Source organism: Notolabrus celidotus, chromosome 7 (assembly GCF_009762535.1).
Source record: "Notolabrus celidotus isolate fNotCel1 chromosome 7, fNotCel1.pri, whole genome shotgun sequence".
NCBI classification, from domain to species: Eukaryota; Metazoa; Chordata; class Actinopteri; order Labriformes; family Labridae; genus Notolabrus; species Notolabrus celidotus.
Window position 1 is genome coordinate 1,260,789 of NC_048278.1, and position 71,696 is coordinate 1,332,484.

The following is a 71,696-nucleotide window of genomic DNA, read 5'->3' on the forward strand; positions in this document are numbered from 1 at the left end:
AGCGTATTGCACAGATAGATAGATAGATAGATAGATAGATAGATAGATAGATAGATAGATAGATAGATAGATAGATAGATAGATAGATAGATAGATAGATAGATAGATAGATAGATAGATAGATAGATAGATAGATAGATGGATGGATAGATAGATAGATAGATAGATAGATAGATAGATAGATAGATAGATAGATAGATAGATAGATAGATAGATCTTTATTTGTCCTTAATAAGGAGATTTGTTGCCACTGTCTGTAGGCCTACAGGAATACATGTATGAACACAATAAACAATAAACATCCACCCAGCCTCACAACAATGGTGCACCTCATCCCACATATATACACACTGGACACATATGAACACACAGGACACATATATGCACACCGGACACATATAAACACACCGGACACATTACAATGGCATTCTATTTAGCAGTGCAATGGCCTATGGGACGAAGCTTCTGCCAAACCGGGCTCGCCTACAGTAAGGGGATCTGTATCTGCGACCGGAGGGGAGTAGTGTGAAGACCGAGTAGAGGGGGTGTTGGGGGTCCAGTGTTATAGTCCGTGCTCTGCGTGTGATGGCTCTGTTGTTGAGGTCAGACAGGTTGGGTGTGGGGAGGCGGATGATTTTGGTGGCAGTGTTTGTGGTGTGTATGAGTTTGTTTTTGTTGGAGACAGTTAGCATGTTGTAGTAGCAGGGGGAACAGTAGAGGAGAGTGGGTTGGATGATGCTTTGGTACAGTAGAAGGTGGGGGTGGGGGGTCGACAGAAAGTGCTTTGAGTTTGCATTCACATGAGAAAAAAAAATCTGCTCTGTTTTTCTGAATTAGGAGTTAATTATCTCGGAATTACGAGAACAGTGTTCTGTTTTTTTTTTTATAAGAATTTTTAAAAAAGAATAATAATTTTTAAAAAACCTGCTCTGTTTTTGAATAACTAAAAATAATAATAATAATAATAATAATAATAAACAAATTCTGCTCAGTTTTTCTGAATAACTAAAAAAAAAAATAATAATAATAATAATAATAATAAAATTTCTGCTCTGTTTTTCTGAATCAACAAGTTATTTATCTCAGAATTATGAGAAAAGTGTTCTGTTTTCTGAATAGCAATAGAATAATAATAATAATTTTAAAAAATGACTTACCGTTATAGGAAAATCCCAATAGCACCTCAAGGCCACACAAGGAAGTAAACATGCCCTGGTTGTTCAGTTTAGTCCAGTTTTATTTTGCTTTGGGTTTGAGACATTGGGAGATACTCGCTTCTCTAAGTAACAAAGATAGTTTGTTATTAGCTTGTCAACATTGTGCAGGCACCTGAGGACTCTGCAGCTGTTGATTTTCAGGTAGGCCTCCGATAACTCGTTCATTCAGAAAAACTGATTTTTTTTAATTCAGAAAAACAGAAACATTTTCTCAGAATTCTGAGATAAATAACTTGTTAAGGGGGCGTGTCCACTGCCGGTGTTTTTTGGCACTGGCAGCGCCAGTTTTCCATTCAAATTCAATGTGATTCAGCATTTTCAGCTCTCAGCGCCCTCAGCGCAAAAATGCTCTCAGCATCAGCTGATTTTTGTGGCAGTGCTCTGAGCGCTCTCAGTGGAAAATAGTTCAACTTTTTGAACACCACTGTGCTCATCAATGTCACCTCTTGATCACCGACCAATCAGAATCAAGAAGGGGCGGGGCTTCTGCAATCATCTTTGTCAACACAATGGCGGAGATCCTTGCGGAGGAAAAAGGCATCACACTTAATTGTTGAGAAATAATTTGCTGGTTTAGAGCTGCTGCTGATGTTCTTATATGATTTGTATCAGTATGTTTTACAGTTTCATGTTAAAATGCTGTTGAGTGAAAGCATGTATGAAGCACACAGAGCTTTTTAAAACAGACCTAAAGGGACGCGGAAGTGATGTTTTTGGGATTTTCATTACCTAGTAACAGTAAACGCTGGTGTTAGAGCCATATGTGTGTGTTGCAATATTATGTGTGGACTGTTTGTTTGTTTGATGCACTTGTGTGGACACTAGGTGGCGGGTGTGTCAAGCCAGGTGTTAGAAAGCATTTAGGGAAGAAGACCCAATCAGTGGCAGTGAGCTGCCTGCCGGGTAGCAAACAGTTTTTGACCGTTCCGTTTCGTCACGTCTCGTCTTGTCTCGTCTTGTCATTGTATTGTCTACAATAGCTGTAGCCTGTAATTCTACAAGTTCATATTAGATGCAAGTGTGGATTGATCGGCTGTGCGTATATTGTATGTCGATATATAATAAACCCATTGATGTCAATGCATGAGCAGACTTCATTCATTCATCCTGACGAGGAGGACGCGTCAACTGAGTCCCGGTAAAGCTGTCCCTCAGTGGCTTATAGGTGTTCTGTTTCGTTTGGCGAAAGCAAGCCACTACAGCTGGTGATAAGTGCTCTGAAAGTGAGGTTATGGGCGATCCCAGCGCAAAAAACAGCGGCAGTGGACAAGCCACCTAATTTGGCAAAACAGAGCAGAAATTTTTTTTTCCTACGTGAATACAATATGTTCTTAATACTATCTCATAATTATGAGATAGTAATTGGTTAGTCATAATTACACCATCTCATTATTGTAAATTAGTATCTCATAATTATTATGACTAACCTTTTTTTTTATTATTGTTTTTTATAAAGTTGTTTATTTTAGTGGCAGAAATGGGCTTCCATACTCATCCCTTCACTGGAGAGCTTTAGTAGAACTTTAGTTGGAGTGTTGTAAAACAGCGCCCCCAAGTGTTGAGGTAGAATCATGTGTGTTGTGCAAATGTACTTTTAAACAAAGCTGTGTAAACTGAGTTTAGATATTAAATACATCCTGTAACTTGCCTTCATCATGGTCAGATAATTCTCCCTTTACTTACTGCCCGAGCAGACTGAGTGACCTGCTCCTTATTATATGAACAGATGTATTCTGAGTAACTAATCACAAAAGTGTAAATGATCTTTATAAGTAATATCATTTATAAAGCAGGAAAGAGTTTATGTGATGAAATCCAAAGTGTTTCTCTTGAAACGCTGAGCCATGAGCAGCTCTTTAAAAACAACAGAACATACGAGAAGGAGGAAGTCCCGTGGTGCGCACTGATTGGTCTACGGCTTTAAAAAGTCACACACCTCCAGCCAATCAGAGGACGCAAACACAGCTCGGCGTGTCTGCGTTGCTGGGTAGACAGAACAAAAACAACAAGGTCCGTGTCGGAGTTTGGAGCCTGCATACAACAGACGGTCAGTTATCCTCGTCCTATCTAAAAACAGGAAGAAAGAAAAGGAGATGAACGTGTTCGTGTTTGGAGTGACTGTGTTTATGATTGATATACAGACCAACATCTGCTTATAGATCTTTATCTGATACAGACATGTCGAGTCAGCTGTGCCTGAAGTGAAGCGTAATATATAACACTAACTGTGTATGTTCGATGCTGTGCAGGTGTTAGTGGTTTTAAATGTGCAGTAAAGTCCCTGAAGTTTGAGAGTCTGACAGCTCTTTGCAGGGCGCATTCAAGCTAGCAGCGTTAGCCATTGTTTACCAACACTGTGACTTTGAATGACGCGGGGGAGGGGAAGCTGCTGCATCATGTCTGGGCATGTTATTGACGCAGGATAGTCTGTTTAATGTCTGTCCTCTCTTCATTATTGCAGGTATACTTTGCAGTTCTTATTTTTGCACGCTGGTTTGCTGCAGCATCTCTTTTCTACTGTGAAATATGGCAACTGACTGCGAGGCCTGGCTCAACGCAAACCCTGTTGGTAAGTGTGAGCGAGCCTCCGAGGTTTAAATGTCTCATCAGCTGCATCAGATGTGAGGTGTGTGGGGTGTTTTTCATGCGGAAGTGGTTGTTGGCTTCTATCCTGCACAGCTTGCAGGTTTCGATGTTGAATTTGCTTCAAAATAACTTGATTCAGTGTTCTTCCTGCATGCTGTGGGTGTCTGCAGAGGCAATTAAACCAAAGTGTTATTTCAAGAAGCATCCATCATTTAAATTCTTCAATGCACATTTCCTCTAATGCAGGGGTGTCAAACTCATTTCAGTCCAGGGGCCACATAAAGCCCAATTTGATCTCAAGTGGGCCGGACCAGTAAAATCAGAACATGATAACTTATAAAGAAGGACACCTCAAAATTGTCCCCCTTTGTTTTTTGCATAAAAATACAAGAACATTCTGAAAATGTTCACATTACATGAACTATATTTTTACTAAAACAGCTGTTGTATTTTTCGCCATGATGAGTCTCATACTGGGGCAGAATATTATATTCTTTAAACACTGAAACCTGCTGCGAACACACCAAGCACACAGGTTTCCCACTCACCTGCGTTGTTCAGGTGCGCTCCATCAGCACTTTGAATGTAAGCGACCCCCAGGGAACAAATCTGATATAGCAGTTACTTTTATTGAAATATTGTAGTTAATGTCTTCTGTAATTTTTTCATTTTGGGAAGTCATCCACGGGCCGGATTGGAACCTCTGGTGGGCCGGTTTTGGCCTGCGGGCCGTATGTTTGACACCCCTGCTCTAATGGAACAAACACCATAATTGATGCCACAGTCTGCTCCTTATATTTGATCACTTACAGCATTAACTCTTTATTCTCATGCATTCCAACAGAGGCAGAGGACCTGAGCGACTCTTTTGTATCTGGAGATGAAGACAACAGAGGATCGGTTACGACTAACAAGAACTTAAAAAACGAGATCAACGGCAACTGGCTGTCCTCTTCCAGCAACAGCATCCACGAAGCCCGGCTCAAGGCAAAGGCCAAGCGGAGGCTGAGGAAGAACTCGTCCCGGGACTCCGGCAGAGGGGATTCTCTCAGCGATAACGGGGATGCTGTGAGGGGATCCTTGGTGGCTCCCACCAGCCCAAAAAGCAAGCTGCTGGACAGAAAGTCCAGACTGGGCAAGGGACGAGGTCTTCCTAAGAAAGGTAGGGAAAGAGGATAAGAAGTCTTGTTTTGGTGATAGATAGATAGATAGATAGATAGATAGATAGATAGATGGATAGATAGACTTTATTTCTGACCCATAGGTCCATATCAGCACAAAAATAATATAAAAGACTAGAAATAAGTAAAATACATGTCCAGTAAGAAATCAAAAGATCACATCATAACCACAGTTTACACATTCATTTTGATTAAAAGCAAGAAAAATACCTTAGGTCATTTAATGTGGGCTGACTGAGCTCCCTTAAAACTTCATTTTCTGAATCAGCTAAGCGACACATACATTTATACATCAGATATCTCAGTGCAGTACAGATGGAGACAGAGATAATGTAACACTTGTTTGTGTCTCTGTGATACCACAGACTGTCAAAGGAGAACCATTTGCTGGTCGTTACCTCACAAGTAAAAGTTGATCAAAGAGCTCCCGGTGTCTCCGTGCCAAAAGTTCTACCACTTGAAAGCCTTTGTCAGTGCTCGACCTACTGCTGTCTTCACCTGGAGTCATAAACCAATTGGCATGAGCACAAATGGCTCAGTGATCTAAATCAGGTCCCATCCACTTAAATCAAGACTTTTCTTTAGCTACCATCTGCTATAAACAACGCCATGGAAACTTCTGTTGAAGAATAGTCTTAGTGCGTTTGTTTCTCAGAGGGTGCTTTTGTTTGTTCTGTGGAGAGACAGCTGATACTTCAAGAGGAACAGAAGCATTAGAGAGATTAGGGAGGGGTCTAATTGAATGTGTTTACATCTGTGTGCCGGGCAGAGTTATTAGAGTAGATATTGATTCTGCCTGGTTACTGATGTCAGCACAAGACTCCTCTTGAAACGCTGTGTAACGGCTGACTGAGTTTCTAGGTCATCTTGTTGGTAAATAGGTCAATCTGCACCACATCGTCTTGTCGTCAAGCTGCTCATCCATCAGTGTGATTAGCCCTTGGTTGCCTCAATGACTGCAGTCTCCTCTCGGGGCGGTGGAACGGGTACAAGAGTCCACACTTGGGACTCACTGACTTTGTGTTTGTCTGTTTACGTAACATCCACGGCCATGCCAGTGCAGCTCTGAGCTCTACAGCATTAAAAGTTAACGCACTGTTTTCAAAGACGCACGCAGTGGATGCACACAATCTCAATCACACACCGGAGTGCGATATGTTTCAACTCAACAGGTTTAGCTCAACCTATGAGAGCAGTGCTAAATATAGCAGCATGCCAGTGTGCGACGCTGAAGGAGGTTTCAGCTCGTGTCACAAGCTGCTTGGTATTAACCGTCTGTTAGTGCTGATCTCAGAGCCAGCAGATGTTTGTTTGTGTAACAGGCAGCTCCCAAAACCCGAGGATTATCAGTGTGTGATAAGATACAGCACTGAAAGGTGATGACACCGCATATTAATAATATTATACTGCACTGATTGTGGGTTCACAGGTCACACAGTAAACAGAGCATCACTTGTTAAAACACTGGAGTGATCCTGAGTGGAACAGTGTTTACCTGCCTGCACTCTGGATGTAGAGTTAAAGGTGTTCAGTGTGATTCATGTTGAAGCTGTTCTCAGAAACAGCTTGGTGAGGAAGTAAAAGGCTTATTCTGATAACAATGTGTACTTTAAAACAGTCTGAGGTGATGTTTGGAGCTCATGACTTCATTATACAACAGGTTTAATAATAATAATAATAATAATACCTAAGTTTTATATAGCGCTTTTAAATAACTCAAAGACGCTTTACAAATAAATAAATAAATACAAATAAAGACATACAAGACAAGCAGACGACAAGGGAAGAGGTGTAAAAATTAATGTGAGGGGAATGCCTGTTTGAAAAGGTAAGTTTTTAACTGTCTCTTAAATGAAAGAAGTGAGTCAGAAGCACGGATGTGTGGGGGGAGAGAGTTCCAGAGGGTGGGGGCGGCTATGGCAAAGGCCCGGTCCCCCAAGGTACGGTGCTTGGATTTAGTGATGGGAGTGAGGAGGTTGGAGTCAGAGGATCGGAGACGGCGGGAGGGGTGGTAGTACCGGAGAAGGTCAGTGAGGTATGGGGGGGCCAGGTTATTGAGGGATTTGTACGTGGTGAGCAGGATCTTGAAATGGATGCGCTGTTTTACGGGGAGCCAGTGGAGCTGTTGAAGGACAGGGGTGATGTGGTCTCTGGAGCGGGAGTAGGTGAGTAGCCGGGCAGCAGAGTTCTGTACGTATTGTAGTTTTTGTAGATGGGAGGAGGGAAGACCATACAGGAGGCTGTTGCAGTAGTCGAGTCGTGAGGATATAAAAGCATGAATTAGGGTTTCAGCAGCGGATTTGGAGAGAGTGGGACGGAGGCGGGCGATGTTGCAGAGGTGAAAGAAGGCAGTTTTGGTGATGTGACGGATGTGGGGTTGGAAGAAGAGAGTCTGATCGAAGTCTGAACTCTCAGATCAGAGGTGATCCGGCTGTACGTGTGAAGTGTTTTTCTTGATTCTTAAAGCTGTAGTTTAATCTGGTGACTGATTTGCAACATTTATTATTGAAGAACTTTATCATCAGGATTAAACCCGTTTATAAGAATCAACGTTTTAAACCTCTGCATCCCGCTCGGTATCGGTCAGTACCTTACCTTCTTATGTCTTTGAAACACAATGTACATTTCCGGGACCTTTTTGGACTTGCTAATACTCTTAAAAGCTGCTACTTAACTTTCTTTCCACAGTCATTACACACTAATAACTTCCACAGTCATTACACACTAATAACTTCCACAGTCATTACACACTAATAACTCAAGAATATTAGAAAACAAAAAGAACAGGCTGTTTTGTTTGATTTTAAGGTCAGGGGTTCCCAAACTTTTCAGCCCGCGACCCCCCAAAATAAAGGTGCCAAAGACTTGTGACCCCCCCCCCCCCCCCCCCCCCCACTGTCCCTCAGAGTGATTTAATGTGTCTTCATTTAGCTGGTCTGCAGAAAATGACCCTACCTATATGAGCATGTGTCTGTGTTTTAATGAACTGTTCACTAACCCTAAACTTAGGAGTCATCTGGGGAAAAGAAAGGCAGTAAACTCATTACATTTTATATTGTAATTTTTGTCTATTTTTTACTATAATAGCTAAAATGTACTATTTTTAGATAATTTAAAAAGACACTAAGGGTTGCTTAATCATTAGTATCACCGCACAGAGGTTTTTTTGGTGTAATGGTGAGATGGTCCCTCTCCATCTAAGTGTCTTAGGTCTCTCTCTCCTTCTCTCTCCCTGTCCCTTTGTATATCCTTATGTAATCTTTCTTTTACTTTCTTTTATTTTTTATTTTTTTGGTCCACCTAGGTGTGCACGCCCTCTTTTACAGAACATGATATTAGCTGTCACTAAAAGATAGGCCAGAGTTCTAAGAGGGATGGTGATGGTTGCATGCACACAGTCACAAGCACAGAAGAAAAAGGTTTTCTTTCTTTTTTTTGCTGCAAGAATAAATTGCATTAATAGTTGACAGTTTGTGACAAACATGACACAAACCAGAAATATATATGCAGACAAGAGGAAAAGAAAAGAAAAGCTAACTTTAAAAAAAAACATTCTAGAAAACGTCTCACGACCCCCCATTTGTGTCTCGCGATCCCCCAGGGGGTCCCACCCCACACTTTGGGAACCCCTGTATTTAGGTAGCTGAAATGTGTTTTACAGTCTCTCTCTTTAAGCATATCACTCACAGTTGAAACATGATGATGTTGTGTATCTTACTTTATCTCTAACCTTTGTCTACAGGCGGGGCCGGAGGGAAAGGTGTATGGGGGCGATCTGGTGAAGTTTATGGACCTGAGGCAGTAGACCAGAAAGATCCCAACTATGATGAAGCTCAGGTACAGACTGATGTTGTTAATAGTTGTAGAATCTAAAACAAAGAATGCACTGCCCTCTGAGTCTGAGCTGTATCGCTCTAACGTGTCATGTGTTTGTGTTTGACAGGAGAACTGTGTGTATGAGACGGTTGTTCCGCCTCTGGAGGAGAAGGACTTTGAGAAGACTGTTACCCCCATAGTGCAAGAGTACTTTGAACACGGGGACACAAATGAAGTAGCGGTAAGATATATTTACATACAAAATGAATAAATGACAGAAACACAATTCCTGAATCAAACCATTGAGCCGACCTTTCCCTCTCCACGACAGGAGCTGCTGGCAGAGCTGAACCTGGGCACCATGCGGAGCGAGGTGCCCTCGTTGGCCGTGGCGTTGGCCCTGGAGGCCAAAGCCAGCCACCGAGAGCTCACCTCCAGGCTGCTGGCAGACCTGTGCGGGCCGGTTCTGTCGCGTGGTGACATGGAAAACTCCTTCGACAAGCTGCTCCGAGAGCTGCCGGACCTGGTCCTGGACACACCCGGGGCTCCGCAGGTGAGTCCACCGAGGAGGGGTCAGGAGCGACGTGTTAGTGTGATGTTGTGTATCTGTGTTATTGTGCTGCACGTACACTTGATCTTAGGATTAATGTGACCTGTAGTGTCGCAAAAACAGACACTCGAGTCACCTGATTTGTAGTCTGTTTCCTCTCGGTACTTTTTGTCCCCGTGCATCAGAACAAAATGTTCTCACATCAGTCCACACACACGCCCCACAGCAGTGAACACAGCAGCCTTCACACAGGCTGTGGTGGAGCGCAGGGGGAACAACGCTGTGGTTTCACAAGCTGATGTTTGTGAGAGAAAGAGTGTGTGTGTGTGTGTGTGTTGTGCCCTTTTCAGCCTGCATAGACATGAGATCTCTGGCTATTGTCTGTCTGCGCTCGCAAAATGCAAGCTCAGCAAAGGAAGCTCAAAGGGTTACACACACACACACACAGACACACACACGCACACACGACCTCTCTGCGTCTCATCGGGCCTCGCTGGTCATTTCTCTCCCACACTCTCGATTCTATGCGGGTTTAAAAGGTTGTTATGAAACTAACCTGCCCCCTCCTCCTTCTCTCTACCCCTTTCCCTCTTTCTCAGTTTCACACACACTAACACATAAGCACACCGCCCACACTGCCCCTCTCTCTGTCTCTCTCTCTCCGTGTGTAGCTACCAGTCTAGCCGCAGCCACAAGTCAGATGAGAGCTGCCTCTTGTTTGAACAGGAACAATGATCAGTGATAAGCGCTGGCTTTGGAGAGGCCATAAGAGCAAAACCAGCGCTTTTCTGTCTCTGAATCATGTGCCCCTACGACTGTAAACAAACACACACATGCGCGCGCACGCACACACACACACACACATCCGTGGGGCCACTGACAGTCATCTGTGATGTGGGTGGTTTTGTGGGGCTCCAGTTATTTTAGACTGAAAGAATGTGATGTGTTTAAAACAGTATTGCATGTGAGTGACGGTCTAACTTACATGATTTTTAAAGAGTGATTCAGTTGAACATATTGTCATTGTCATTTTCTACGGTCTGTATTTGACTAAGAATCTAAAAATGTACTTGCTTTGTTAATATTTTCCATGTTTTACTCTTTCAGTTGGTCGGCCAATTCATTGCTCGTGCTGTTAGAGACCAGATATTGTCCAAGAGCTACATCGAGGCCTACAAAGGCAGAGTGGACTGTGAATTTACAAGGTACGTGATCATTTGTCAATAAAGGTTATTAAAGGTTCATTTTTACTCAGGTGCTCTTTGTTAAAGCCACAGCATCTTAAAACATAGGTTGTTTTGTAAAGATTGGAGATTCTGCAGATTTCTGGAGAAGCAGTGTGTCCGGTCCATCACAGCACCGGATCTGATAGGTTTCTATTCTAGTCAGTGTGTTAACTTCCACTGGATCCGCTCCGTTGCGTTCCAGCTGTGTCTGATCTGGTAGGTCGGAGTCCTCCGGATCAGATACACAAGACTTCTATTTTTGCCGGATGCCGGAGCACGACGCATCAATCTCAACAGAGCAGATGGAGCGGGACAGGAAGTCAGGTTTCACCAAAACAAAATGAAAACATCCGGTTAATTTTCAGAATAAAACACTCTGTGTTATCACCAGATCGTATTTCACTTAACTACAACAACAAACCAAAGTCATGATGAACGGAGCCAGGCCTGGAGTCAACAGGTCAGAGGTTTTCAGAGGACCAGAAAGACAACATGGATGAGGAGAGGAGGAGGAGAATCCTTGATTCAGTAATTACTGCAGGAAAACCTCGGTGACATGACTAAAGCTGTCTGGAGGTCCTGCTCCAGTGGGTGTTGACGGACGAGAGAGCACAGAGCACCATAGACTGTATAAAATATGGACGTAGTATCCGTGACGTCACCCATCTGTTTCTGAAGAGCTGTTTTGAAGCCAATCATCAGCGGCAGCCATATTGCTGCTGTTGAGCGATTGTGACATAAAGAGGCGGGCTTTGAGCCTTCTAGCCAACAGCTACAGTGTTCCCACCTGTCAGTCAAGTCAGCTGTGCCTCTCATTGGAAGACTGGTAATCTCAATATCTTCGAAAGTGCCACGTTATGAAAAAAATTCACCCCCTGTACAGTGTGTGCCGATCAAAAAATGATCTATCCAGACTACACTGGTCTTTTGAACCAGGCTGTAAACATGTTTATTTCTGCTGTAAAGATCGTCTTCTTTGAAGTGGTGTGTATGTGGTTTCCGGTACTTCCAGAGCCAGCCTCAAGCGGATCCTCGATGAACTGCAGTTTTTAGCACTTCTGCATTGGACTCATATTTTTAGACCGGAGGTTGCCGCTTAGTGACAACCTCTAACCCTAACTTTGTGTCTCTTCCAGGGCGGCTCTAGACCGGGCGACGGTGCTGCTGAAGATGAGCATGGGTGGCCTACGCATCGAGAGCCAGTGGGGGGCAGGCGGGGGCCAGAGACCCGTCACACAGCTCGTCAAAGAGGTAAAGTACATTAAAGGAGACATGAAGGGTCATCTGTGTCTGATCTACTAACAGGAATAATGCAACATAAACAAATCTGTGCACCCAGCCCAGTGTCTTAACTTTGATTAGTGCAGAACCCTCAAAGAAAGCAGTTCACTGGTCTGTTTCTCAGAGCAGTAAGAGCTACACATTTACACTCCATCAGTGCATCTGTTAGTTTACTTCCTCTATAAAAAGGGGTTTTTGAAGAACACAGGGTGTAACCATGTTCAAAATAGCTAAGACTGAGAGTTTTGTCTACCTTCTGTGGAAATAAGAAGTTTCTGTTTCATTTCTTGTCAGATGAACCTGCTGCTGAAGGAGTACATCCTCTCCGGAGACAGCAAGGAGGCCGAGAGATGTCTGAGAGATCTAGAGGTTCCTCATTTCCACCACGAGTTTGTCTATGAGGTAAAACCTGTTCTTTAGTTTAACCACCATTTAGAAGGAGTTATCAAAGACATAATGTAGATGAAAGAGCATCACTGTGTGCTCTCTGTGTCAGTGAGTGTTGTGAATGTCTCTGTTTGTCTCTCAGGCGATCGTGATGGTGTTGGAGTCCAAGGGAGAGAAAACCTTCAAAATGGTTCTGCAGCTACTCAAGTCCCTCTCGACCTCCTCTGTCATCACTGTGGACCAAATGAGGAGGGTAAGGAGCCCCCTGGTGGTTGAACTGTGCACTGCATATCACTTCATCACAGAGTGTTTGTTTGTTTACAGGATGCATGTTGTATTTAAGGTGGTGTATTTTTCCTTCACAGGGCTATGGAAGAGTTTATATGGACATTGCTGAAATCAACATCGATGTCCCGCGTGCTTACTTCATCCTGGAGCAGTTTGTGGATAAGAGCTTCAACATTGGAATCATAGATGACAAGTTAAGAGATCTGTGTCCCTGTCGGTAAGAGCTCACCATGTTCACACTCCTCACATATATCTGAAGTCACGTCACTGTTCTTAATCTCTGCTCTGTGTTTGTCAGGGGACGGAAGAGATTCGTCAGCGAGGGAGACGGTGGAGTCGTCAAACTCGAAAGCTACTGAGGGAACCTTTTTACGTGCCAGATTTCCTTCAAACACAAGGATAAAGCTAATTTTTTACTTGCATATTTTTCAAAAATCGTTGGGTACAAATATAATTTCCCTTCACACAGTCCAAAAGAATGTACATTTCTGATATTGAGGTGGGGCAAAAAAAACAAAAAACAAAGCTGCACTTTGATTGAAACTGAAGTAGATCACATTCTCCAAAGTGTTTCAATATAAACATTTACATAAGCTAACCCTTAAAGTGCCACACCTCTCTGTGTCAGTCATTCCATGTTGTTTTGTACAGTATTTTTCTTGATTTCACTGCCACTCCTTTTGTGTTTTCTAGAAAGCAGTGTTTGTACAGAGATGACTGGTTTGTGTCAATAGCTTTATAAAAAGGTCTTAAAAAAATCAATAAATAAAGGAAGTCTTTGCTGAACGGCTTCCTCACTAGCTGCTGTTTCTGTGCCATGTTTGACTCTTTTTACACTTTAAATTACACCAACATATCATCACTGCATCAAGACATGGACAGTTAGAAACACAAACACCAGAGGAGTATCTTCACAAGTTTAATTTCATATCAGGGAGGATTGGTGTGTGAAATAAACCACCTGTTACCCTTTTTTATATGTTACAACAATTAAATAATACATGACTTCTTATGATGTAACAGTTTTTAATGTGCATTACTGCTTCAGTCACTCCTTTGAACTGACGTAAGAAATGCCTCGCCCTACATTCACCAGACAGAAATCAATGCCATGTTCTAGCACACATGTATCCCCAGTCATGATCAAGTATGAAGAAATGCAGAGGTACCAGTCGTCAACCACCTCTCTATGACAATAGATGTAATCCTAAATGATTATATGAGGTGGATCATTCTGTGATGACTATTTCAAAGCAGGATGTTCTGATCGCTCATTTAACTTCTTACCAAACACTTCATGAAGACGAATCTCCCGACACTGCACCTAACTGTGCTTACAACACATCTTCTTTAAGTATGTGAAAACGCTGGGCTTGTGCCGTCTTCAAGTTCTTCTTCCTAAGTAACACACGTCCTCCATCGGGCTTCTACTGTGCCTGCTCCTTCATTGCGAGCTCCTGCTGTCTGACGGCCTCCTGCGCCTCCATCTGCATCTTCTCCAGTTTCTCCAGCGTGACTGATTTGAGTGGGAGCAGCTTTGGTTTGCACATAACCATGGTGGGGACATCTTCCATGGAGAGTTGCCCTGCGGATTCAGCCAAAAATATCAACTTCCTTATTCTCTCACACGTTATACATTTCTTGGAAACTGAAATGAAAAGCAAACTTTGGCTGGATTTCTGCAACATTTCCAAAAAAGCCTGTAACACCTTAGGAGTGATAAATGTTCTATTTGTAGTAAAAACCTGTGCATAGATCACTGAAACTTAGACTATCACAGTTAAACAGCTCTTTAGTTGAAATGTGTCTTTGTGGAAGCCTGCAAACTCTGTTTTAAGGGAAGGTTGAATGTGCACAAGTTATATGTCAATTTTATTTTCTGTTGCACAGATCAGGGTTTCCAAATTGGGGGACACTAAGATTCCTTCAAAATATTTCTTGAAATGATCTAAAACTGCATATTGTGCACATTAGTGTGAAGATACAGACACTAATAATAGCTTCTTTTCAAATAAAACCTTGCAACGGAAAAAGTTTCATTTGTTTTCTACCTTTCTGAGTCCTAGAAGACTCCTGACGTGATTATCACAAATTAAAAGAAGCATCAGTAGCACAGGAAACACAGCCACCTGCAGACCACCTAAATGAAGTATCAATAGCTCACATGCGCTCACAGACTCACTTGTGCTTGTAAATAACTTGTATTCTGCTTCTAGCCTTTTATAAATTGCTATAAAATACTCTTTTTTAAGGCTGTTGTGTTTTTTAGTGCTGCTCTGGTGTCCATTTTTTGATTGTCCTCTAAGTTCATGCTCGTGGCTGTGAGCAACATTTAACCACCTGGATGGACATTGGGGTTTTTGAGTCAGTGGCACCTTTATTTCGGGGGGCGAGGGGCTGTGGCACCTTTATTTCGGGGGGCGAGGGGCTGAAAAGTTTGGGAACACCTTGCTTCAATTGCCTTCTCAGGTGCTCTTTCAGTGGAAGATGCATGAAAAAGTCGCCTCTGGATGCCCTTAAAATGTATATAAATGCAAAAAAGTGCCCTCTGGATGCCCCTCCGAATTATATAAATGCAAAAAATGCCTTCTGGATGCCCCTCCGAATTATATAAATGCAAAAAATGCCCTCTAGATGCCCTTCGAATTATATAAATGCAAAAAATGCCCTCTGGATGCCCCTACGAATTATATAAATGCAAAAAAATGCCCTCTGGATGCCCCTCCGAATTATATAAATGCAAAAAATGCCCTCTGGATGCCCCTCCGAATTATATAAATGCAAAAAATGCCCTCTAGATGCCCCTTCGAATTATATAAATGCAAAAAATGCCCTCTGGATGCCCCTACGAATTATATAAATGCAAAAAAATGCCCTCTGGATGCCCCTCCGAATTATATAAATGCAAAAAATGCCCTCTGGATGCCCCTCCGAATTATATAAATGCAAAAAATGCCCTCTGGATGCCCCTCCGAATTATATAAATGCAAAAAATGCCCTCTGGATGCCCCTCCAAATTATATAAATGCAAAAAATGCCCTCTGGATGCCCCTCCAAATTATATAAATGCAAAAGATGCCCTCTAGATGCCCCTCCAAATTATATAAATGCAAAAAATGCCCTCTGGATGCCCCTACGAATTATATAAATGCAAAAAAATGCCCTCTGGATGCCCCTTGAATTATATAAATGCAAAAGATGCCCTCTAGATGCCCCTCCGAATTATATAAATGCAAAAGATGCCCTCTGGATGCCCCTCCGAATTATATAAATGCAAAAGATGCCCTCTAGATGCCCCTCCGAATTATATAAATGCAAAAAATGCCCTCTAGATGCCCCTCCGAATTATATAAATGCAAAAAATGCCCTCTGGATGCCCCTCGAATTATATAAATGCAAAAGATGCCCTCTGGATGCCCCTCCGAATTATATAAATGCAAAAGATGCCCTCTAGATGCCCCTCCGAATTATATAAATGCAAAAAATGCCCTCTGGATGCCCCTACGAATTATATAAATGCAAAAAAATGCCCTCTAGATGCCCCTCGAATTATATAAATGCAAAAGATGCCCTCTAGATGCCCCTCCAAATTATATAAATGCAAAAAATGCCCTCTGGATGCCCCTCCAAATTATATAAATGCAAAAGATGCCCTCTAGATGCCCCTCCAAATTATATAAATGCAAAAAATGCCCTCTGGATGCCCCTCCGATTTATATAAATGCAAAAAAATGCCTTCTGGATGCCCCTCCGAATTATATAAATGCAAAAAATGCCTTCTGGATGCCCCTCCGAATTATATAAATGCAAAAAATGCCCTCTGGATGCCCCTCCGAATTATATAAATGCAAAAAATGCCCTCTAGATGCCCCTCCGAATTATATAAATGCAAAAAATGCCCTCTGGATGCCCCTCCGAATTATATAAATGCAAAAAATGCCCTCTGGATGCCCCTCCGAATTATATAAATGCAAAAAATGCCCTCTAGATGCCCCCAAAAGTAAAAAAAAAAAGTGCCGTCTATATGCCCCTAAAAGTAAAAAAGTTCCCTTTAGATGCCCTTAAAAGTTAAAAAAAAAAAAAAAAAGTGCCCCCTAGAAGCCCCTCCAGGAAGTTCAATGTAAAAATATTATGTTAATTTTGTTAAATCAAATTCACCCTAAACTGTGGGTACCAGGGGTTTGAAAGGAGGTGCCCATTCTTTTGTTTTTGCCCCGCCCCTCAAACAGCCTGCCGCTGCCTGGCTTAGATGGTCTCATCATACAATCAAGAATAATTAAAGATGTAGCACCAGAGACACCAGCTGTGTATCTGACCCTAAATCTCATTACACAGCAGCAATAAAAACATGCTGAGCTGTAAATAGACTGCAGAGAGGGAGAAGTACTTTTCCTACGACTCTCCATAACGTTTTGCTCCTTCAGAAACGTTTTGGCAGGATGGCAACTCGATCAAAGCCACACGTCTCATCTGCTCCTTTGTTTCAGAAACTCCAGCTTCTTAATATCTATAACATCAATATCTCTCAAATATGTGTTTTTTTGTATAAAATACAACGTGAAGGGAATATCCCTGATCACTTCAAGTCTTACTTCAAATTAAATTCACAGGTCCACTCTTATTCAACTCGTCAAACTTTAATTATTCATCCTCCTGAATGTTTTATCTCTAGAAGTCAATTCTCAATATATTTCAGGGGCAGCAAATTTAAGAATATTTATTCCAATGTGGCAAAAAACTTTGTATCTTTGAAATGTTATAAAAGATGCTTGAAAAAACTTTTAACCACTGTTACTACTCATCATGCTCAACCACATATTATAGCAGCAAAGTTTGGCAGCTCTCTGTGATTACTCTGTTTTTGCCATATATGTTTTATGTGATTTTTTTTTATAATTTTATCTGCCAGACACTTGAATTCCCCCCTTGGGGTATGACTAAAGTACATTCTATTCTATTCTATTCTATTCTATTCTATTCTATTCTATAGTTATGTAATAACTGTATTCATAATAATTGTTAATTTTGTATATTCTTATAAAAACAATAGTTGATACTAAAAATAAAATCACATATGAGTCAACTTAGTGTTTTTTGATTAATTTTTGATATTAGAACACTATTTGGGTGGAGGCTTCAAATAAGCTCTCTGAGTTTTCTGCCTCTTCCTGCACTGTATATTATTTATCTTTGCTCTTTTTTGTGTGTATTATTTTCAATTGTGCAACTAAATAAACATAAACATAAGCACACAGCACCAACTGACTCATTCTGTAGGCTCCTGCAGATTTGTAATCAGTTCACATGTTGTATTGAGTCCACAAACAGTCTTTTGTCTGAATGATGAGCTGTGTTTACAAACCTTGTTTGGGCAGAACTTCTCTGATAATTGACTTCACTTCAGGCATTGTGTCTTCTTACTGCTCTCTGCAAGGTAAACATACAGAGAAACAAGGTGAGTTTGTTTTCAGCCAGGTGACATCACTGAGAGAGCAAATAAACAAAGAGTATGATGCAACATGTAACATGTCGCCACAGAAAATAATATGCTATATGATTTGTTAGCCGTTAGCATTTCATCAAACGGTGCAGGGCTCAGTGTTACCTCTCATACTTATTCATTAAAGGTCAAATTTAATCTGTACAGATGAAATAACTCTGACACTACTGTGTAGTCTCGTGTAAACACATTTAACTAGAAGAATATCACGTAGAAGTGTGATTTTGGATGCTCTTACCTTTATCGCAAAGGGAAGATTATGGCCGTTGTCAAGCCAACGCTTCCTCCTGGATCACATGACTTTCTTCTTCGCGTTCTTTTCCAGTCACAGTGTTTTACCGCCACCTACCGGCGACTGTGAGAACAACAACACTCAATAAGAAAACCAGACTTTGTCATATATTTTTTATGAAAACAAGGGTTTTGCATTAAAGATGAAGTAGTTTTTAATCCTCCTGTAACCCTCAAATGTACTAACATCTTTTATCCTTGGGGTCAATTCGACCCCAGCAATTTCCACCCCCAGAAACTGATTGTTACCCAGCTTTATGTGACAGGTACTTTATGTTTCTTTGTCTACCTAAATAGCCCTTTAAATACAATATATTTCAACCAGAAACACAATTTAAAGCATTCAAAAGGACTTTATTTGTAAAACAGAACATCAAGCTGCTGTTTGTCATGCACTCATCGGCCCTGCCTTGTTTCTATGTTATCAAAACATGTGACACAGGACTCATCATTTAATGTCTTCAGAGACATGGCTGGAAACATTATATCTAAATCTAAAGGTTGGCAGTTAGATCTCAGCTCCTGCAGGAACATGCGGAAGTGTCCTTGGTTATAGTGACCTCAATATCATCCAAAACAACCAAAACAAACGTGTGTAAATGTTGATATTTCTTCTGTTAGATACAGCTAAAACAGTCTGGGGTCAAATTGACCCCAAGGAACACCGATGCATACTTTTTTCTTTTACAGGAAATTGGAACATATCAGTCACATATCAATAGGAGGGTTAAAATATTTTTGTTTGTTTGATGTCTTCATTAATAAATAAATACAGTAAAATAATTGTAGTATACATGCAAATAAAATAAGGTGATGAGCAGTCGGAAAAATTATGTATTTACTACATTGTCTTTTAAAAATTGCTTTCAATTTGTATTTATATTTTACATTATTTGCCACCTTGTAGTTTTTTTAATCACAATCATGCACATATAATGACTGAAAAGGGTCACTGCAGAGCAATATTTGATGTTTAATTTAAAAAAGGTTTCGTCATAGCCTTATGCTATTATGTACTGTTATACAGTCAGTGTATTTTCCCTTAAACAGAATCAGACATTTTTTATTCATCCTAAGTCGGGAAATTCAGTCATTACAGTTGCTCTATACTCAATACGTTATACAAATACAATAATAAGATATGTAGAAAAGTATTATTATTATTGTAATAATAATACTGTCTTAATCAGCAATTTTTAAATTTCTTGAGTATATTTTTCTTTTTTTTTAAATACTAACGTTATATAACAGAATATAACTCCACCAGGTGCGACATTAAAACTGTGCAAGTGTGTTTCATGCAACAATGATGGTGAAACATTATCAAATAATATCAAATAGACCCTGAAACAGACCATCCAGTTTAATTCATATTTTTACTGTTAAGTATGTTAATTTTAAGTATTTAAAACCAGATCCTATTTCTTTTTTCACTCATTAATGGTTTAATGTAGTTTGATCTTCCCTGTGCTGAATTGTATGTAAAGTGTGCTGTATTTACTAGTGTAGCAACTTAGTTTATTTTAATTGTTTAATCTTTCAGTGTTTTATTATCTTTCTGTTTGTGTTGGCTTTGGCGCCCCCCTGTGGACTAAGTGATCTTGTTTATTTTGTCCTGTACATGCGTAAATTATGTTCCTCCTGCTTTCAACTAACAGTCAACTATTTCACTCATTAAGAATATTTACTTCAGAAAAAGGGTTTTTATTGACATGCTGTCAATCACCTCATCTGACACCTACCATCTCACAGCGATTTCAGGCTTTAAAATAACAAAACAGAAATGATCAATACCTTTTCTAATAATCTTGTTTGCTTTTCTAGGTCATAAAGAGGCCTCACTGTTCATTTCAGTCCATTTCATCACCACTCAAAAACTCCTCACAGGAGCTTTAATATATTTTCTTCTGGTGAGTTTCATTTCCTGTGTTGAGTATTAACATCTTATTTCCCCCCAGTCTTTCCTCATTAATGTATCATGACAGTTTTCTTTAGTTCATTCAGCAACTTGTGACCTGCCAAGGGACTGCAGATGTAAATTAGCTTTAAGCTAACTCTGGTACAATGCATCAGATGGTGACATTTATGTTAAATATTGTACATGGTCCCTTTACAAATAAATTGAATAAATAAAATAAAATAAATAAACTCATATTATTATTATTATTATAATTATAATTATTATTATTATTATTATTATTATTAGCAGTAGTAGTAGTAGTAGTAGTAGTAGTAGTAGTAGTATCTTTATTTGTATAATAATAATAATAATAATAATAATAATTATTATTATTATTATTGAATATATCATGTTATTAACCTTGTTGGATGGGTTTGAGGTCGGGATTGGGATAGGATTAGGAGTGGGGGGTCTTCTTATTTTTTCATATTTTTAATTTATTGATTTGTATGATTTTGAAGTACAGCACTATCTGGTGAAAAGAAAAGTTTTTCTGTGCTCATCTTTAATATACCTCAAATGAATGAAGGGAAGTGTGTTGTAGTCTTTAATTGACTGAACCTTGCACCTTATTTTGTCTATAAAGCTGCAGCATTTTGACCTCTAAGAAATGTGTGCAATTCCCTATATTTCATTTCCAGGTGTGTTTGTGTTAGTTTGCATTATTCCAAACATCTTGATGTGCATGCGAAAAATTTAATTCAGAGCATGCACTTGTGATGCAGTTGTGTTTCTGCAGTGTTACGATACAAACCCAGTGTTTTTCTTGTGTAAGATATGTAAATGAAGGGAATGTTTATGGAGGAATATGTGATTGTATTTGAAAGTCTCGTGATAACATTGGTTAGGCGTCTGAATGACGCAGTTTGGTGTGAGGGGAGGGAGGGGAGCAGAGAGCAGCAGTGTAGGAAAAGAGGAGGAAGCAGCAAGGATGGCGGAGTCACACCTCTGAAGGTAAAACAGTTCTATTATCACATTAACAGTGGTGGTTTCCCCCCTCAGTGGAGTCACAGGTAACATTCTACATGTAATCCTCCTGTGAGGGGGAAGTTGAAGCGTGTTTGGTGCTGATCTGTCATTTTGTGGTGGGAAGAAGGAACGCACTCTTTTGTTCAGCTCCGGAATGGCCGCTGTTTTTCACTGTTTTCTTTTTTTCCTCGGCTCATATTGAACACGGGGACGCAGCTTAGACACTATGCTCCAGTTATCTGGTGCCTAATGTAGAATCAGGGGTCGTTCCTCTCGGATATCAGCTCCTGTCTTCGGGTGTCTGCTGCCCAGCTGCTGGAGCTGAAGGTTTCCCCTCGGAGGAAGGATCGGTCCGACAGCCGCTCCGCTCGGGCCTACACACACAGCTAGCTCTGTTTGAGATGAAGCTAATCCAAGGATGTGAGTACATATCTCCATCCGGCTTAATATAACAAGAAGCTACAGACTCCTGTGTGAGTTTCTTGGTTGGATCGTGTCGTTCCTTCCTCTCTGGACTCAACAGGATCTAAATAACGTTAGCTTGTTTGCTAGCTTGCTCACTAGCTGACGTTAGCTTAGCTGCTTCATTTCCTGCCTGTTGTCAATCCTTTTATTTTGCTTATTTTATTAAATTCTCTCTTCTTACCTAATATGTATTAGTACTAGAATTATATTCTCCTCTTTAGTGAACATGCCAACCAACAACTGCTACATATTTGAGCCTACGTTGAATTATCTGACGGCTGCTAGCTTGTTTGTTAACAGTCACAACATAACGTTTAGCTTTAGTGCTTCACGAATCAATGTATTAATATCACACCAAACATGACAACATTACTGTCCCCTGTTCATCAATCACATCAAATTAATCTCCAACACTTGACTTCCTGACCTTTCTGTCTGTTATCACTTTACAGGGATTTGTCATTAGCACACGTAGCCATCATGCTAGCTTTTACAGTTTTCCTCTAATTTACAATAATTATTATTTAAACTGTCAAACTAGCTTATTACTGGTTTCTATCATTTGTTTATTAATGGGCAGCTTCTTGCATACTTTCACCATCATGGGCAGTAACAAAGTAAATGTACTTGATTACAGCACTTAAGCACATTTATGGAGTATCTGTATTTACTTGAGTATTATTTTTGACTCCATAACATTTATATTAGGGGTGTAATGATTCTTTTCAACAACGATTCAATTCATATCATGATTCGTGGTCACCGATACATTTAAAGCTGGGGTTGGTTGTCAGATTTAGATCCACTTTTTGTTATACTGGTTAAAATGATCTTTCTGTCCTGATGGTAATCAATACATAATGTGTTCCTAAAAAAGAGGTAAAAAAAAGCTGCTATCTACAGCCGGAGTAAACCTGGGAAAACACAAACCAATCCCTGCCATCAGGAGCCAAATGATGAAACCAATCAAATCCTGTCCTGTTAGACGGAGTCATGAGGAAATGCTACATTCAAAGTCATGCTAGTTTTACGTGACTACCAACCCTAGCTTTAAAGGACGATATTGGTTCATTTAGAACGATACGATCCAAAATGATTCAGTGACTTGAAATCGATTCAGTAACTTTTTAGCTCAAAATTCACCCAGTGTGACTGTGAGATAAATCCCTTGATACTGGACAGTCCTAGAGTCCTGATGTTGGCGTGATGTTTTTGACCCGAGCTGAGTTTTGTCCTCGTCTCTGACTAAACATGCTGGAGAGGCCTGAGGCTTCTGCAGAGCTGATGTTACCTTGATGAACGCTACAAGAGGCACCTGGATGGTCGGCGTTGTGTGAAATCCCATGGCGCCTTAGTCGGTGGTTGGATAGATTTGTGGTGTTGCCGTGGTAACTTTACTTGACCTTTACATATCCTACAAACAGTGAGCGACTTATTTAGAACATCTCCATCTTTGCAAAAGCCAAAGTGTTTCCACACACTGGACCGCAAAGGTGGCTTGATCAGTTCTTGTTCACTGGCTTCTCCTCTGCCGTCCGCCATGCTATGTTCTGTTGTCTGCTGGCGTGTGGCGATGATGTCACAGACAGCCTGAATTGAGTAACGTTTAACGTCTTTATCATTAAAAGTGTAAAAAAAACATCCATATAAAGTCTGCCGTGCTGAAATCCAAAGTGTTATTTCCTAGTATGGATACAATCGATTTATTACCTTTTAAAACGATGTTAGATCCATACATGTCGTCCAGAAGGCCAACTTGTTGAGCACAGATCGATGTAGTCAGATCATAGGAATATAAATCGATACATCCATGTAGTAGTTGAATCGTTACACCCCTAATTTCTATCAATGCTCTAGTTACTCTCTATTTTATCTTTGAAGTCAGCAGATGAGTCTTCTTTTCTGAAATCAGATCCCAAAGACAGTAAACTGTTGGTGTCCTTGTGTTTGGTTTGTCTCAGTGGTGTAGCCGTACCTGGGTTGAGCGTAGATCAAACGTTCTTCAGATCATTTAGTCGTGGTGATGATGGCTATGACTGAGAAGGATGATGATTCTCTACCTGAGCCCTACGGCCATATTTTAAACCCACGTTTGAGCATTTGTATTGTTGTAAATCTCCAATCTTCATCACAGCTGATAAAACATCAGCATCCAACCTGAGAAAGCATGTGGAGGTCTGTAGCTCACACACGTGTTTTATTTCAGAGGAACATTGTAAACTTCTCTCTGCTTGTAGTAACTTAGTTTATATTTCGTGGTAGACTTTTTAGATCTGAAATCATGTTTTCTAAGCAGAATGAACACCCATGCATTCTTGACTGACCTCATGCTTTGTGAAAATATGTTTAGAGATATTTTAAAAAGTACTTTGAATACTTCAGTATTTTTAAAAGCAAGTACTCCAGGACTTTAACTCAAGTCACAACTTTCACTTGTATTGGAGTAATGTTTGACCAGGAGGATCTATACTGACTGATGTAATGATGTACTTTGTCCACCACTGTTTTTCCTAACCTGTTGTACCATTCGTCATCTTACAGTGCTCCATTTTGTAACATCAGCCAAACACACAGAAAGGGTTGAACCGGTCATAGTATCAATAGTAATGTAGGAGGGATGAGTCGTGCTTGATTCTGATTGGTCAAAACCCCTTGACAATGGTTATGAACTTTATCCTTTATATAAGTGCCAGTTGTTGGGAAAGTAGTTGCAGCTCTGTGAGATTTAGAACTGGACAAACACAGAGACTTCTGCAGGAAGAACCAGAGAGTTCTGGGAGGAACTTCTCTACATCATATCCATACATGTATCATACAACAACTTCACACAGTCATCAAATAGGTTGGTCTCTCCTCATGTCTGCAGGGGGTGCAGGAGTATTCAAATAATAATAGTATGGTATTGTGAGCTCCCCTCTACACACATGTTGTTGTTTTCTCCCTGCTGTACTATAAAAGGAATTGTCATGGAGATCATGAGAGCGGTATGCAGTCCGGCCTCGGCCTAAAAGCTCTGGTTTTATCAGATGTGGCTGAGATCTCCTTAATGGAAACTTCATTAGTCTCCATTTGGGTTGCAAGTGCCATGAAGTCCATTTCATGTCGGCATTGTTTGAACGCTGATGGACGCATTAGCTTTTCACAAAAGCTTTAAGTTTAACCTCATTTAGACATCTATCAGATTAGTCATCACAACTTAATGAGGATCACAGAATCTTTGTCACTGTATGAATACTTCCCTTTTGTATCAATATTACCCCATGGCTGCAGCAGGGTCACTGTCACGGTCAAATTCCACCAGATCCGTGTACAGTATGTCTCTGATCTGTCACAGCACCGGATCTGATAGGTTTCTATTCTAGTCAATGTGTTAACTTCCACTGGATCCGCTCCATGACGTTCCGGCTGCATCTAATCTGGCAAGCCCTCCAGATCAGACCTGCAAGACTTCTATTTTTGCCGGATTCCAGAGCACAACGCATCAATCTCAACAGAGCAGATGGAGCGGGACAGGAAGTCAGGTTTCACCAAAACAAAATGAAAACATCCGGTTAATTTTCAGAATAAAACACTCTGTGTTATCACCAGATCGTATTTCACTTAACTACAACAACAAACCAAAGTCATGATGAGCGGAGCCAGGCCTGGAGTCAACAGGTCAGAGGTTTTCAGAGGACCAGAAAGACAACATGGATGAGGAGATGAGGAGCAGAATCCTTGATTCAGTGATCACAGCAGGAAAACTTTGGTCACATGACCCCAGTTATCCAGAAGTCCTGCTCCGTGGTTCGGAGACAGACTGCATCGGATCTGGTGGAATTCCGGGTTTTGATAACCTACTGTATTTGGTGTAATGGATGCAAAAGAACCCACAAAACACAACAAATAGATTCTGGTGTGTCCTGTGTTTCCATCTTTATTAGCACAGAGAGTCTGTGTACATCTCTGCCTGTCCCTTCCCCCATGCTCAGGATATCCAGTCACTACATTACACACTAAGTATGCTCTGTCTGCAGCTTTCTAGGAATGGAAAGGTGACTGAATAGCATGACCCCCTCAAAAAAACAAATCAAACTAACTGCTTTTTGTTAAATTTAGACCTCGGAACACCAAAGAGAGTTTCTGAAGCTCTCGTCTTGTTTTCTTGTCAGTCATTTTAAAATAATTGTCATAAATATCCAAACTAAAAGTGAAATTTGAGAGGAAACGTTCTCACCAAAAGCCTGTTAGGACTTTAATTCAGTTCAGGTAGAAAACATGAAGTCTGTAGTTCACAGACATGAATCTACACAGCTGAGGTTTACAGTTTGTTATAAACAGACTGATGTACCAGAGCAGGCTCATGGAGAGCACAACCTTAAAAGGAAGTTGCTTGCACAGTTTGGTTTGGACTTCCCTAGCTGCCTTAATAATTATACTGTACAGGCATGCCCATAACCCAGCGCTTATTTATGACAGGCTGGAGGAGCAGCAGATACCTTCATTGTTTACAGAACACACTGTCAGGCACTCTGTCATGTAAGGGGGTGATGCTATCGACCCAACATTTCTTTTGGTCAAAAGGTCACATGACCTGTTGTTGTGGGGGCTTCATACTTTGAAGGCCACTTCTAAAGATTACTCTCAGCGGTCCTAACCTTTTCACTCGGCTCTGATCCTGAGCCAAACCCGCCTCTCTTCTCACCAAAGCTTGTTCCAGTGCGAGGAGAGCTGTACTCAGCTGCAGAGGTAGAACAGCACCACAGACTCAACAGAGACAGAAACATCCAAAGAGCTGCATGTTTGGTCTGCAGATATAAATATGCACGTGTTGCATCACAGACTCTGTAGGGGACGGACATACAGCTGAATGCATGTGAAGGCGGGGCTGTAGGCTTAAAGACATGTCAGCACTCTCTGGGCCGTGTTTGTTTAGGAGGAGTAAGTTGGTATGAGGTTTACTCGGACAGGCACGACACACATCTTTCTCAGAACTGACAACCTGTTAAACCTGTCCACGTGTTATTCCTGTGTCAGTATAAGGAAGGATGTTACTTCAACTCATCTCTACTTTTATTTTATAAATGAAGCATGCATTGAATACTAAACATGATACATGTTCGTGTATCAGAAGTTTACTCCACTCGCAGTTTTTACTGATCTAAAGACGAAGCTGTCCATAGTGCTCCTCTACTGTCTGCAGGGATGGGCTCACACACACACACACACACACACACACACACACACACACACACACACACACACACACACACACACACACACACACACACACACACACACACACACACACACAGGAACACCATGCACCACTCTTTACTACTCTGGAGACCAGCTAACCCACAAAAACCTGGTTTTCAGGATCATGTATTTATGACGGCTGCTACTAACTTAAGGCCTGTTTTGGTTATGTAGGGGAGTGTGTGGTGTGCTCTCATTTTCCAGTCCGTGCAGGGATTCAAATTAACTTTAGTTCTGTGTGGAACCTTTTTTGGTACACATCTGCATCAAACCTGTAGTGCCACACTGACATGATTCGTTACACATGCACCTTTACACCCCTAGTGGCAGGTGTTTATGTCACTGCTAGGGATGGGACCTGATTCCTTCTCTTATTAAAAGCCATAGCCATCCCAGCCATACAGACTCTGAAATGAACAGTACAATACAACAAACTACTTCAAAATTTGCACATTGTACATTTGCACATTCAATTGCACTATTACATAACTCAGTTTATTCCTCACATATATCCACAATATTTGTATTTATATTTTTATATATATATATATCTATTATTGTTGTCTTCTTTTTTTTAATTGTGTGTTCTTATTGTGGCTTTATACGGGACCATAGAATCAAAATTTCATTCAATCTCATGCGACAGCTTGTGTTGATATGACAATACAAATCCTTGAATCCTAAAAATCAAAGAGTTAAAGGTGACATCACGCTTTTTTCATCAATATATATTGGTCTACGAGGTCCCCAAAACATGTCTTTAAAGTTTATGCTCAAAAAAACACTTTGAAATCAGATTTTGGTCTGCCTGAAAAACCCTCTTCTTCAGTCCTCCTCAGAACACTCTGTTTTCTCTCTGACCACGCCCCCTCAGGAAGTGGATGTGCCTCGGCTCTCCAGCACGTTGATCTAATGTTTACATGTTGGCTGAATATACACGGCTGCCCACAGACCCGCGTTACTTCAACCCTCTGAATCTGATCCAGAATCTGATCCTGACGGAGAGGCGCCTGTAGCAGGACCTTTCTGAAGGATTGGTCACAGATTTAGTGTTTCTTGCGGTTTTATTTATCAGTAAGTCGACGTGTGTCTTGGTACACAGCTACCAACATGTAGCTATGTGGCTATGCTAACTAGCACTAGCACTTATCCATGATAAATAAAAATCATCCACTAGATCTTCAAATCTGCAGACGTGGGGAGTAAAACCGACCTCTACCAGAAAGGAAGCAGGACCTTTTATGAAGGATTGGTCACAGATTCTGTTACTTGTTGTTTTATTTGACAGTATGTAGACATGTGTCTTGGTACACAGCTACAGCTACGACATGTAGCTATGCTAACTAGCGCTAGCACTTTTCCATGACAAATAAAAATCATCCACTAGATCTTCAAATCTGCAGACGTGGGGAGTAAAACCGACCTTTGTGTTTATTAAGACAGCCTACAACTAGCATGCCTCCCTCCTAAGCTCCTTGTTAGCACACATTTGTGCAGGGAATAAAAACCGAGGAGGGATTCAGTATTATTTTATACAGTCTATGGGCTGAACGAGCTCCGAGCTCTGACTCCGTGACAGACCGGATATTGTTGTGACGTAACAAAAACACGGAAGTCTGAAACGGCTCGTTTCACACACATTTACAGAAAGGTGGAGAAATCAGAACAGGGGCAGAATGGATTCTTTTCATTCTCAGGGGGTTTGTAGACATGCCATTAAAAAGTCGATTTTGCATGATATGTCACCTTTAAGTAGCTAACAGGAGGAGAAGAAGGTTAACTGCATTAAATAGTAAAAGAAGAAGAAAACATCAGCGACAGTCTCTGGAAATACATGTGTGGTGCTGTGAAATTCAGAAACGGAGAAAATAGCAGAGACTGAGCATGGCTGTAAAATATAAGCCTTCACGCCGAGCTGCTGCGTCACAGAAACAGACGCTGCCAGTGCCCGCTACTAGCAGCACCTCGTCCCAGTGCTGGTTAACGCGACTGTCACACAAACGGACGGATAACAGGACGTGTGCCGTAGAGTGTTTACTTTTACTGTCTACACCTGCAGCACAAGTGTTGTGTTAGTCACTGTCATCTCAACTTAACGTTTCAACCCTGAGCTTGATTACGAATAATCACAGATTGAATGCCACTTATTATTGAATAGTATTTTAGTTTGATATGCTCATCCCTAGTTCCTACGGAGACCTGACGCATTGCTGCCGCCCTGGTCTGAGTGTCTCTGCTAGTCCCAGCAGCTTTGGACAGTTGCTTCTCACTGAAACATTACATCAAACCACCCTGATAGCTCAGTGTAAGATGAGCCCAAATGTTCTTCTCTAGCTTTACTTGAAAAAAATGTAAAAAAGTTATGCAAGTTTGAGGACGTTCTTTATAATCAGTGACTCGATACTCCATTTATTGTTAATATCCCTCTAAACCATAACTAGGGATGACCACAATTAATCAATTCATAGATTATCGATTAATTGATTATCGATTAATTGATTGTTAAGAAATTACTCGAAACACACATTTTTGTTATCAATTTTCCGTCACGTGGAACAAACATCATGTGGTCTCATATTACACTCATCTATCAGGGAGGTGTTTTAAGTTTAAAGCATGTTTGGATGTGAATCAGCTGTTAAAGGTGTTGCGCACAGCGGAGACGCTCAGCTGGCGGCTGCGGCTGTGCGTCAGGTCTCCCTGTGCGCTTTTTAAAAAGAGGATCAATACAAAACTGCTGCCAACAACGACACAGACACAAATGTTGACAGCTTTAAACAGGATATTTCCCACCTTTGGATACAAAGGCAACAGACAGGTGGGAAATTCAGGTACGCTACGTTTACAGAGCAGCAACATCAGAGCCGTCTGGGCTTTTCTCCAGCGGGACTGATTATGACCCGGTTGCGCTCCTGGCTGACACCTGACTGAATACACATGTTTATTTTTCTCAATAAGAACGAGTAGACTGAAAACTGGACTCTGTGAGTCTGAAGTACTTTTCTGTTAGTATTATGAGCCTTCACTTTATAAGACTATGTCCGCTGAGAATATTTTAATGAGCCTGATCGTTGATATACTGCGTGTCAAACGTGTGCCCGTATTCAATCCCGTCAGTTATATGCATTTTGTTGCTGTAGAAAATACAATTAGGGGGAAAACAACCTATTTGGCATTGTTTTTGACGTAAGAATAATAATGTTTTTTTTATCAATTAATCAATAATTGATCGTTAACATTTCCAAAAGTCGATCACGGAAAATACTTAAAATGTACATCCCTTTTGTTTACCAAAGAGCATAAACACATCAAATGTGAACAACTAAATGTGTGACCTCACTAATGTAAAGTATGTTTTCCCTTTAAAGATGCAACAAGAAAACAAAACTGGGATGTTATCCGTGTTTATATACTCCTGATCCGTCTGCAACAAGAACTATTTTCATCTTTAAGTTTGTCCCTGTACCTGTAAATGAGAAAATGTATACCATGAGCTCCAGGAGAAAGGAGAGAGACAGAAGAATGATATTGTAAATAAGACCAACATGTTTTTCTTCTTCCCAACAGAAGATCTGAAAATCCCTCCGTGACCTTTGCAGCCTGAAAGAACTTGTATCCGAAGGTCCTGGGACTGTATGCAGTTCAAACACTGAAGCATGTGGCCCATGGGTGCCACAATCCAGCGACTTCAAAGGGTTTTTTCTCCAATGGCATTTTAACAAAGGAACTAAGTATTAAAAGTATCCCAAAAACCTTTGGATCACAAGGTCTTTGTTTCCAGGACAATCATAAATGTGTGGGCCTGCACAGGGATGTTTACTGTAAGAGCCTGCTTGGCTGTCTGCGTCCCCTTTTCTGAGAATAAGTAACCCGACAAGAGAGACTCCCATGAGCAACTCTGCAGGAGGCCCGATAACGTCGACATGAGTAGTACTTTAGGAAAAGAAAAAGAGTCGAAAGAAAAGGACCCTAAAGGCGGTCCTGTGGGGAAAGAAAGGGAAAAAGAGGCCAAGGCTTTAGCCAGCTTAGGGAAAGATGGGGGCAAAGAAACGAAGACCAAAGGGAAAGATGCCAAAGATGGAAAGAAGGACACCAGCAGCTCGACACCCGGTGTTGCCTTCTCCGTTGACAACACAATAAAGCGGCCAAACCCGGCACCAGGTACACGCAAGAAGTCCAGCAATGCCGAGGTGATCAAAGAGCTTAACAAGTGCCGGGAGGAGAACTCGATGAGACTGGACCTATCGAAACGGTCCATTCACATGCTGCCCACCTCCATAAAAGAGCTGACGCAGCTGGCTGAACTCTACTTATACAGCAACAAGCTGCAGAGCCTGCCGGCTGAGGTGGGGTGCCTATCGGGCCTGAGCACTTTGGCCCTGAGTGAGAACTCCCTGACCAGTTTGCCGGACTCCCTGGACTCCCTTAAGAAGCTTCGAATGCTCGACCTCCGGCACAACAAGCTAAGGGAGATACCAGCCGTGGTGTACCGGCTAACATCTCTGGCCACGCTGTACCTGCGCTTCAACCGCATCACAACCGTGGAGAAGGACATCCAGAACCTATCGAAGCTCACCATGCTCAGCATCCGGGAGAACAAGATCAAACAGCTGCCTGCAGAGATAGGTGAGTACAAGTTACCTGTCCATATCTGATGTGTCTTCTTCTTTGCATTCAGGATTCATGAGGAGTGAAGAGATGAATGAGAGGATGCAGGGCGTAAGATTAACTTTTTACTTCATCTGCCATTGGCTAGTGACCTCCAAAAATGTACCGGCCAAAAAAATATATTTTTAAAAATAAAAAATCATGCCTTATTTGATTTTAAATAATTACCATACGTTTTTATTCTGAAAATCCAACTTAAGCACCACTTAAAGGATACAGTTATGTAGAGATAAAATTAGATTATTGCTATTTTATCAGGTTATACTTCATTTCAAGGTGACTGCTGCATCATCATGTATTAGAAATATTCAAAAGTGCATCCTTTTACATTGACTGAGTGAGTCAGATGTCTGTCTCACAGCTTTAACAGGAACTTTCCATTTAACCCGTTTAACGTTTGTTTAACCCAGCCTCGTCAATATTCCAGTTTTCTTTGAAACGTGGAATAGTGACATTACTCTGTTTAGCTGTCCGTTCCTCTTCTTGATCGGCTCCTGCCTCTTTGTTTATCCTGTTTGTGGTGGCTTCACGCCGGGAATGTGTGAAACGCTTTTCCTGCCGTGCTTTTTCAAGCAAAGAGACTGAATAGAACTCCAGTAGCTGACGTCACAGCGTTCCTGACATACCAAATCAAAACTAGGGATGGGTATGATTACTCGAGTACTCGCCGTTGACCCCATTATTCGAATAGCATTTTGTTATTCGCGCACCTGGCAAGATAATCATACAGCATTACATGTGTGACCATGTGCTTTTTGTTTTTGCCTAACTGAATATACTAGGTAGGAAAATAATTAATGGGATATAAACGTTTGACTTCTCCGGCCACGGCTTCAGCTTTAGAACACACTGAGCCAGATTTCAGCAAAAAGAACTGTTTTACTGCAGCTACGGCAACTCTCTAGGGACACGTTATTACACCAAAGCTTCCCTACATTGGCTTCCAGTTAAATTTAGGATTCATTTTAAAGTTCTCGTTTTCGTGTATAGAGCTCTGCATGGTCAGGCTCCTGAATACATCGTCGAACTGCTCTACCCCTACCTTACCAGTAGGCCACTCAGGTCTTCTGACCAGGGCTTGCTGGTTGTCCCTCGAGCGCGCTTAAGAACAAAAGGTGACCGTGCTTTTGAAGTTGTGGCACCGACATTGTGGAACGCTCTTCTTGTAAATGTTCGTTCAGCTGTCTCTGTTGTCACCTTTTAAAAAACTTGTGAAGACACATTTATTTAAACAGGCCTTCGACTCACTGTGTTCAGACTAATGTTCTATTTATGCTATTGTCTGTTTCTTTTAATGTGTTGGATATTTTCCTGTGAAGCCCTTTGTGATTTTATTCTGTGAAAGGTGCTATACTAAATAAAATTTACTTACTTACTTACTTACTTACAAAAGCGAAAGCACAACAAATACAGAACCGTCTGTGACACCTGCAACGTGTCAGTTATATAAAGTAATGTCTGGAAGTACTTTGAAAAAACGATGAAGTTAACGAGCAGTGCAATATATGTGGCGTTAAACTTCCATACCATAGAAACACTAGTTTGATGATTAACCACGTACGCTTAAAGAACAAGGAGAAAACAGTGGAGACAGATAACAGACCGCCTTGCATCACGTCTTTTGCTCGCCCTGTTAGCACACGTCGTTGTGATGAAACCAGAGCGGAGAAGATTAGCCTGATAATAACCAAAATGGTAACTGGAGATATGCTCCGATTAAGTTTTGTGGAAGGAGAAGGCTTCAAAGAGCTGATCGCGTTAGTCGAGCCGGAGTACAAGCTACCATCACAGAGAACAACAACTACGAGAGAGTGGAAGAGATGTCTGAAGAAAAGGCAGCAGAACTTACTCCAATTTGGGTCTGGTAGGTCCGTGTCCGACAGACTTTTATTTATTTATTTTTGTTAATGGTTAAAAATTATAATGATTGCGAGTACTCGAGTAATCGTTCATTAGGAAATTCGAGTAATCGATTACAAGGATTACGATAAATTCCCATCCCTAATCACAACACAAGTACAACACTCCGCGAGGGTCAAAATAGCCTGACAGTCGGCAGAAATGGGCGAAAGTATGAAAACGAAACCTCACATGCAGTACAAAATGTTCTATCAGCCACTGGTGGGTGTGTGTTTTTGTTTTACACGCCAAACAAAGTTTTTACCCGCCATTGGCGCTTGGTTGGTGTTAATATTACGCCCTGAGTGGATGTCTTTGTGGAGCAGAGTCACTGAATGTGCCAGATATGTGAACCTGCTGTGCGTCTTTCTGCAGGGGAGCTGTGCAGCCTCATCACTCTGGATGTTGCCCATAACCAGTTGGAACATCTACCGAAGGAGATCGGGAATTGCACACAGATCACCAACCTCGACCTGCAGCACAATGAGCTCTTGGACCTCCCAGAAACTATAGGTAACTTGAGTTTAAACAACCAATCAGAAGCTTCAACACTGTTTTTGTTATAATAGAATTCAATAACTCATTATTGACATGTTTCTCTTTCTTTTAGGCAACCTGGCGAGCATAAACCGCTTAGGCCTGAGATACAACAGATTGTCGGCCATCCCAAGATCATTAGCCAAATGTCGAGAACTGGAGGAGCTAAATCTAGAAAACAACAACATTTCAGTGTTGCCAGAGGTGAGAAGAACCAGACATAGAAATGTTTACTTAGTAGAGATATTAGAGAAGGTAACGTCAGCATCTTTGTGTACAATAATTTCCTGTAAACATACTTGCAGACATTGAATGCACCTGGATTCATTTGTTCACCTGCAAGCACTCAGAGTAAACACGCAGCCCGAAGCTCACTGTCCTAATCATACTGTCTCTCTGTCCCTTCTCTGTCCAGGGCCTACTGTCAAGTCTGGTCAACCTGACCAGTCTAACACTGGCCAGGAACTGCTTCCAGTCGTACCCCGTTGGTGGACCATCCCAGTTCTCCACGATCTACTCCCTTAACATGGAGCACAACCGCATCAACAAGATCCCCTTTGGTATCTTCTCCAGGGCCAAAGTGTTAAGCAAACTTAACATGAAGGTATGAATGAACGTGTGACTCTTTAATGAGTTTCTAATGACACTGAACTTCCAACTTCTTCATTTAGATTTGACAGTTAGTTGAAGGAAAGACACAATAACATGAACAATACCTGTGTGTGTAGTTAGCTCAGTAAGCTATGACTCTGACAGCGTGTCACAATGCACGTCAGCACAGCAGCAAGATGGAATCCATCCATCATTATTTCATAATTTACACCTGTACTTCTCCTGCTGTGACATGTCAAAGTAGTTCCAGTGAAGCGGCCTGTGGGAGCATGTGAGGCAGAAATCATTCACTCTCATGAGTAATATAGAAAAGTCAAAACAAAGTGTACATCAGGAGAATGTCTGAGTCTGTACATATGTCGTCTTCAGAGTACTCAGATCAGAGCACGCTCAGACTGAGTGTTTAACTTCACCGGAGATGAACCGAAGAGGTGGATTTATTCTAAACACGAACAGAATGAGATTCAGTGATGTGCTCTTACATGTGTGATCATGTTTGGATCACATCATTTCTTAATAGGCTTCATCACGTGTGACATCGGTAACCACAGCTTCCTGTGTTGATCACTTAAACTGTTTTTCATGTTTGTAATAAGTGTTTGTTTATTTCGCTCTTCAGGACAACCAGCTAACGTCTCTGCCGCTGGACTTCGGCACATGGACCAGCATGGTCGAGCTGAACCTGGCCACCAATCAGCTGACGAAGATCCAAGAAGACGTCTGTGGTTTGGTCTCTCTGGAGGTGAGTTTTGCACGCACATGTTGCAGGAATTTATCGAGCTAGTACACTACCTAACAAATAAAAAGTCTCTACATTACAAGGTTTAACTTTTGTGCAGGCAGGGATCAAGAATGGATGTTTGCATCAGTTATGTCCACACAATTCACTCTTTGATTTGTGTGTGCATCCTTGAGGCTGGTTGATATTAAATAACCATGGACTATTGTAGAGTTTTGGGCGATATGACCAGAGTATGAGGACAAGAATTCAATGCTTTGTAAATAAATGACATAAAGCTGCTTGTTTGAGGATTATTTGGACAATAACAGAAACAGCTTATAGTTTATTTACGTACCATTCCATTTTTTGTACATTTTAAGGCTGGCAACTTCTTCTTTTGAGTCTGTTACATTTCGGTTATATAAATAGAAAGAAGACATACATGTTTGTATATATTTTAACTCGCATGTTTGAGACTCTCGTCATTAAAATCTGTAATTCTAGTCTTCTAAAAGTATCAGAAAGTACAGAAAGCTGAGCTGTCGCCGACCTCAGCTGAATCTGAAGAGTTCCTCCTGTTGGAATAAAACACCTAAATAAATATCTAAATAAATAAAGAAGTTGACACACATCAGGTACAAATGTCCCAAATGAGTGGTTGTTATCAGCGTGCGTTTCTTTAAGATATGTCTTGACCCAGCTCGAGGGCTTGTTTCATCCTCTGATGATGTTAAATTGGGGTTCTGGAAAGAATTTGGTTAAACTGAGAGAACTGCCCTACTTACAACTACAACTATAATCTACAGGGACAGAGGTCTGGGTGTAAGAAGGATTCATTATGTACTAAAGTTTGAATCCTAATTATTTTACTTAAATAATAAACAGCTCATAAAACAACGTGACATAGCATCCCTGTGAGGTTGCTTTGTTTTGTTTTCAACCATGTTTTCATGTTTCCAACTCATGATGAATTTCTTACCATAATTCTATAAAGATGTGCTTTATTGTTGTTCTGATTGTGAATCTGTTTTTGTTTTAACAGGTTCTAATACTGTCCAATAACCTTCTAAAGAAGTTACCACATGGTATTGGGAATTTGAGAAAACTGCGGGAACTGGACTTGGAGGAGAACAAGTTGGAGTCTCTACCCAACGAAATAGCTTACCTTAAAGATTTACAAGTGAGTTTGTGTCGAGATGCAGTTTCTCTGCTCTTTATTTACAGTTTTAAGGAACAGGCTACTGGCATGCTGTCCCCCCATTAGATAATCATCCACAGATGGCCTCTGTGAGAAATGAACAATGGTGTTGGATATAACTGGCTCATAACTGCTCTTTTGTATCAGCAACAAAAGATCAGTGATGTGTCAACCGAACGAGTCTGCTCTAAGAGCTCATGTTTTTAACTTCATCTTGTGTTTTCATACTCAGAATATAAGATGATGACGCCTTTTAATGCTGAGATTTATTTCAACACATTGAGTTATTTAGGAAATGTAGGTGCAGTAGTGTGAAAGGTCAAATCTTTGTTGAGTTTGGATGAATTATGAAGTGTTGCTAAACAGACCTTTTGTAGCTCTACTGTTTGGCTGATAATTAAATTATCAATTCAGCAAACTTTGAATGTAAGGCAAGACAAGGCAGCTTTATTTGTAGAGCACATTTCATACACCAGGGTAACGCAATGTGCTTTACATTAAAACATGAAAAGCATTGGAAACATTCAGTCAAGCATAAAAGAACACAATTAAAATGACAAATATAATGAAACATAGGGGGGAAAAAAAGGGAAATTAGAAATATATTAAAAAATAAAATTAACATTTGCATTTAAAGTGAGTTAAAATAAGCTAAAATAGGAAGGCAGTGGCAAATAAAAAGGGTCTTAAGGTGCATTTCAACCAAGAGTTCCGGCGTCTTTTAGCCCCCAGAACTACTTTCCCCTGAACTAAAAGGTTCCTGTGCCCCCATTGTTGTCTGCGTTTCGACCGCGGGCTGAAGTCCCGGGTAGCTTGTGCAAATCAGGCCAGTGACGTATGGAGGAAATAAGTAATATTAAATAATATTTTGAAATCTTAATAAAAAACTAAACTAGTATGCATTCCCAGGTACTCCCTTTCAACAGCTTTGTAAACTCCACAAACATCATAATGGTTAACCGAAAGTCCCAGGACCTTTTGAAAAGTACTACCCCCCAAGCAGGGGCTTTTCAGGGGAGAGATTATCTACCCCTGTACTAAATTTAGACCCTAGTTTCACCGGTCAAAACACACGTAGTTCAGGGGTAAAGTCCCTAGTTCCGGGGTAAAGTTCCTGTGGTTGAAAAACGCCTTTAATATTTGATTTAAAAGAGGTGAGAGTTGGAGCGGACCTGCAGCTTTCAGGGAGTGTGTTCCAGATATGTGGTGCATAATGACTAAACGCTGCTTCACCATGTTTCCTTCTGACTCTTGGAACTGAAAGCAGACCAGTACCTGATGACCTCACCTGATGACCTCCGAGGTCCAGATGGTTCATAAAGTAGCAGCAGATCAGCAATGTATTTTGGGCCTAAACCATTCAGTGCTTTATAAACCATCAGCAGGATTTTAAAGTCTATTCTCTGACAGACAGGAAGCCAGTGTAGAGTTCTAAGAACTGGAGTGATGTGGTCTACTTTTCTGGTCCTTGTTAGGACTCAAGCAGCAGCATTCTGTATGAGCTGCAGTCTGATGGACTTTTTAGGGAGTCCTGTAAAGACCCCATTACAGTAGTCTAGTCTGCTAAAGATAAATACATGGAGGAGTTTTTCTGCATCCTGCTGAGACATGAGTCCTTTAATCCTTGATATATTCTTAAGGTGATAGTAGGCAGACTTTGTAATTGTCTTAATGTGGCTGCTGAAATGAAGGTCTGAGTCTAAGATTACACCAAGGTTTCTGGCTTGGTTTGAACATTTCATTGTTGCAGGTTGGAGCTGAGCAGTGACCTTTAACCTTTCTTCCTTCGCTCCAAAAACAATCATTTCAGTTTTTTCTTTGTTTAACTGAAGAAGATTCTGGCATGTCCAGTCAATGTAAATGAACCTCCTAAACTTACTGCATTTTCTCTCTCTCTCTCTCTCTCTCTCATTAGAAATTGGTATTGACAAATAATCAGCTGACTACGTTACCCAGAGGCATCGGCCACCTCACCAACCTCACTCATCTTGGTTTGGGGGAGAACCTGCTACAACACCTTCCAGAGGAGATTGGTAAGAAACCGTCTGAACATGAGATCAGTAACACGTGTGTGAGTCTCTCAGTAAGGAGCATACACAGTAAGTGTACCATTAAAGATCAACATACACATTAGGATTTGAGAGCCCCCGAGTCAGCATCCCTCCCCTCTCACTCTTCCCGTTGGCAGCATGGACAGGCTGGTTACTGTAAGGTAGAGAGTTAAGCCAAAGATTAAACCAGGTGGAAAAAGAAGCTAAAGGTTGGTGTATTTTTAGAGCGTCTCAAATGGTCCACAATTTAATTTTGCCCTCTGCTTGACCTGCTCCTCATTAGGAACAAATACAGTTCACGGTAATCACTACAGTAATCATTATTTATTAGTCCTTATTGGACTATCCTTACTGTAATTTAAGAGGCTCAGATATTTATTTAATTATCAATTGGCATATTGTAAACAAAAATATCAAACATAGTGAGAATCTGCTGCTTTTCTTCTTTATGTGGGGTCATATCTTATCACATTTGAGCTTATTGATGAGTGATCTATGATTGTAGATCAGATACAGGTTAGGAAAAATGTAGAGACAAACGATGACAAAGAAAAGAAGGCACAATTCAGAGTATAAGATGCACTTCAAACATTTTTTGACATCTTAAAAGTCGGCTGCATCCATTATACAGTATCAGTGAGACCAATATACCAGTATATAATGCAAAAAGATGTGTTTTATTGAGTTTCAGTATTTTACCCAGAAGATTGCTCTTATAGAAGCAAAATAGAAACTGGAAGAGAGAGAGAGAGAGAGTGGGGGCTGCTCACCACAGGCGTGCAATTCAACCACTAGGCTAAATCCGTGCCTAACACCATCACTTTTAACGCTTTTCTCCCTCATGAGGTCATAATCACATGTTTTAAAGGTGACATATCATGCAAAATGGACTTTTTAATGGTTCTCTACCTGAAATATGTTTGCCTGGCATGTCTACAAACCCCCCGAGAATGAAAAAAATCCATTCTGCCCCTGTTTTGATTTCTCCACCTTTCTGTAAATGTGTGTGAAACGAGCCGTTTCAGACTTCAGTGTTTTTGTTACGTCACAACAATATCCGGTCTGTCACGGAGTCAGAGCTCGGAGCTTGTTCAGCCCATAGACTGTATAAACTAATACTGAATCCCTCCTCTGTTTTTCATTCCCTGCACACATGTGTGCTAACAAGGAGCTTAGGAGGGAGGCATGCTAGTTGTAGGCTGTCTTAATAAACACAGAGGTCGGTTTTACTCCCCACGTCTGCAGATTTGAAGATCTAGTGGATGATTTTTATTTACCATGGATAAGTGCTAGCGCTAGTTAGCATAGCCACATAGCTACATGTCGTAGCCATAGACTGTATAAAATATGGACGTAGTATCCGTGACGTCACCCATCTGTTCCTAAGAGCTGTTTTGAAGCAAATTGACGGCAGCAGCCATATTGGTAATGCGGAACTCAACTAGGCAGAGTGTGACGTAGTGTGAGTCTCTTAGCCAATGGCTGTGTGTTCCCGACCGGGAGTCACGTCAGTCATGTCCTTATTTGGGCAAAACTCATAATCTTAATATCTTCTTAACCGTCACGTTAGAAAAAAATTCACCCCCCGTACAGTGTGTGCCATTAGAGAGATTAGCGTTGTAGGGCCAAGCCGTTTTTTGAACCAGGCTGTAAACATGTTTATTAATGCTGCAAAGATCGTCTTTTTCCCATTCATATCTATGTGGTTTCCGGTGTTTCTGCAGCCAGCCTCAAGCGGATTTTCGATGTATTGCAGTTTATATCACTTCCGCATTGGCTTCATCGTTTGAGACCGGAGTTTGCCGCTTGGTCGTAGCTGTAGCTGTGTACCAAGACACACGTCTACATACTGACAAATAAAACAACAAGAAACACTAAATCTGTGACCAATCCTTCAGAAAGGTCCTGCTGCCTTTCTGGTAGAGGTCGGTTTTACTCCCCACGTCTGCAGATTTGAAGATCTAGTGGATGATTTTTATTTATCATGGATAAGTGCTAGCGCTAGTTAGCATAGCCACATAGCTACATGTTCGTAGCTGTGTACTAAGACACACGTCTACATACTGATAAATAAAACAACAAGAAACACTAAATCTGTGACCAATGGTTCAGAAAGGTCCTGCTGCAGGCGCCTCTCCGTCAGGATCAGATTCTGGATCAGATTCAGAGGGTTGAAGTAACGTGATCTCTGAGCAGCCGTGTATATTCAGCCAACATGTAAACATTAGATCAACGTGCCGGAGAGCCGAGGCCACATCCACTTCCTGAGGGGGCGTGGTCAGAGAGAAAACAGCCTGTTCTGATGAGGACTGAAGAAGAGGGTTTTTCAGGCAGACCAAAATCTGATTTCAAAGTGTTTTTTTGAGCATAAACTTTAAAGACATGTTTTGGGGACCTCTTAGACCAATATATATTGATGAAAAAAGCGTGATATGTCACCTTTAAGACAACAGTGGTAAACTATGAAGTAAATATATCTAGATAGACCAAATAGAACAAACTGGTTTGATTGAAAAGACTCTTTAACTTTAGACAACAAGTGACCAGCAAAGGGGGTACAATGCAATGTCCTCTCACTGTGAGGGGGGTGAATTTTTTTCTAACGGGGCAATTTCGAAGATATTGAGATTACTAGTCTTCCAATGAGAGACACAGCTGACTGCAGGAACACTGCAGCTGTTGGCTAAGAGGCTCAAAGCCCGCCTCTTTACGTCACAGTGGCTTGACAGAAGCAATATGGCTGCCGCCCACGATTGGCAGCTCTTCAGAAACAGATGGGTGACGTCACGGATACTACGTCCATATTTTATACAGTCTATGTTTTGAACTCAAAGAAAGAGTTCATCGTTGGTGTTTAATTTCATGTTACCCTTGACTTTGACTCGTTTACTGAGCTGTAAGGACGTTTTCTAAAGACAGAGTCCTGAGTAAATGCTACATCTATATTCATGCTAGTTTTCCATGACTACCAACCCTAGCTTTAAGAGAGGTGAGGGGAGCTTCTTAGTCGTGACATCATTATTTACCGTGCTGATTAGAGGTCTTTGATTTCAGACCTTGTTTCTGCTTTAAGTCTTCTAACAGTCCCCGCCATCTCTCCTCAGGTACACTGGAGAACTTGGAGGAGCTGTACCTCAACGACAACCCCAACCTGCACAGCCTCCCCTTTGAGCTGGCCCTCTGCAGCAAGCTGTCCATCATGAGCATTGAGAACTGTCCCCTCAGCCACCTGCCGCCGCAGATCGTCGCAGGAGGCCCCTCCTTCATCATCCAGTTTCTCAAGATGCAGGGACCGTACCGTGCCATGGTTTGAGCCCAGAGCAGCTCAATCCCAGTCCTACTTAACTCCAAAACCCTCCACTTTGCTCTGCACTCTGTCGCCTGCCCGCACCCCAGTATGTGTATCATACACTGTAAAGAAAACAGACCGCCACAATCAGTGTCGGGGGCAAACACAAAGAGGAAGAGGAAGAGGAGGAAGAGGATGAGGAGGAGGAGGAGGAGAAGAGGAAGAGGAGGAGGAGAAGAGGAGGAGGAGGAGGAGGAGGAGGAGGAGAAGAATACGTTTCTTTCACCATCTTTGGGCAGACACGAGGGGAATCGTTGGAGACTGGACTTCTGTATTTCTCCAGAGATTATCACAGTCATTCGGAGACCCCCGTCGAGCCCCGCTCATCTTTCATTCCGAATCATACAAGAGGAAAATATTTCCATCTCTTGCCAAAACTGAAGATATATAAAGTTCTATATATTGAGTAACAGTGAGCTAAAGTGGCGAGTCTTTTAAACATATAAGCCGTGCTCCCATTGCCAATGTATTTACAGTAATTAAAGCAACTATTATGTGAGCAAAGATACAATTGTATGCAAAAACAAACAAAAAGAGTCTTTGGAACTTCACATTTACTGCTGCTGCCGTCATTTTAACTTTGTCATCTTGTTATTATGATTTGTTTTGATATGCCCTTTTCTTTTTTCTACATCACCATCACTCGAGATAACTTGTGTTAACTGCTTCTTGACCACAGAGAACAAAAAGGTCTAATGATGACGTGTTTATAATTTCCTTTTTTTAAACTGTGCCTATGTTTAGAGTGAGCCAGTGGTTCACGACTAAACACTATTGTCCATGAGAATACAAAGATATAAATTATTTCAATGATTCTTTTTGTATTACTGCTGTTTCTACTTTTTTTTTTTTTAGTGTTTCTCTTTTTTTTTTTTGCTGTTGCATTAATCTGTAAGCGATATCAGTTGTAAAATACGGTGATTGGAGGTCTTTTTAACAAATAGCAGCAGTGGTTGTGGAACATAAAGATGGTGATGTTGTGCACAGATGAGAAATGCCAATCACACCCGCTTGAAGAGAAAAGGCGGGTTGGACTTTTGGGCGGATGGTTCGGTGGTGTGGTGACGCTCATCCCTCTTTCTTTGTGTGATAAAGGTATTAAAAAAGTCAAACAGACGTGGGTGATGGGCTAAACGGTAGAAGATGTTTTTATATATGTATACAAATCCTGGTTGTTGCCTTCAGTGCACATTTTAGTTCTGTTTACTTCTTTGATATTATCTTCAGTGTTGGGCTGCGTAGCTGTCATTCGATTGATTATTGACCAACATATCAAAACATCTGAAACGTTGTGTGTGTGTGTCTCTGGAGGAAGTGGTAAGTGTGTGAGAGCTCAGACGAACGGTTTGATCACCGCTATCATCTCCTTTCTTTAACACTTTCTGTGGTTGATTTCAGAATTCGACTCCTTCAAAGTAAATTTCCCACCATTAGGATTTTTAATTTAAGTTCTTTGTTTTGTCCCACACTGTCCCAGCAATGCTGCTGCTCTAATGCACTTTTTAAAAACACATTGGCATCCTCTAGAGAAAGAAAACAAACTACAGCCTCTCTTCGGTTCCTTTGATCGGGGGCATTGGGTCTCGTGGAGAAGTATTTGATCTGTTTGACGGTGTATCATGTAAACTTTAATCCACTTAATGTCAGGAGTTCAGACGCTCTGCAGTCTGAGAAAGAAACGCTCTCTTGAATTGTAAAAGATTTCTGTGTGGCCATGTTTAGAGTCCCTTATCCTGTTTTTTAAAACCGATTACTTAATTTTCTTTTTTTTTAAATGATGGAATGTGTATTTAGTTAGTATTATTTCAAGTGACTGTACATTAAAATCCCAACAAAAGGTAATCAACCAAACTTTTAAATTCTTTAAAATGTGTTGCATCCCAGCTCTTTACTCAATCATGATTCTGTTTTTGTACGAGAACACGTGGGTCTACTTTTTCGCAGCAGCTTTGCGTGATTCAGTGGGTTGTGGTTCGGTCCCCTGAGCGATGAGAGCGCCGCAGCTCGCCTCTTGGTGGAGCCCAGGTGGAGGTGAACGATGTAACGCTGCTGCTTATTTACCAGCAGAACCTGTTGCTGCTTTTCCGTGGACTGAAACATTTGCTGTACGAGACGAGACGGGGCGGGGGGAGCAGGGAGGAGCTGGACGCAGGACGCGATCCACTCCCGACACCGATACAGACGTCACTGAGAACCTGACACGGGACAAATCCACTGAGCTTTTCTGTTTGGTGTTAGGCTCACTGGTTTTCTCACAGATCAAATCGTTTGGACACAACGATGAGACGACACAACAAGGTGCATATTTGAGCTTAAAACGCAATTACAGTATAAGACTGTCAGAAAAAGACAAAAAACAAATTGTAAAAAGGGCTTTCTGTGTTCACGCTCAACAACACACCGGAGGCATTGCATTCCTGGGTTTTCTATAAAAGCTTTGGAAGTTTCTTTCTTTGTGTATTTACTTTTAGCTGTAAACAATTGTGTGACAAATGCCTTCAACGAGTACTCAAAGTGAGATGTGCATTAGGTGTGCAGCGAGAGTGCTGTGACCCATTTTTACATTCAGTCTCTGTTTTTACTTTTGTCATGTGCCATTCTGTGAGGGTGAGCGCCCGTGTGTGCAGACGCAGAGGACGATGGGAGAGTCTGAAGCAGGCTGCTCGACCGCTCGGAGAGCGTTTTTCACATCCAGGAATGTAGTTTCAAAGCGCTGTGAGGGAGACGGGGAGCACTGTTCAGCTCGGGGCGTGTCTGTGTTGATCAAAATGATGTTTTGGATACTGGTGCGTCCGGAATAATGGGAGTACACTTGGTGTTTATTTTTATATTTTCTGTGAATGAAGGCCACGGTGAGCGTTGCAGAATCAAACTCATTTTGCTCCTTTGCTTTTCTTCTCCCCGGATCATCCCTCTGTTTCCTCGCCTGGTGGTTTTGTACAGGAGCATGTTGAAGTCACACTTGACATGATGCGTCCGGGTCAGAATCAGGCGTTTCTACATAAAGGACTTTGATTTAGTGGCTATTTGGTGTATCTGCAAATGCTCCCTTTTTGTATATTGCAAAGGGTCTGGAAGCGTTGTGTGGCAATGCTTCTCCTACTCAATCTACATTGACAAGCAGCCTTAATGGTCTTTCTATGTGTTTGTTTGGCTATTCCTTGTGTCTATGGCCACTGACTGTACTTGATGACAAGCACCTGGTGGTTCTGATGTAAATTTGGGTCTGGTTTCTTTTTGTCTTCTTTTCCTCTGTACAGTAATCTGGCTTTATGTTAGACTCAGTATTACAAGATCTGTAATGTGATGAGAGTTTTACATAAAAAGATGGAGTGCAATGAAAGGTGATGCCATTATGCTACCAAGTGGATGTGCATTAGCTTGCATCTCACTTGTCTTCGGCATTAAAGGGGAATTCCGCCCAAACTTGACTTGCATTTTTATTCTGCAACAATGCTTTTCCATTCAGATTCGTCCTGCTTTTCTCTCTCAAATTAAGACGTTCACTTTCAAAGAGACTGTTGAAACCTAAAAATGCACACATCATGAATCTGAAATCCTCCTCTCTTAAAAAAGACACTTCCTCTCATCAGAGCGCAGGTTGGATCACGTTCCTCATCTAAAAAGCACATAACTACATAAACATCCGCTTTTTGTAATCAAACCAAGTCAATACTGGTGGAATGGCCCTTTAATGTGAAGCCTCCACCCGTCGCCCCTCTCTCTCCATCTCTCAACATTTTCTGGACAGCCTTACGAGCACCGACAGAATCATTACGGCCACTTGATTTGACGGATAATCACTCTTCTTCTCTCCTTTGTTTAACGCCGATAAAGGGATCTGGGTCCACGGACTGAGCATGTGCAGACATGACTACCTCTAAGTGAGTCTTCATTGCAAACCACAGTGACCAACATCCAGTCTGAGGTGTTTCTACCTGTGTACGAACAGAGACGCGTGGTGGAGCAGGAGCTCGGGTTTGGACCAGCAGTTCAGTTCTTTTTCTTTCACTAAGCATCCTTCTGTCATTTGATTTCTGTTCCACGCCTTTCTGAAGTATTACTTTGACGAGAAAGAGGAAGAATACTCTGACGTGTGTGCTTGTTATAAATGAAAACTTAATCAATGCCGCCCCATTGTAAGACAGCTCTCCTGAAACCAACTAGCTGCAGAGTGACACTTTGCAAACAAGTGAAGATGACCATGTTTGGTGATGTTCTGTATGTACATACATCTTTTTAACTGTAATAAACGATAAATATTTACAAATTTATCACGTCTGCTGTTTGTGCATATCATTTCTTACTTCACAGAAAGATTCAGCTTCACAAAGATATCCCATTTTTTCTCTTAATGTAAATACTTCTAGAACTTCAACCTAGAAACTTGAATTCTCAGTCTGACCTTAAAGAGATATGAGTCATATATTTGACTTCTCTCATTGATATTCACATTTTTGGAGATATTTATTCCTTGATACAAATTTCAGCTCATTGAAATGAACTTGAACATTCTCAAGAATGTCCACTTTTCATAACTCCTTCGTCCATCCTCATAGAAACTCCACTCAGCCTTCATTATATCCACAACTCTTTGTGCTTTTCCAGCATCATCCAACATTTCTGTGTCCTTTGACCTTTTTCCACAGTGACCTTTCAAAGGTCATGATGTTCCTCAGCCCTTGGCAGCATTTTCCTTCAGTGTGCACAGAGTGTTCAGACTCCTAGGAGCTGTCCTGTTTCACCACACAGCTGAGGACGCTTTGTTACGTACATGAAAGTGTGCAAGACATTCTTTAAAGCATTTGGGACACACTTGCCAACCTTGTTTTCATCGCGTAGTAGATTGAGAAGATAACGTTGCGAAAGGAAAGAAATTCAGCTGATGGTGCTAGAATTATTGACGCTCTTCTTGGGCGATTACATTTAGACAAAGTCATAGAGAGTGAAACTTGTTGCTTTGCTGTCAGCACCTCAACTGTAGTTTGTGGCCTTTATAAAACCTCCAAATTCTTATTATTACTAACAGCATCTTTGCATATCAAGATACAAGTAGTGATAAATATGAGGTCTTGCATTGACATTTCTTCAGTGGCATCCGATAGCAATCTCATGGCACTTGATAATAACTTAGTTTGAATAAACTTCACCAACATGATGCATTGTGGGATTTACACTTGACCTAATACCCCTCAGCTTCGTTCTTACCTTAAGTAAGGATGAAGTGCAAATGAAGTGCACAACACTTTGATTGTTGGAGAAATGGAACACACTTGTGCACTGACACTAAGTTCATGAACGCACACGGCAAACAATTAAAACCTGATTTATACTTCTGCGTTGACTCTACTCTGTAGCCTACGCCCGAGGTCTACAGTCATGGCCAAAAGTTTTGAGAATGATACAAATATTACATTTTCACAAAGTCTGCTGCTTCAGGGTTTTTAGGTGTTTTTGTCAGATGTTTCTATGGTATAATGAAATACAATTAGAAGCATTTCATAAGTATCAAAAGCTTTTATTGAGAATTACACAGAATTCATGCAATAAGTCAATATTTGCAGTGTTGACCCTTCTTTTTCAAGACCTCTGCAATTCTCCCTGGCATGCTGTCAATCAACTTCTGGACCAAATCCTGACTGATGGCAGTCCATTCTTGCATAATCAATGCTTGGAGTTTGTCAGAATTTGTGGGTTTTTGATTGTCCACCCGCCTCTTGAGGATTGACCACAAGTTCTCAATGGGATTAAGATCTGGGGAGTTTCCTGGCCAAGGGCCCAAAATCTTAATGTTTTGTTCCCCGAGCCATTTTGTTATGACTTTTGCTTTATGGCAAGGTGCTCCATCATGCTGGAAAAGGCATTCTTCATCACCAAACTGCCCTTGGATGGTTGGGAGAAGTTGCTCTTGGAGGACGTTCTGGTACCATTCTTTATTCATGGCTGTGTTTTTAGGCAAGATTGTGAGAGAGCCCACTCCCTTGACCGAAAAGCAACCCCACACATGAATGGTCTCAGGATGCTTCACTGTTGGCAAGAGACAGGACTGATGGTAGCGCTCACCTCGTCTTCTCCGAACAAGCCTTCCTCCAGATGCCCCAAACAATCGGAAAGGGGATTCATCAGAGAAAATGACTTTACCCCAGTCCTCAGCAGTCCAGTCCCTGTACCTTCTGCAGAATATCAGTCTGTCCCTGATGTTTTTACTGGAGAGAAGTGGCTTCTTTGCTGCCCTCCTTGACACCAGGCCTTCCTCCAAAAGTCTTTGCCTCACTGTGCGTGCAGATGCACTCACACCTGCCTGCTGCCATTCCTGAGCAAGCTCTGCACTGGTGGTGGCCCGATCCCGCAGCTGTAACACCTTCAGGAGACGGTCCTGGCGTTTGCTGGACTTTCTTGGGCGCCCTGGAGCCTGTTTGGCAACAATTGAACCTCTCTCCTTGAAGTTCTTGATAATTGGATAGACGGTTGACTGAGGTGCAATCTTACTGGCTGCTATAAACTTCCCTGTTAGGCCCTTTTTGTGCAATGCAATGATGGCTGCACGTGTTTCCTTGCAGGTAACCATGGCTAACAGATGAGGAACAATGGTGTCATGCACCATCTTCCTTTTAAAGTGTCCAGTCACTCAATCATGACAGATTGATCACCAGCCTTGTCCTCATCAACACCCACACCTGTGTTAATGTGTGTGACACCTGTGTGTCATTGAAATGATGTTAGCTGGTCCTTTTGTGGCAGGGCTGAAATGCAGTGGAAATGTGTTTTTGGTGATAAAGTTCATTTTCAAGGCAAAGAGGGACTTTGCAATTAATTGCAGTTGAGCTGATCACTCCTCATAACATTCTGGAGTATATGCAAATTACCATTATAAAAACTGAAACAGCAGACTTTGTGAAAATTAATAGTTGTGTCATTCTCAAAACTTTTGGCCATGACTGTATATAACCCTGCAGGAGCATACTAACGGCTGTGGGCGGCTGTGGCTCAGTGGGTAGAGTCGGTCGTCTATCAATTGAAAGGTTGGCGGTTCGATCCCAGCTCCGGCAGTCACATGCCGAAGTGTCCTTGAGCAAGACACTGAACCCCGAATTGCTCCCTCTGTTGTTCAGAGGTGTGTGAATGTGAACGAATGATATTAATAAACACTGATGGTCCCTCACTACATAGCAGCCTCTACCATCAGTGAGTGAATGGGTATGAATAGGTGAATGTGATGAGTAGTGTAAAAGCGCTTTGAGACTAGAAAAGCGCTATATAAGTACAAGTCCATTTACCAAGTCCATTTACCATACGAACATAGCCTGACATGCACCTCCTTCAAAATGTAACTACGCTCAAATCGACCCAGACCACACATTGCAGGTCACAGGTAGCATCGTATTTCTTACATTAGTCCTACATTATATCTCCTCCTTTGACTCCTAAACTCCTGCTCAACATTTAGCAGCTCTGACTTTCACATAATAAGATTTGAGAATACCATAGACTGTAGGAGAATAAGCTCAGACTCACCACAGTCTCTTGTGCACAAACAAGCAGGGAAAGTCGAACTTGCACTGTCGACTAGTGTTTGGGCGTAGTATTGCAGAGCTATGCGGACACACGTTCGCAGAAGTATGTTGGGTCAACGAGTCAACACCGAAGTCTAAACCAGGCTTATGTGTGATCAGGTGTTCGTTAAAGGACGACCTCTGAGTGAGACAAGAAATGATCTTTTGAGACATTCTGGAAAAAATACAAAAAAAAACCTTCAAACCTCATTCAACAGACATAAATAATGAAGGAATCAACATGTGTTATTTATTTATTATCTAGTTCAAATTTTAGTCACTTTTTATTTTATTTTATTCATTTATTTAAGTATATCTTATTTTCTTTTAATGGTTTAATATTTTAGTGTTGATAGTAAAATATTATTGTTTTCATAATTCATACCAGATATCATGTAAAATACTTTTTTTTCTGGGAAAATACTTTTTATTATTACCAGAATTAATAACTTCCTAAATAAAAGCCTAAATGCTTCAGATCTCATCCCTGAGTCGAGCCGAATGATCTGGATCACTAAGAAGAGACTTCCCATCAGTATGTTTCAGCTGAGCTCTTCAACTTACAATATAATATTCAACAGTTTCATTGCAGACATATTTTCAGATCTTACTGAGCTTTAGAACTCATCAAATTAACATTTCCATATCGGGCTTAACTCCACATGTTTCATGCACAACTTATTTCTCATCTGTTTCAGCAGCTTTCACAGTTTCACTCCAGATTTTCCACATTGCATTCAACATCTCTTAAACATTTCAAATATATTTTCAACTTTTCCCAAACAGAATTATCAGCTCAGCTGTTCAGCATCTCCAGAAATGGCATGCTCTAGTTTCAACCCTATGATTTCAACCTGCAGAGTTTGTGGCCTTACAGTCCTGAGCTGTGCATCTCTGCTCCAGTGCAACACCGCCCCCTGCTGGTCAAACAAAGTCCTGCCATTTCTGATGAAGCACTTTGAGTTTACAGAGAGCTCTGCGCAGTGTGCTGAGTGTAGGAACAGAATAACGGGAGCATGTGAAAGTCGTTTCTGGAAGGAAAACTAAGAGAGAGGTGAGGGAGGTTTTCTTTTTCAGTTTCACAGATTTATCCCATCATGTCCTCACGCGCCCTTTCAGATAAAGCTGCTCTCACTGTGAAAAGAAACAAATAGAGAGCTTCCAATGGAAAGCCTTGAGCTGCATGCATGTCCTCTCTGTGTTCTTTAAACTCCATCCCCCCCTCCTCACCTGGGAGGCTCTTGCAGGAGACGACAGGTGTCACTGTATCCTTGCGCTTCGGCTGCGCCCTCATGCGTCAACAAACTCCGCAAAATCCTCCTGTTTACCCCAAAACACTGAGTCAGGTCAGATTCTGTCAACCCAGACAGACGGGAATATCAGGCTGGCTCGAGCTCTGCGCGCGAGAGCAGGTGTGTCACAGGTGGGGGCTTTTTAAATCCACTTCCCTCTCAGTTAAAAGCTTTTTTTTGTTAGTCTCAGAGATACTGTGACTCGTGAGCGCAGCTGGAGATAATCACAGCGCACAGTTATACATTATAATCTACTTCTGCTTAATGCACAGTCAGTGCACACCTCCAGAGTCCTGCTTCTGTTTGTCTGCTTAATAGGGGAGACCGGGGTTAGTTGGCACGCGTTCACTTCCGTACAAATAGGTGTGTGTGACGTCAGGCAGCCCTTTGCTTAAGTGCATGTCAAACTCTGTGCAGGTAAGTGTGTCCCTTTCTGCTCCAATAAAAACACATATCAGGTGTAAAACAAGAGGGAATCTGGGTGACTGTTTTTAACCTGCTGAGAAGTTTCCTGGAAAGACGAGTGGAAGAGATGAAAATGAAGCTCGTTTGTTTTCTAATTATGGGACGTAAATGATTCAAATCAAGCCACATAATTAAATCACATTTACTGTACACTTATAAAGTGACATATCAGCAATTTGCATATTTGTAATGTTCTGATCCAAATGAAAAACAATACAATATAAGTATAATAAAAGTAAAAATAAACACAAATAAAACATGATTTAAGTTTTTTAATCCAATAATGGTAGAAGACTTCACACATTCCAGACAGATTTTACTCTAATTTTACTTTTAATCTTTTAATGTTCACAGTCAAACATATTTATTTAATTGTTTCAAAATTTATACCCCAAAAAGTCACATGACCACATCACAAAGTAGTGTTGTAGTCAAGACCATATGAACTGAGACAAGAGTGTGCCAAGACATTTAGGGATCAAGGCCTACTCAATACTGAGAGCATAAACAATACCAGTTAAAAGTTTGGAAACACCTTCTCATTCAAGGGTTTATATTTAATTTAATGATTGTAAACACTGTAGATTAATACTGAAGACATCAACACTATGAAAAAACATATATGGAATTATTGAATGAACCAAAAAGTGTTAAACAAAGCAGAATCTGTTTTATATTTTAGATTCTGTAAAGTAGCCCCCTTTTTCCTTCATGGCAGCTTTGCACACTCTTGGTATTCTCTCAGTCTGCTTCATGAAGTGGTCTCCTGGAATGGTTTCTAATGAACATGAGCCTTGTCAAGAGTTCATTTGTAGAATGACTTGCCTTCTTAATGTGTTTGAGACCATCAGTTGTGTTGATCAGAGGTAGGGTCAGTACACAATGGATAGCCCTATTTGACTACCGTTGTAATCCAGATTATGGCGAAACAAGATTATTTCATAGTTTTGATGTCTTCAGTATTAATCTACAATGTTGAAAAGAATTAAACTAAATAAAAACCATTGAATTAGAAGGTGTGTCCAAACTTGTGACTGGTAGCGTATATTGGAATGAAAAATCATTGTGATGGGGCGCTGGTGGCGTAGCGGTCTAAGCACCCCACACACAGACACTATAGTCCTCATCGCTGGCCGTGACCATTTCCTGCATGTCTTCCCTCGATCTCTGCTCCCCACGATTCTTGTCTCTCTTCAGCTGTCCTATCTAATAAAGGCAAAAAAGCCCCAAAATATAACTTAAAAAAAAAGGAAATCATCATGATGAGAGTTAACAAAATAAGAGACTTTTGTTTCTTTTATTTGAGTTTGCTTGAAAACACAATTAACAGCAACAAACACGTTTGGTTTTTGTCTTTGTTGCCTTCTTTTGATTTTAACCTTAGCTTTTGATCTGAGTTCAAGCTGTTTTCTGTTTTCTGTTGTCTTTTTTTCTCATTAGTTGTGGACATTTTCTGTTTTCTGTAGTTGCTGTTTGTAGTGTTTTTATCTGATGGGTTAAAGGTGTTTAGCTGTGCCCTTCTGTAGCAGGTGGTAAAAAAATGAAGGGATTGAGAAAGGGGGGTTCTCTCTTATCACAGTAATGACAGGGACACAGAGTGCATCAGTGGTGGTCTCAACTGGTCTTCATTTAAAGACCGAGACAAGATTGAGTAAAAATACTTTTGATTCCGAGACGAAACCGAGACCTTAAATAAGAGACCGATCTCCAGTACAACACTATCCCAAAGGTTAAAAGGCTGCAGCAGGTTGTCTACATGCTCACAGAAGCACTCTTTTTCCTCCAGTGATTCAAACACTTGTGCGATGATGCAAATTGAAAGTGCTTGAGATGGTTTGCATGATGAGAGTGAACGGTTTCAGGGACAGCAGGAGGTCAGGTAAGGCCTGTGTGCTGTGTTTGAAAAAGCAGCTGATGGCACGCTGACAGGTTGCTTCTATCCAGGGCTTCATTATCAATAATCACATTACTGTTACAGTAGGAGCATAAACACTTTTAATCACTGAGTCTGCATTTATTTATAGTGCACTGTTACTTTAATGCTGCACAGAACTCTGCTCACGGTGGATTTATGTTAGGTCTTTGTTGGAAATATTACAGTGGTTGGTTTAGACCTGCTTTTTTTGTCTGAAAGAACACCTTAAAAAATACAAGAAATAAGAGCAAATAAAGTCAGGTTATCACCATCACCGGGTATTAGAAGTAAAAGATGTCTTTTAAGCACGATTTAAAACACTTAAGGATCTGAGCAGTTAAAGGTAGACTGGTCCACAGTAACACAGGACTTCCACCAGATCTGTGTCCGGTCCGTCTCCGATCTGCTGCAGTCCGGCTCTGTGGTCTCTCGTCTGTCAACCCCCACTGGCTGCGTTTTCAGGACACAGCAGTAATTCCTGAATCAAGGATTCTCCTCCTCCTCCTCTCCTCATCCATGTTGTCTTTCTGGTCCTCTGAAAACCTCTGACCTGTTGACCCCAGGCCTGGCTCCGCTCATCATGACTTTGGTTTGTTGTTGTAGTTAAGTGAAATACGATCTGGTGATAACACAGAGTGTTTTATTCTGAAAGTTAACCGGATGTTTTCATTTTGTTTTGGTGAAACCTGACTTCCTGTCCCGCTCCATCTGCTCTGTTGAGATTGATGCGTCATGCTCCGGCATCCGGCACAAATAGAAGTCCTGAAGATGTATCTGATCCGGAGGACTCCGACCTGCTGGATCAGAGACGCTGCTGGAACGAACAGAGCGGATCCAGTGGAAGTTAACACATTGACTAGAATAGAAACCTATGACAGACCAGAGAAGGGCCGGAGACGGATCTAGTGGAATTTGGCCGTGAGGGAGCAGCCCTTCCGAATGCTCTGCCTCCTCTGGTTTTTAGTCCGGATCTTGGGACGTCTAAAACCATCAGGTGTGTTTACCTCAGTGCTCTCGCTGCAGCATGTAGATGCAACAACACTGCATTACCTGAAACCACCTGAATTAAACAAACACACTGCAGACCTTGATTAATTGGAATATTTGAAAGACAAAACTTTAAAAACAAAGGTTCTTGGTTGTCGATGTTTTTGCAGTTTGCAGTCAGAATTTGACACTTTAAGCCATCCATGCATTTAAGGGTTAAATAAAATAAATCTGTTCATGTTTCTTGTTCTGCCTTTTGCCAGTTTTCACATTTTAATTCTTGAAAGTCTGACCTGTTGTCCTCTGATGTAAAAGCTCTTCTTTTCTCCAGAAGCGACTGAAATCAATGAGAGAAATGTTAAATTAGAGAAACTGTTATTCCAGGAGTCATAAAGTCATGATAAGGAAAGAAGTAATGCTCCACATGTACACTTAAAGTTACCAAAATGGAAACAGGAACTAGATTCAACATTTGTATTCATATTATTCATGTGATTCATTCAGAAGCAACAGTGGAATACATCACAAAAGAATAATGAACAGAAGTGGAAGAAAAACATCAGAAATACGTCAAAGACTCACAATCAGGGTCAGACATGAAAGAACATGGAGTAAATCTGATTCAGCTCCGTTTAAATAAATCAAAGACAACAATATGTTCACTTTCTTCTCAACAGAAAATTACGTCTTTAATTTTTGACCCACATGATGTGAAAAGTCAGAACCTAACCTGTGTATCGTTTGCAGGAATTAGACCGCACCCTGTGATGTGATCATTTCAGAAGCAGAGGACAGACACAGAGTCTCTCTCTGAAGCCGACGTCGTCCGGCACAGTGACTCTGTGAAGAGGAGTGAACCCTCCCCACACTTCCTGTGGACGCTTCTTCTCTGAGTCGTCCTCCTGGGGTGATTTTAAAATTTACCAGAGAAGTGGAGCACAAACAACATTCAACCCAGAGACTGAGAGTCTGTGGTGAGAGAGCGGCTCTGCTTCCAGGAAGACTGTGGGAGACACGATGAATATGAATCCCCTGATGGATGAAAATGTTTTCTGTTTATTGTTTGATTTGCTGAAGTGATGCAAAGTTACCGTCAGCGTCTGACAGAATGTGAGACAGAGGGATTAATGTTACATTCAGTGTCATGGCTTAATGACCGACACTGACGTCGGCTGTCATAAAACAGATCCTGTAAACATTTTGTATGTGTCCCAAGTTTCAAGACATTTTATAACAAGTAATCATGATCATAAAGATAACGTCACATGAAGCTGTTTGTTGGTTTATTTTATATGTTTGAGTCCAATAAACCTAAACCAACATCAGCTAATCAGAACACTGTTATCAATCCTCATATTAAAGACACAACATGTTGAATTCATACTTTTTACTTTGGACTGTTTGATTGTCGGGACCTTCATAATAAAACTGAAAGCCACAGAACTTTTTTGTGATGAAGAAATAATCAAGACAAAGTTTTTTTCAAAGGAACACGATCAGCGCATTATTTAATGTGACACATTAGACCGTGAACATCTTGTTTCAAATCTTCACTCGTTTGTTTGTAAGAAAGATTTGTTCATGTCTTAAAAATAATGACAAGAATCCTGCAACTCTACTCACAACGGACTTTTTTATCCTCACGTTTTAACTCCACAGACTGACAGAACCTACATATACAGAAGCCCCATGAGGACATGCATTCATACATTTAGTTTATTCTGTTTTACGCATAGACTGTAAAAAATATGGACGTAGTATCCGTGACGTCACCCATCTGTTCCTGAGAGCTGTTTTGAAGCAAATCGACGGCAGCAGCCATATTGGTAATGCAGAACTCAACTGGGCAGAGTGTGACGTAGTGTGAGCCTCTTAGCCAATGGCTGTGTGTTCCCGACCGGGAGTCACGTCAGTCATGTCCTTATTTGGGCAAAACTCAAAATCTTAATATCTTCTTAACCGTCACGTTAGAAAAAAATTCACCCCCCGTACAGTGTGTGCCATTAGAGAGATTAGCTTCATAGGGCCAAGCTGTTTTTTGAACCAGGCTGTAAACATGTTTATTAATGCTGCAAAGATCGTCTTTTTCCCATTCAGATCTATGTGGTTTCCGGTGTTTCTGCAGCCAGCCTCAAGCGGATTTTCGATGTATTGCAGTTTATATCACTTCCGCATTGGCTTCATCGTTTGAGACCGGAGTTTGCCGCTTGGTTTTACGATGATAACATAATCTCTGTTTTCATGAGATCATAACTTAAAGATCTGGTTTTCTTTTGATGACAGGAAAAAAATGTCCCCCTCGATCTCGACTTACTTTTGAAGTTATCCCAGGATAACAAAGCATAATTTCTTGGAATAACGGATCATTTTCTGGTGATCTAGAAACAAATCAACAGACTGGTCACTGTGATGGATCAGACCACGACATGTCATGCTGTCATTGCCCTCACACATGAAGATCGCTTTGGTTTGTTTAATGCTTCTGCAACCAGCGCAGTAATCTTGATATAACGACGTGAATAAGTCGAGATCTCAAGAAAACAACATTTTTATTTACGCAAAAACAAACCTGTGAATTTAAATCAGTGGGTGGAAGTATGCATTCATTACATACAAAGAAGAACTAGACCAGCAACAAGGTTGACGAGGGAGTGAAAGCAATGAGAGAGTAAAAACGACGATGCTAGTGTAAGTTTTCTGACGTATTCTGAGAGGAGGAAAAATGTTCTCAGTGATATGAGTGAAAAGTCATATATGCAGTGAAGATGTATTAAACAAATGTGAAGCAGTAGACGCCTAAGCTAGCATTAGCACTTAGAAGAAGTCGAGCACTGCACAAAATGTAACAGAAAAAAACAAAGCTAAAGCAATCAAGACAAAATCCCTGAACTTACAGATCCTGATGACCAACCTTTCTTTGAGGTTAAAGACTGAGGACTTCGCCAGCTAATGTCACATTTGGAAGAGTATCTTAGGTCTCTGCTACTTTGCAGATGAATCCATTCCTACCCTATGTGATGTGATCTCTGCACACATTCGTAATCTTATCAACAATGTTAAGTTTGACCACAAACTTATGAACTTCTGATGTTAATCCAGTGAGTGTGTTCAGTTTAAACGCTGAATAAATGCACAGGAGAGCTCAGTGTTACTTATAGAGACAGCAGTCTGCACAGTGTTTGAAACCAGGCTCACACAGTGTCAGTGGACTTCTAATATAGTAGAATATCTGAAGCCGGATTGAACTTTTAATCAAAGGATTTAATTTGAATTCAAGAGGAAAATGTTTTATAGAAGCTGAAATATGTCGCCTGTACATTTTTCTGTTGAGGTTCTTTGTTAAAGTCAAAAATTATAATAATAATAACTTTATTTGTATTTGTATAGCACCTTTAAGAACTAATGTTTACAAAACAAACAAAATACAAAGCAAAATATTAAAAGGATAAATGTTAATTAAACAGAATAAAGTGGTGAGACAGTAGACCAATAAATCCTTGGGAAAGAGGTTTCTTCAAAAACACATAAATAAATAAATAAATAAATAAATAAATAAATAAATAAATAAATAAATAAATAAATAAATAAATAATTAAATAAATAAATAAATAAATAAATAAATAAATAAATAAATAAAAGCATTAAAGGGCAATACAAAGGTTTTAAAAATAAAAAAGACGACATCACATCGGAGAAAATAGAAAATGGAAATCAAATAAAATTCAAAAATTAATTAGTTAGATAAAAACTTAAAGTAATAATAAATACAAATAAAAAGTGGTTAAAAGGATGAAGTCACTTAAAAGAAAGTCTGTAGAAGTCTTATTTTGTACCCTAAAGTCTGGGTAAGCATACTTTAAAGATACAATTATGTGAAAGAAATATATATAATCTTATCATTAATAGCCATCAGAAGCAGGTAGCTCTGAGTTATTGGTATCAGATTACAAATATACCTATATCTACATTTTTAACTTCTGGGGGAACATGAAACATCCAGATGCATATCCTTTCAGGGCTTCCATACACACACACACACACACACACAGAGAGAGAGAGAGAGAGAGAGAGAGAGAGAGAGAGAGAGAGAGAGAGAGAGAGAGAGAGAGAGAGAGAGAGAGGAGCTCCAAGACTCAGCACTAACCGGCTGCATGTCTGAGACCACAGAGGAAGAAGACCAGCAGCCTGCAACCTGCCTGCATCCCCGTCCCCCAGTCATACCTGTGAACAAAGAGTCTGCAGTGTGAGGTCTGCTCCTGACTGAGTTCAGGGACTCCCTCCTGGGTGGACATGATGTGTTAAAGGAGGATAAATAAATTGAGTTTGTGCAGAGTAATAAAACGCATCTGTCGATCTCCACGTGGTGTGGCTCTGGCTGCTGCTTAGCAACGTGTGTAGCTGCTGCACTGCAAAAAATGATTTCCTGAATACACTGGAGAACTGGAACAACATTTCTGGATCAGAAACAAGAATAATGTATTGTTTTAAGTTTAGTTTGGAGAATATTTTACTCTGAGACTACTACAATGTCAAATATGTGAACACAGTAAGACAGGCACCTTTAAATGAACCTGAAGAAGAGCATTTTGATGAGAAAGCAGCACATTTTTAAATTCTGCTCTCTTATAATGAGACATATCTTATTTCTTCTTCCCTTTTGATCTTGATTTAAAACTTCTCTCTCTTTCAAATGCATCCAAACTTTTTATTTTTGAGCTCTAGAAAACCTTTCTTGGTTTTTCTGCCTTTGTTTTTTAATGTTTGAACATTTCTTTTACATCTTTTATCTTTCAAAGCAGCTTATTTCTGTTTGTGCATCCCCGTGTGTTTGTCTGTGCACTTACACAGTTTTTTTCTCTCATGTAATTATTTAATTTGTGTTTTCATTATGCTAATAAAAGCATCTCTGAACCTTACATAAAGCACTTTGAGTTATCTTTGTGTTTGAAAGGTGCTGCACGGACAGTCATTATGACTGAGGCATGCACAGGGTGAAATATTAACAGCACTCTGATGCAAAACGCAATTAATTACGCAAACCAGGAATAACCACTTTACTGAGAGTCAGTGAAGGCAGCAATTAATGCAGGGTGATCATGTAATCATGTTATATATAAACATCAGTGTTAGGCTGCATATGTTTGCATGAATACTGTGTACTACTAATTTTTTTTTCAGGCTGCACGTGTACCTCTAACTGTTTATCTTATTTTCATTCATTCATTCATTTATTTATCTTTATTTATCTTCTCAGTTTTTTTTGTTTTTTTTAACTTTTTAAATGTTTTTATTTTAACAATTTATATTCTTGATAGTAATGAAACGCTTCAACTTATTTTAATTACACATATTTTATTGTTGTCGTTCTGCATTAGTCTCTATTTTTTTTCTTTAATATGTTTTTATTGAACTTTTCCAATATAAACACATAATAAAGCAAACACTCAGAAATTGTCAAAAGAGAAGCTTATGTACATATAAAAGAGATCACTTCTTTTTACACATCCTTATAGCGACTGCATTGAAAAATTTGTCTCTATTTTTAAATGCTTTTTTTTTTTTTATATGTCTTTCCATTAATTTGTTTCAGCTTCTTTCTTGTTTTGAATTGCTGTAAAGCACTTTGGGTTGCTTGCTTTGTATGAAAGGTGCTCTATAAATAAAACTTGATTGATTGATCGATTGATATCTGTCATCTCACCTTCACACTCCTGCATGTGTGTGTTTGAATACATGATGATTAAATCCTCACACTGCTACCTGCTGATGTCACACACACACACACTCACCAGAGGGCACGGTGTGTGTGTGTGTGTGTGCGTGTGTGTATGCGTGTGTGTGTGTGTGTGTGTGTGTGGACAGTGACCAGGTGAACACGGGACACTTTTTGCAGCGTGCGGGCTATAAAGAGAGGGAGTGTCGCTCTGGTTAACACTGAGGAGAGAGACTCTACGCGCAGACAGACAGCAGCACGGCAGCGCGCAGGGTAACACGATTAGCGCTCTATTAGGTCCAACACTGCGCTCTATAGATGCAGCACAGGGATCACTGTGAGGGGAGAGAGAGGAGACACGGAGGGGACACTTCACGCTTTATCCGCCACATGGATCTGCTTTGCTTCTTATTGATCTGCTCCCAGAAGTTCCACACTGCCTACTGTCTGAATGTCCGTGCGTCTCTGGCACCGGAGAGGCTGTGTCACCGGCTTCAGGTAAGACCATTCTGCACTTTGAGCCTTTTTGTTCTCAGTAATATTCAGGGAAGAGAGCCGATGTGAAAGCTTGAAGTTATTCAAATTGTAATCATACATGAGATAATGATGGAGAGCAGAAAGTAGCATTGAAGGTTTCTGATTATTCCTCTTGCTGCCTCATGTTTTCAGATGAACTGATAGAAAAGATAAGAGCGTATCTTGGAGGAGCCGTTCATGATGAAAGAGAAAAATCCGGGAAAGCCTCAGAGGGCTGATTCACTCGCTTCCTTTCTCCTCCCTGCTGTGAGCTGCTAGCTCCTCTCTTCCGGGGGATGATATTTGTTAACCTCAGGTGAACTCAAACAGAAAGTGGGCCAATCTGCTCTGATGGGGTTTGACAACCACACCAACCGGACTCTTCCAGGCGCGGCCGCTTACAGCCTGCAGGTCTCGCTGCCGCTCACCGTGCTGGTGGGAATAATGATCCTGCTCACTGTGTTTGGGAACGTGCTGGTGGTCATCGCTGTGTTTACAAGCCGGGCCCTCAGGGCTCCGCAGAACTTATTCTTGGTGTCTCTGGCATCAGCGGACATCTTGGTGGCGACCCTGGTGATGCCTTTTTCTTTAGCCAATGAGCTGATGGGATACTGGTACTTTGGCGAGGTGTGGTGTGAGATCTATCTGGCTCTTGATGTTCTTTTCTGCACCGCCTCCATCGCTCACCTGTGTGCCATCAGCCTGGACCGCTACTGGTCCATCACACAGGCCATCCAGTACAACCTGAAGAGGACTCCAAGACGCATCAAGTGCATCATCTTCATCGTGTGGATCATCGCGGCGGTGATCTCCTTCCCGCCTCTGATCACCATGGAGAAGGAGCAGAACAGCGAGGAGGAGCCTGTGTGTAAGATTAACAACGACAAGTGGTACGTAATCTCCTCCTGCATCGGCTCCTTCTTCCTCCCCTGCCTCATCATGGTGCTCGTTTATGTGCGGATCTACCAGATCGCCAAAAAGAGGACACGGGCGCCACCGGGGGACAGGAAGCGGAAGGAGAGCCCAAAGACAGTGACTACTGCAAACCGGAAGGAGAACGGCATAGGCGCTGGTGACGCAGAGAAGCTGAATGGCGAGCGGGACATTGAGCTGAGGGAGGAAGCGGGAGGAGAAGGAGGAGCAGAGGAGGAGAAGGGCGAGGTGAACGGGATGGATCTGGATGATTCGTCCTCCTCGGACCACAAAGTGACTCCTTGCTCCATCAAAAAGAAATCCACAAAGGAGAAAACTAAACTGAGCCAAATCAAACCGGGGAACTGTGACGTCCAAAAGCGCGAGCCGAGCACGAAGGGCAGCCGCTGGAAGGGCCGGCAGAACCGCGAGAAGCGCTTCACCTTCGTCCTGGCCGTGGTCATTGGAGTGTTTGTGGTTTGCTGGTTCCCCTTTTTCTTTACCTACATGCTGATGACGCTGTGTGACTCCTGCCCCGTGCCCGACACGCTGTTCAAGTTCTTCTTCTGGTTCGGCTACTGCAACAGTGCGCTGAACCCCATCATCTACACCATCTTCAACAACGACTTCAGGAGGTCGTTCAAAAAGATACTGTGCAGGAGGGACGCTCGAGGATACGTATGATGGACTCCATCTTTGTGTACATACTTTGTTTGTTTTTTTAACATCAACTGTGAAGTACATCGACCATCATGCATGAGCTTTTTATCGCTCAGGGTGTAACTGCTTGGAGAGGATGAGCTTTACGTGCAGCATCTTTTCAAAAACATCCACCACCAAGGCTTCAACACACACACACACACACACACACACACACACACACACACACACACACACACACACACACACACACACAGAGGTCTAAACAGCAGAGCAGCACATCGAACCATGTTTTTATTGTAAATGTTACTTTTTATTTTTTATTTTTTATAAATGAACCTACATAGTTAAGTCATGATATGTGTTGTACTTAATAGCTGTGTGTTGTACAAAACTGTCTGGATATTTGTCTCTATTTTTGTTGTTATGGATTCAGTATTGTGCCATTTCTATGATATTATATGATGACGATGATGGAAACTAAAGGAAAAATGGTGGCTCTTGAAACAATAAAAAAACATTTCTTTATTGATCTCAAGGCTCTGCAGCACGTTAAAGCATCAGGCCTGTGACGTTATGTCATCTGTGTCAGACACACACACCCACACACACACACACACACACAAAGACATTCACAATACAGGCAGGAAGTGCAGGTAAAGGTAACAGCTGAGTGAGACTGCTGTCAGACAGTGATCTGGTGTTTACAGAGAGGTTGCTGTAAATTCTGGACTAGTCCTCGTGTTTCTGCTTCAACCAGAAAATGCAAATTCAGCACTGACGTAGAGCTCACCTCTTAACGAGTCAGGATGATAAACGAGCAAATGTTGGACCCTGTGAGTCGGATTCCTCAAACTTCAGTACGTACATAAATACGTACGTTTTATTTCTCATTTCTTCCCGGAGTGTTTTTGCTCAGGCGTCTGTTTGCAGAGTCAGTGTAATGAATCAACATGGGATGATGAATACAGCTGTAATGCAAGACAGGGGAGGTGAAGAAGTAACGGTTCATTTGCGTTTGTGTTGCCTTCGTATGCTTCATCAGGGGAAGATATTGAGCCTGCCAAAGCAGAACCTGATTGACTGGTCCCTGTGTCTCTCTGTGTCTCTCTGTGTCTCTCTGTGTCTCTCTGTGTCTCTCTGTGTCTCTCTGTGTCTCTGTGTCTCTCTGTGTATCTCTGTGTCTCTCTGTGTATCTCTGTGTCTCTCTGTGTCTCTCTTTGTCTCTCTCTGTGTCTCTCTGTGTCTCTCTTTGTCTCTCTCTGTGTCTCTCTGTGTCTCTCTGTGTCTCTCTGTCTCTCTGTCTCTCTCTGTGTCTCTCTCTGTGTCTCTCTCTGTGTCTCTCTGTGTCTCTCTCTCTGTCTCTCTCTGTGTCTCTCTGTGTCTCTCTGTGTCTCTCTGTGTCTCTCTGTGTCTCTCTGTGTCTCTCTCTGTCTCTCTCTGTGTCTCTCTGTGTCTCTCTGTGTCTCTCTCTGTGTCTCTCTGTGTCTCTCTCTGTGTCTCTCTCTGTGTCTCTCTGTGTCTCTCTGTCTCTCTGTGTCTCTCTGCTCCCTCTTTAAAGTCTCACAGAATAGTGTCATCAGTGCACTGAATACAGAGAGAATACATTCTCCCACTGGGGAGGCTGTAAGCAAATGCATCTCTTTTGACAGTCAGGGAGGCATTTGAGCTGTGCTCTCCTCAGAAAGCTAAATGGCTCTTCTGGGAGTGTCTCTGTCAGTACATCCAGCACCACCGGTCTGCCATGTGCTCATTTTCTGCTAGCCGAGGGTTTCCCGGCACGTCTGCGAAATGTCAAAGAGTGTGAGTCCATGAGAAGGACTGTGTGAGTGTGCATGTGTGTTTGCAGTACATGTAAACACACACACAGACACAGAGAGAGAGAGAGAGAGAGAGAGAGAGAGAGAGAGAGAGAGAGCTCCCACTGGTCAGACAAGTTTGCTGCAATCGTGCTGATCGTGCTGCGCTCATTGTTGTGGAAGATTTTCTTGAGATTGCTTTGGAGAAAATGTTACAAATGTTAAAGTCAGATTGAATAGAGGGAATGTTTGACTTGAGGAGGATTGTCATCTAAAGAAAGAGAGAGGGATCAAATATAACTGAAGTAAGGTGAATTCATTTAGCAGAGTATATTTCGACACTTACAAAGTTTCTCTTATTCATATCTGTTCAGTCATAACACAACACGGACTTATTAAGAGTGCTGTGGAAGGTTTATTGGTTACTGTGATCGTTTCTCCTTTCAGTCCTCAGAGTGAAAGAGAACTACAGACTGTGGCTCCAATAAAAAAGAGAGATGGACAGAAACTGTTTGATGCAAAACACACTTAGAGCGAGATGACTATTATAACTGTTATTGCTATTATTATCACTGTTGATACCATCATTTAGAGCAGGGGGCCCCCAAACTAACGGTGCCCCCCCACTGTCACTCCAAGTAGTTAAACAATGCTCACAGCTGCAGGCGAGCGCTAACAGGCCGATCCAAAAAGCGACATTTATTGTGATTTAAAAAAAAGATAGAAGCAAATAGTCGTCATGTTGAGACTGCAGCAGTGAGCAGACTGAGGTCGTGTCTGTGTGAGAGTTTCATGTAGCAGCTCTGCAGAAAATTACCTGTATTAACATGTTGCTGTGTTTCCTGTGCTGCTGTGCATTAACTTGATGCAACTGATGATCCGTCATAATCACCTCAGGGATCATGTGGCATGAAAGAAAACGTGACATTTTTTATGTGCATGCTTTTGTCTGAAACCTATCAACAATTTTTGGAATATTTTTAAGATAATGGATACAATACAACAGTGTCTCATGACCTCCACTCTGGGAAGCACTGGATTAGAGGAGGGGACAGTGGAGACATGTGACTTCAGGCCCGGGCCAGGTCAGTTGCTTCGAGGGCTGTAACCTCTGTACATGGGGCACATGGTTTAACTGCTGAGCTAAATTTGCACCCCTGCTAAGAGTTTGTCGTCTTATAAATGAAAAGGAAAATACATTAGCAACAAAAACATCTGCTTCTAATACAGTTGGTGGTTTGCAGATACAGTCTCACTTTGACCTGCATGACCTGTGGCTTATATTAGCACATGTTCAATCAATCAATCTTTATTTAGATAGAGCCAAGACCCAACATCAAGACAGGGTTTGAAAGCGCAAGTTATATCTTAGACCAACGTTTCCTTTCGTTACTAATAAGAAAGTTTTTATTAATTCACATACTGCACATAGATAGATAGATAGATAGATAGATAGATAGATAGATAGATAGATAGATAGATAGATAGATAGATAGATAGATAGATAGATAGATAGATAGATAGATAGATAGATAGATAGATAGATCGATAGATAGATAGATAGATTGATTGATTGATAGATTGAATGATCTTTATTTGTCCTTAATAAGGACCACCAACTTTTTGTTCAAATATAATCTGTCATATGGGATCACCGCTAGTTTTTGTCCACATAGAGTGACCTAGACTCGTTAGGACACCAATCAATCTTTATCTATAAAGATCCCAACAAATGTTCTCCTCTGACTCTTTGCAAACAGAGCAGGTCTAGACCGTACTCTATGTTCTGCTATTAACAAAGACCCAACATCAAGACAGGATCAGATCCAGTCCCATCTTACAGACAGGACTCAGTCTGATCTCATCTTAATCCACTATGAGCAGAGCACTTTGCAGCATTTAGCAAGTTACAGTGGCAAGGACAAACTTCCTTTAACAGGCAGAAACCTCCAGCAGGACCAGACTCATGTGCTGAGACCGTTATGGGTTATTTTTCTACTTTTACAATTCTTACACTCTTCATACTTCTGCTTCTTACAGCTGTGCTTTCGTCTGTTCTGCTTTGTTTGCAATCCCTAATACAGTTAGCCGTTAGTGAGATGGAATGTATCTATCACTTAAAGTGGCCTTTTCTTTAACTTCCATGGACAGTGTTTACATGTCAGGCTCATAAACTGTATATACAAAGTGGACTCAGGGCACCAGATGAAACCCATTAGTATGTGAACTCTACTGTAATGCCCTGAGTTCAGCATGTGGCGGTCTTTGCATTTTTTGTGTGTGCTAGAACTGATCATTATGTGGTTGATTTGCATTCACTAGCAAGGACCACGCCTCACAAGGATATAAGTTGAACATTTAATGAATTAGTTGTGCGTGGTGTGCCCAGCAGAAGGAGACTCAGGATGGGGGTTCCGTCTCAGCGTTATCCTGCCGGAGCTGATCTTGACCCGGGTTGTACCTGGAAGTAGACAGGGCATAGGAGGAGCGAGCACGAGTTGAGTAGGAGAGGACAAGGAAATAGGTTAAGTGCAGTAGAGTAAGGTGAGGGAGGGTGGGTTGAAGAATCACGGACAAGCAGTTGGAGTAGGCTGGCTACGTTTAAGAAGGCTTGTCAGGTGCGCCTCTGTCCTGGGTAATAGGATTATTTTAGTGACAGATTTTAAATATAACATAGCTTTATCAGAGATTTACCTTAAAGTGGGCCAAACATTACTAAAAGAACATCATGCTGTACAATAGAAGACTTGAGCTATCCTCTGAGACGAACAATCTTATTTGAAAAATGCTTGCTAAGGAAGTAAATCCACCTGACAAGTTTTTTTTTGCAACCTGTGGTGTCTCCCCCTGCTGGCCATTAAATTACACCCACTCTAAGACAGACTATCACACTGAATACTGTAACTTCTGCAATCACAGACCACTGAAGCCTTACTTTAGTATAAACCAAATCCATTCTTGCAAAGAACAAGAGCTGTGTATTTTGGACACGTGCTCAGAATAGATTACATTCAGGACACTGGAGACAAGGGGAACTAGTATGGCAGCCAATAACATGTGCAATTTATTTTTGAGCTGACTTGTGAATGTGTCTTCTATCGAGTAAAGATGCTCCGACAGGTTGCCAGTGACATTTGGTGATAAATACGTGCACGTTTTACTCATCTAGTCCCTCGTTACTCTGCCTTTCTTTACCTCACACATTAACAAGCAGTGGGGACATCATCGCTGACAGCCTTTTGGAAGAAGCCAGCTGTTGAAGTCAGCAGACCCTCTCTCTCTCTCCACACACACACACACACACACACACACACACACACACACACACACACACACACACACACACACACACACACACACACACACACACACACACTTAGCCTCTGGGAATCAGGCCATGGATCATCAGGTTAGAGTGCACATCCGTCTCTGAAAGGCAAAGCATGGTGGGTGAGTGCAGCCACCATTCAGAGAGACAGCGACAAAATGAAGCAGCAGCAGAAATCATGCAGGACAAACAATCATTTCCAGTTGGATGGCGTGGGCGTTGGGTTTGGATGAAGTTGCTTTTGACTTGGCTGCATCACACTGGAGATGACAGTCACTGTGTGTGTGTGTCTCTGAGTGTGTGTGTGTGTGTGTCTGTGTAGGGGGGATGGTTTTAATGATGCTGTGGGAGGATGGGCAGGTCTGCTTTGAGCACGTGTGCAGTAGGTGGCCGGGGTGAAAAGGTCACCATGATGATGCCTGTCGACTGAGGCACCCACATGCTCCAACCTGGAGCATCTTTTTTCAGTGTGACATCCGCCCATCGGAGGTGGCTGCATAAACATGGTAATTCACAGTGTTAGTGATGACTCACTGATGTTCCTGCCTAACTTTCATTTGCTTCAGCGCTGCAGCTTCACAGGTTGTCTGTGTTTGTCGTCTAAATGATACTTTATGCTCTCCAAGAACATTTGACTAAAGTGGGATCATGTTTCTAACAGTGGGCTCAGCTCGTCTTGGAGGGAGAACTCTTAAAGTGTGTCAGAGGTATCATTTCAAACAGATAGTGTCATTAATGGCAGGCTGATTAGCTGTCAGGCCTCTGGGTCTGACTGGGGACTCAAAACAACACCGGCCAGCAGATATTTCCCTTGAAAATAATTTGCCCAGACAAATCTATTCTTGTGGGAGCTCATTACAGTCGAGAGCAATCAGCTGCCATCATCCCAGAGACACAGAGCTCTGTAAGACCTGAATTATAAGACCTCTGAGGTGTTAGCTGCGTCTGAAGGAAGGGTGATGAGATGATGGTGCAGGTTTGACGTTGCAGGGATGTGAAGGAAGAGGGGATTGATTTCCAAAGAAGTCAGCAGGAAAATCTTACTGTAGCTATTGATTGTGAGCTATTGACGTTAAAGCAGCTTTAAAATGAATACTAAAACCAATACTCTCTTTTTTTAGTTCACGTAAAAACACACATCAGAGCTTAGTAAAAACATACTCATCATCAAGCTGACATTTAGCAGCAAATGCCATTTTATTTAATACAAATGAAGTCTTTTTAATGCAAGCAGCAACCTTTGATGTTTAAAACAAAGCCAATGCAATGGTGCAAAAACACTATCCCTCAAGTGTCCACTCGAGACCAGCTCTGAATGTCAGGAGGTCAGAGGTAGAGTCCAAAACACAATATCCAAAATGTTCCACATAGTTAGAAAAAAAAGTGACATAACAGAACAGTTTTGGTCTCTGTGGCTTAATTATTTCTCGCTTCTTATAATTCATCCTTTTTGATTCAATCCAGGTGAGGTGTTATACTTAATTAGGCACAAAAAGGGGCGTGGCTAATTTGACTGATGGGTGTGAGTGTTGTAGCCAGAAACAAGATTCATTCAGCTACCTCAGCTCCACCTCTGTTCCCATCTCTAGTGTAGCTGAAAGTATGAGCTCCTTGAGAAGTCGTCCTTCAGACTTCGGTGTGTTCACGTGCTTTCAATTCAGAAAGTTGAATTATACGTTACCTGACTTATTAATCGAGGTGCGCTCAGAGTTGTTGTAAGGGTTAAATACCTTATCAATGTTAATAAATAACTTTTCTTACAAGAACAGGTCACTCTATTTCAACAACAACTAATAGTGATAATATATTAAAATTATATTTGAGCAAAAAGTTACATGTTAATCAATAAAAAGTTCCCTGACATCAACAAAATGGAGCGCCGCCTGCAAGCTAGTTCAGGCAGACAACTCGAGCTGCGCTCATTCATACTGACACGTCATCATCCTCCCTATCAGCTGATCTCAACATCCTCATTGGCGGTCTATTTAAGCTGCAAGTCTCCCCGTCTCTGCTTCTGCTTTGCAAGTGCTCCTGCTGTCCTGCTCAGTGCTGTGTGAAAACTTTGTACCCACCTCCTCCCCAGCATCCACCTGCGGGCTCCGAGGGGGCTTAGTCCTATCTCATTACTCCTACATTTAAATTATCTACAAGGAGTAACGAGGTTCGGAGCCCATACGCCAAACACAATGCTGTATGCTGCAATAAACTTTATCTTAAGTGAACGTGAGTTGTCTGACTGAACCTTGTTTGCCACCATGTTGATGACACATATGACAGTAAGTCAGTAAATCGGGCACCAGTTTCTTGCCAGAATTTCAGGGATGTTGTTCTGACTCGAGAAGCCGTGCATGTAAAGCTTATATTTCCCATGCGTCCGACACCACGTGAATGCATCATTAGTTTGAGCCAATCTTTCCGATTCAGTGACGGCCATCTTTGGTCTTCATACACCTTTGCAGAAACATATAAATGATGTCAGTAAGACGAGGGATATTTTCGAAACCACCTGACATTTAAACAGTCAGGTAACATACAACTCCAACACACTGAAGTCAGAAGGACGACTTCTCAAGGAGCACATGAGAGCAGCATTTCTCTTTAGCTTAGCTAGAAATTGGCAAAGAGGCGGCGCTGAGGTAACTGAATGCATCTTGTTTCTTGCAGTAGGTACTGCACACTGCGTCTAAAGATAGTATGTAGTCTGACTGTTCTGTTGGATCTGGTCTGCAGGATGCTGGGTCAGGCATCACTGGATTTCTGGTTTCAGAAAGCGGAAGTAAACAACGACCAAGCTGATAGAGAAACTGCTTCTTTAGCATCACTTTTAAAAAGTGAAGAAGTGGTTTATATGGAATTTAATCATTTTCACAGCAACTAAAAACTGAGTTCCCCGTCAAAAAAGAATAAAAAGGAAAAGCAGAACGTTAGCGCTGTGCATTATGGGAAACAGTACGTGAGGCAGACTGGTCCGATGCAGACTGAGACATGTTCCTGAATCAGTACGTCATCTGGGGAGTTTTGGCATACTGCAGATTTTTCTCTCGTTCACATACTATTTACTGAATGTTGGCCACATCAGTATGTACTGCTAGTATAGTAGGAGGCTTTGAAAACAGCCTAGGTCCATGTTTTATAGAGTATGTGATCTCATGCTGATCCAGTTCAGATTTTGTGACAGCGATTAAGTGCAGCACACTGAATAAAGCCGGATTTAAAACAAAACACATGAGTAGTTTTAATAAAAAAAGGCCCACACTATTGCTATAAAGAAGCAGCCGCCCAAAAAGCAAATCTGTCTTTCTACTTTTAATACAGACCTGAAGGCACAATGCTGGTATAACAGTCACGCTTTAAAGGCTGTCCATGGGGCTGAAAAGTAAACATGAGCATGAAAGTAAATCCTGATGTAGATAAAGCTGTTGATGCTGATGTTGATCCGACACATTAACTGTTAGGTTTGAGAGAAAATTCAGTAAAGTGAGTGTGGCCGTCAGAATTTGACAAAATAATCTAAAGCAAGTGGAGAAGGAGGTTGACGTTTATTATCTTCGCTTATTTTCCTATCTTGTCTCTGTCACATTTCCTGTCCTGGGTTTGGAGCTTTCCTCTTTTCATTTCTCTCCCTGCCTCTGTGATTGTGTGCCTTGCCCTTATCGCTTTCACCTGAGTCTAATTAGTCTCACCTGTCCCTGATAACCCCCTCTCTGAATGATCTCTGTCTCTCCCCTGCTTTGTTTCTTCTACCCCGGTCCTTTAGTGGATGATTCCTCAGCTCAAACATTTTTCACTGATTTCCCGAGCTGCTATTTTTCCGTTGGATGTTTCATTTCCTGGACACGTTTCAGTAAGCCTTCTGCATCTCTAATTTGTTGCAGTACATCCATCTTAAGTCCTCCTAAGATCCTGGGCCCTCCTCCAGAATTGACAGAGGTTTTGTTCTGTGATTGAGACGACACAAACAAACAATGAAACAAACAAACAAACACGGATTTGTAGAAATGTGAGCACCCTTTACAAAGAAACTCTTACATTTATTAAATAACCTAATCTTTAAACATGCCTCCACTTTTAAAGCTGTTGGTCAGACAACACATTTAACATTTTCATGCACATATTTAGGCACGAGCTGCATGCTGCTTTTGTGAATCCTCTGCCGGGCGGAGGCACTCCTGTGTGGGGTTGGCATGTATTCCTCACACATGCTCTCTCTGGGCACAGCAGCTTCCTCCCACAGTCCAGTGAGGTGACTCTGTGTGACTGGCTGTTTGTCTCTACACTACATAAACTCAAATCTTACAGAGTGTGCTAGTCTCATTACACGTCAAAATATCCCATTATACTTCATGTAAGCCGCACTGACCTGACAAATCTTCTTTCTTTTTTTCAAAGATCCTTTATTTGAATTTGTACACATTACATAGAAAAGATAAATGGAAACAATTAAAGCAAGTGATGTTTTTTTGGATAAGAAACACAATAAGTGAATGAACAAAAAAGCAACCAGTAATAATAAATGCTAATAATTTAAAATAACGGATAAATAAATACAAAGGAAAATAAAAATAG

General features: G+C 41.3%; 3 protein-coding genes and 2 long non-coding RNA genes across 8 annotated transcripts; 4 read left to right on the forward strand and 1 right to left on the reverse strand.

Moving 5' to 3' along the window:
* Window positions 1-3,135: 3,135 nt before the first annotated feature.
* On the forward strand, window positions 3,136-13,339 carry pdcd4b (programmed cell death 4b). 2 transcript variants are annotated; one of them, XM_034688539.1, is made up of 12 exons: window positions 3,136-3,264; window positions 3,679-3,786; window positions 4,648-4,965; window positions 8,727-8,821; window positions 8,928-9,041; window positions 9,132-9,353; window positions 10,458-10,555; window positions 11,713-11,827; window positions 12,152-12,259; window positions 12,387-12,497; window positions 12,610-12,749; window positions 12,831-13,339. In XM_034688539.1, the coding sequence occupies exons 2-12, from the start codon at window positions 3,744-3,746 to the stop codon at window positions 12,889-12,891; spliced, it is 1,425 nt and encodes a 474-aa protein (XP_034544430.1). In that variant the 5' UTR covers window positions 3,136-3,264; window positions 3,679-3,743; the 3' UTR covers window positions 12,892-13,339. The 2 variants fall into 2 exon arrangements, with proteins under 2 accessions (XP_034544430.1, XP_034544431.1); XM_034688540.1 differs by lacking the exon at window positions 3,136-3,264 and adding an exon at window positions 3,273-3,446.
* Window positions 13,340-13,437: 98 nt separating this feature from the next.
* LOC117816331 lies at window positions 13,438-22,159 on the reverse strand. The gene is made up of 4 exons (XR_004631929.1): window positions 22,145-22,159; window positions 18,271-18,387; window positions 17,895-17,959; window positions 13,438-14,117 (listed from the first exon to the last, which is right to left on the reverse strand). It is a non-coding gene; the product is annotated as an uncharacterized LOC117816331 (long non-coding RNA).
* Window positions 21,118-46,264, forward strand: shoc2 (SHOC2 leucine rich repeat scaffold protein). Of its 3 annotated transcripts, XM_034688537.1 has the most exons (10): window positions 21,153-21,237; window positions 21,469-21,672; window positions 30,523-31,581; window positions 33,898-34,035; window positions 34,133-34,263; window positions 34,475-34,663; window positions 35,291-35,413; window positions 36,435-36,572; window positions 38,506-38,623; window positions 41,746-46,264. In XM_034688537.1, exons 3-10 carry the CDS (start codon window positions 30,879-30,881, stop codon window positions 41,952-41,954), a joined length of 1,749 nt encoding a protein of 582 aa, XP_034544428.1. In that variant the 5' UTR covers window positions 21,153-21,237; window positions 21,469-21,672; window positions 30,523-30,878; the 3' UTR covers window positions 41,955-46,264. The 3 variants fall into 3 exon arrangements, with proteins under 3 accessions (XP_034544427.1, XP_034544428.1, XP_034544429.1); XM_034688536.1 differs by lacking the exon at window positions 21,469-21,672 and having other exon boundaries at window positions 21,118-21,237; XM_034688538.1 differs by lacking the exon at window positions 21,469-21,672 and having other exon boundaries at window positions 30,526-31,581.
* Window positions 46,265-50,567: 4,303 nt separating this feature from the next.
* On the forward strand, window positions 50,568-53,783 carry LOC117815426. Its single transcript, XR_004631816.1, has 3 exons — window positions 50,568-50,966; window positions 51,154-51,252; window positions 53,595-53,783. It is a non-coding gene; the product is annotated as an uncharacterized LOC117815426 (long non-coding RNA).
* Window positions 53,784-60,138: 6,355 nt separating this feature from the next.
* On the forward strand, window positions 60,139-62,536 carry adra2a (adrenoceptor alpha 2A). The gene is made up of 2 exons (XM_034688378.1): window positions 60,139-60,413; window positions 60,585-62,536. The coding sequence occupies exon 2, from the start codon at window positions 60,783-60,785 to the stop codon at window positions 62,025-62,027; it is 1,245 nt and encodes a 414-aa protein (XP_034544269.1). The 5' UTR covers window positions 60,139-60,413; window positions 60,585-60,782; the 3' UTR covers window positions 62,028-62,536.
* The last annotated feature ends 9,160 nt before the right edge of the window (window positions 62,537-71,696 follow it).

Coding starts and splice junctions, on each gene's coding strand:
- adra2a (XM_034688378.1), top strand. CDS start 60,783: ATGGGGTTTGACAACCACACCAACCGGACTCTTCCAGGCGCGGCCGCT.
- pdcd4b (XM_034688539.1), top strand. CDS start 3,744: ATGGCAACTGACTGCGAGGCCTGGCTCAACGCAAACCCTGTTG. Junction 8,822..8,927: donor CCAACTATGATGAAGCTCAG/GTACAGACTGAT, acceptor TGTGTTTGACAG/GAGAACTGTGTGTATGAGAC. Junction 10,556..11,712: donor GTGGACTGTGAATTTACAAG/GTACGTGATCAT, acceptor TGTCTCTTCCAG/GGCGGCTCTAGACCGGGCGA.
- shoc2 (XM_034688536.1), top strand. CDS start 30,879: ATGAGTAGTACTTTAGGAAAAGAAAAAGAGTCGAAAGAAAAGGACCCT. Junction 31,582..33,897: donor ACAGCTGCCTGCAGAGATAG/GTGAGTACAAGT, acceptor GTCTTTCTGCAG/GGGAGCTGTGCAGCCTCATC. Junction 34,264..34,474: donor ACATTTCAGTGTTGCCAGAG/GTGAGAAGAACC, acceptor TTCTCTGTCCAG/GGCCTACTGTCAAGTCTGGT.